Here is a 72,089-nt window from a genome sequence, read left to right as displayed (position 1 = left end):
TAAAAGAGCACCATACCTAGGCACAGCCCACCGCCTTATCCCTGTAACCCCACCTAAACTACACACCTTTGGACGCTAAGGGGTAATTTAGCATGGCCAATCCACCTAACCTGCACATCTTTGGACTGTGGGAGGAGACCAGAGCACCCGGGGGAAACCCACGCAGACACAGAGAGAATGTGCAAACTCCGTACAGACAGTAACCCAAGGCCGGAATTGAAATCGGGTCCCTCGAGCTGTGAGGTAGCAGTGCTAACCACTGTGCCGCCCCACGATTAAAGACTGCGAGTGGAATGCCCACTTGGTTTCTTCCCATATAGTCACGTGCGTCACATGATGCGGAGTGTTGCTGGAACAATCAACTAGCCTTCAATACAACAGAACCCCGTGTGACAGGCTGTGTGAGTTCAGTGGTTTCCCTCTGCATAAATGAGTTTCCCTTACACCCAGGTGAGGACTGAGAAAGATTATGGGTTCAAAGGGTGATAAGATCTCCACCGCTGCGATGAAATGGAGATTGGCAACCTTCCCCTCACTTAACCGCAGGGTAGCATGGTGGTTAGCATAAATGCTTCACAGCTCCAGGGTCCCAGGTTCGATTCCCGGCTGGGTCACTGTCTGTGTGGAGTCTGCACGTCCTCCCCCTGTGTGCGCGGGTTTCCTCCGGGTGCTCCGGTTTCCTCCCACAGTCCAAAGATGTGCGGGTTAGGTGGATTGGCCATGCTAAATTGCCCGTAGTGTCCTAATAAAAGTAAGGTTAAGGGGGGGGGGGTTGTTGGGTTATGGGTATAGGGTGGATACATGGGTTTGAGTAGGGTGATCATGGCTTGGCACAACATTGAGGGCCGAAGGGCCTGTTCTGTACTGTGCTGTACTGTTCTATGTTCTATGTTCTATTAACCGTCACCGCCTCAGTAAGATCATTGAAACTCTTGCTGCCCCTGCCAGCAATTTTTAACATGATGGAGGTTGTGCTGACTGCTTGAGTAATTCCCCCACCACAGCATCTCCCCATCTCCCACACCTATGGCTGCTTACACCTTCAGATTATTCTTCAACATTGAGTCTTGCCATCAGGTTCCCTTGATGGAGCTTCCTACTCGAACCGCCCACTCTTATTCTTTCCTTAACTTTTCCCAGCATCACCCCCTTGGATATATTAAAGAATCCGCATTCATCCCCTTGAAGAGATTTAGCTTTTCAAGCACTCGCCCGCTGGTCAATCACCCTCCCTCGCCATAATGATATAGCCCCATGTGCACTCCAAACATATCCCAAATGAGCCATGAGAGCCCGGGAGGAAAGTTCAATAGGTTAGTGACAGAGCTGCATACGTAAGTGGGGAACTTGCTTCCTGTCCTGACCAATGAAACGAGAACAAATCTTAAATGTAAGGGCAGCCCCAACAGTGAAAGGAGTTAAAGGGAGTCATGATGCTGATACAAAGGTAAAGGACGAACGCAATTCAATGTTAAATAAACTTCTAATGGCGAGATTCCACACAAGAAAAGGAGCTCTGGTGATGAGATTCAGCATCAAAAAGAACTCTCATGGTGCGATTCCGTATTAACTGGCACTCTGACGATAAAACGATTGCAGTCACATCAAATTCAACTCTCCTTTCATTATATAATTGAGGCAAGATGTTCAAATAATTGTCAGCCAAACAGCAAGAGAACAAATAAAAGCAACGTTCAAAGAATTTCCTAACAATGGGGAGAAGCAGGATGCCCTAATTATAACTGGCAGATCAGCAGAGGTTACAATAACTCAAACATATGCTCCCTTCCAACCTCCTGCTAATGCAAACAGAGTGATCGCAACTTAAAGTCTAGTCAAAAGTGAAACCAAAAACATCAAAATTGCTTAAACAATGGCGAGGACACACATGCAAAAACAGATTAGCAGTTGGAGTATATTAAGATCCCATTGCACATCTTTAAAAAGACTGTTTCCAAACAGCATACATCACTTTGGCTCCCTCTGGGCCCTGCACTCACTGGCAGCTGGATTCCCAGTGGGAGGCAAGTGAGAAGCAAGGGCAGGACGGTTAACAGGTAGAAGCCCATGTGCATGTGGCAGGTTTTGGGACAGAACCTCATTGAGAAGGAGACCATCAAAGCTGAGCTTAATTAAGTAGAAGGAGTGTTTGTCCCGCAGCTAATAGGGGATCAGAGCGACAGGGTGGCCGTGACCGGCTGAGATACAATGGAAACCAATTATAAGCCCCCAGCCCTCTCTTACATTATGTATTAAGCCATCTGGGCTCATGATATTGGAGGTAAAGGGAGACAATCAATGGGAGTGTCACTGATCGCACGCCAAATTACCACGTCTGTCTCTTGCCATTGTTCACAGGATGATACATTCACAAAGGAGGCGGAAGGAGTGTACACAGAGGATGAGAGGTCTTGAGGGGTTTCCAGCTGAGACCAGTCTGCAAAACTGCCTGCTTAAGGTATGGCTGTCAAAGGACAGCGTAGTTTGTGACATCTGTAATGATACACTGCATAACTGCACTAAAGGTCCCAGAAAAGTGTCCCATAAACAGAAGAATTCCTGTAAGGTTAGTTCAAGGCAGTAATACATATCACAAACTCAGCACCTCTTTACTGAGCTCAATCCCAATAAAAGGCAGGATAGACGCGGGATCACAGGATGATCAGTGCTTTGCCGATGACAAAATCAATTTAAAATCACAACAACGGACGGTGCAAAGTGTCTGAGATAAATAAGAAGTAAGGACATTTATTTTAAAAGTGTTTTCAGGTTACATGTTCTGAGTACTTGCCCGTGATGGGGTATGTAGCTCGCTAGGGGCACAGATTGGGAAATTGCATTTTTCCAATCACCATTTATGACAGTTCAGGTGTCTCAGTGTGGTCATTAACTCACAAAATCTATATTTCGAAAAAGTTGAGACAATCTAGCCTGCGATATATTAGCAGCGCTAGCAGCATCTGGGTTGTACAATCAAAGCAACTTATATTTAATACTTTATGTGTTTGAGTGTGGATCTCGCTGCCAGGGCCAACATTTGTTGTCCATCTCTGACCTCCTGAGAAATGCCTTGAATAGCACCTTTCATTTAATTTAACATTCCAAGGTGCTTCACAAGAAAATTCTCAAACAAAATTTGACACTGAGCCACTTAAGAACATCAGGCACAGGATGAATAATAGGCCACATGGCCCATCAAGCCTGCTCTATCATTGAATAAGATAATGACTGAACTATTTAACATCACTTTTCCACCCTATCCCCATATTCCTTGGCTTCCTCAGTGCCCATATGTCTATTAATCTCAGACTAGGATATACTCATTGACTGAGCATCCACACTTCTCTAGGGTAGCGAGTTACAAAGATTCAGAATTCTCGGAGTTAATAAAAATTCTCCTCACCTCAGTTCAAAATGTACAATCCCTCATCCTGAGCCTGCGACTCCGAGTTCTGGACTCTCCAGCCTGGGCAAAAACCTCTCTGCACTTACTTTGTAAACCTCCCATAAGAATTTTACGTGTTTTGAACAGATCATCTCACATTCTTCTACAGTCTAAAGAATATAGGCCCACTTCACCCGATCTCTCCTCATAGAACAGTCCACTGATCCCAGGAATCAATCTAGTGAACCTTTGTTGCATCCCCTTTAAGATAATTATACGCATCCGTAGGTAAGGAGGTGAAACCCACGCACAGTACTCTAGGTTAAGGGCGAACGAAACGAGATCAGCGAATAGCGGGAGAGGTCTCAATGCAACCGGCCCGCTCCCGTGTGACACAAAACCAATAACCACCATTTAAGCCCAATTTCCAGATAATTAACAGGAGCCACCCCGTGATCCAGCGGCTTCCCCGCAAGTGGTCACGATAGCTCCGATTAGTACCCATGTTGAAAAATGTGAACCTGGAGGATGACCTGCTGCGGGGAGCTGATGAGGTGAGTAGCCATCTTCGCTCACAGGCAATGAGCCCGGGGGCACTGGTATGCTGCCCGTGTGCTCTGGGTGAGGGGGGTGTGCTAATGGGGTGCAGCCCCAGTTGGGTTGGGCTGCCATGGGGAGCCTGGGGAATCGGGGCTGGTGTGGGTGCTCTGCTAGAGGGGACACTGTTGGGGGTGGGCGGTTGACCGTGCATGGGTCCTCCATGCCAACCCCCGGCCATGTTTTCCCATTCCTGGGGGCAACCCTAGTCCCTGCCTATTTGCCCAATGGCCACCCATAACTCCCACTGACAGCGGAGGCCTCTGGCCTAGCGGCTGAAGGCTATTGAAGGGCAGCACATTGGCATAGTGGTTAGCACTGCTGCCTCACAGCTTCAGGGTCCCAGGTTCAATTCCAGCCTCGGGTGACTGACTGTGTGGAGTTAGAACTTTCTCCCTGTGTCTGCTTGGGTTTCCTCCGGGTGCTCCGGTTTCCTCCCACAGTCCAAAGATGTGCAGGTTAGGTGGATTGGCCACGCTAAATTGTCCCTAAGTGTCCAAAAGGTTTACTGGGTTACGGGGATAGAGTGGAAGCCTGTCTGTTTCCAAGGCCGGTGCAGACTCGATGGGCCGAATGGCCTCCTTATGCACTGTAAATTCTATGATTGTTCTGTTGCTAACAGGGAATTGGCAATTATGGTTAAGTGTGCAGTTCACACATCCTAAATGGATCCCCGTGGGTTGGCGGGTTATGGAGCATGTGGGGCTCATTGCCTAGCATCCAAATCACAAGTTGCAGGTATGGTGTGAAGGAAGGTTTGTGGGGCTGAATGAAGAGGAGCTGAAGGAAGGGGGTGAAAAGAGGTTTGGGGGTTGAAGGGAGGGGGTGAAAGGTGGGTTCGGGTGAAGAAAGGGTTGGGGGGAAGGGAGGGTTCGGGGGGGATGGTCACATGGGAGCGAGAAGGTTTTGAGGGTGGTGTCAACTCATGCGTGTGGCCCAGGGTAGGTAATTGACCTTCTTGCAGGACAGGAGGCCAGTCCTCCTGGTCATGCTTCCTGAGTTGACAGCCGCTGCCACTTTATCCCAAGCGGCACTGGCTGCCCTGTGGCTCACCCTCCGGGACCCTCAGGGAAACAGAACATCCCTCCTGGCCTTGACCAGAACAGGGTGCCTCCCTAGGTCAACGTCTCCAAACCTCAGGGCCAGTCGTCTCAGCGCCATAGCTGCCAGCTGAGTGGTGTTGGCTGTGCAAGTGTTGTTTAAGTGCTTCATGACCTTGTTAGCGGAGGGCTGGCAAGCCTGGTCCCGGTTATTCAGCTGGCGAGCCTTCATTTGCGGTGTAAAGCCTGTCAGGCCTCATTAAATGGACCAATTAATATTATATTGTATTGCCGGCCTTGCCGGGGCAAGCACCGGGAAGTTCGGGACAGTTCCTGATCACTAACACACTTAGAAATCTTTCCGGAGAATCGAGCCTTGTACAACTGCAGAAGGATTTCTTTATTATTGTACTCCAGTCCCCTAGCAATAAAGGTGAACATACCATTTGGCCTTCCTAATTGTTTGCCGTAACTGCCTGTTACTTTTCTCTGATTCGGGTACAAGGACACCCAAATCTTCCTCAGTCCCAACATATACCAGCCTCTCGCTTTAAAAGACAAATCTTCCTTCCCCACATTCTTCCTGCCAAAGTGGATAATTTCACACTATCCTTCAAAGGGTTGGGTTTTCTTTTCGACAGTGAAGCATGGTGCTTCCTGCAGACTTTGAAAGAAGATGTCCGCAAAGATTTAGCGGCTTCTGTGGTGCGATCTTTCCTTTTTTCTGACCCCAGTTTAAATCTGGTGCCAAGTCCGGGGCATCTCCAGGCATGCAGCAACAATGTTTCAGCATAAGACCATAAAACCATAAGACATAGGAGCAGAATGAGACCATTCGGCCCGTTGAGTCTGCTCTGCCATCCAATCATGGCTGATATTTCCTCATCCCCATTCTCCTGCCTTATCCCCATAACCCCTGATCCCCTTATTAATCAAGAACCTATCTATCTCTATCTTAAAGACACTCAGTGATTTGGCCTCCACAACCTTCTGCGCAAAGAGTTCTACAGATTCACCACCCTCTGGCTGAAGAAATTCCTCCTCATCTCCGTTTTAAAGGATTGCCCCTTTAGTCTGGTTTTTCCTCCACGTGGAAACATCCTCCCCATGTCCACTCTATCCAGGCCTCGCAGTATCCTGTAAGTTTCAATAAGATCCCCTCCAACCTTCTAAACTCCAACGAGTACAGACCCAGAGTACTCAATCGTTCCTCATACAAGTTCTTAATTCCAGGGATCATTCTTGTGAACCTCCTCTGGACCCTTTCCAAGGCCAGCACACCCCTCCTTAGATATGGGGCCCAAAACCGCTCACAATACATAAGAACTAGGAGCAGGAGTAGGCCATATGGCCCCTCGAGCCTGCTCCGCCATTCAATGAGATCATGGCTGATATTTTGAAAAGGAAAATGAAAATCGCTTATTGTCACGAGTAGGCTTCAATGAAGTTACTGTGAAAAGCCCATAGTCACCACATTCCGGCGCCTCTTCGAGGAGGCTGGTACGGGAATTGAACCATGCTGCTGGCCTGCCTTGGTCTGATTTAAACGCTAGCTATTTAGCCCTGTACTAAACCTTTGGATGTGCTGAAGTTGTGAAAGGTGCTACTTAAATACAATATTTTCGTCTGTTCATTGGTGTGGCACAGACAAAATTGATTCAAGTGGAGGGCTGAATCTCCAATTCCATGGTGCTAGTGAGTGCACATTTCGGTGGCACATTCCCATTACTTCTTTTTATTGTTTCACAGGATGTGCCTATCAGCTGTTGTTGCCTATCCTTAATTGCCTTTGAGAAGATGCTGCTACGCCACCCTCTTGAACTACTGCAGTCCATGCGATGTAGGTACCCACAGTGCTGTTAGAAAGGGAGTTCCAGGATTTTGACCCAGTGACAGTGAAGGAACACCGATATAGTTCCAAGTCAGGATGGTGAGTGGCTTGAGGAGAACTTGCAGGTGGTGGTGATCCCATGCATCTTCTGCCCTTGTCCTTCTAGGTGGTAGAGGTAATGGGTTTGGGCGGTGCTGTTGAAGAAGGGTTGGCTCCTGACTATCTCGGTAACCACCACCATCAAACCTACAAGTTTCTGAGTCATCTGCGCTCCTCCAATTCTGCCTCTTGGGTATCCTCAATTTTCATTGCTCTATTATTGATGGCCTGGCTTTCAGCTGCCTAGGTTCATCGTCACTCAAGCTCTCCACTCCTCTCTCTCCTCCTTGAGTATATTCCTTGAAACTCACCTTATTGGCCAAGCCTTTGGTCACTCCATGTAATATCATAGAATCATAGAATTTACAGTGCAGAAGGAGGCCATTCAGCCCATCGAGACTGCACCAGCCCTTGGAAAGGGCACCCTACTTAAGCCCATGTCTCCAACCTATCCCCGTGTCCAGTAACCCCATCTAACTTTTTTTTGGACATTAGGGGCAATGTTTCATGGCCAATCCACCTAACCTGCATATCTTTGGACTGTGGGAGGAAACCGGAGCACCCGGAGGAAACCCACGCACACAAGGGGAGAACGTGCAGACTCCGCACAGACAGTGACCCAAGCCGGGAATTGAACCTGTGACCCAGGAGCGGTAAAGCAACTGTGCTAACCACTGTGCTACCGTGCTACCCTTTATTCTTACTAAATTAGATGACTGCAACAAGTTGATATACGCAAGTTTGGTAATGATCGAGAGCTCGTTGGGAAAGTAAACTGTGAGAAGGATGCCAAGAGGCTGCCAATCATATGGATCTTTAGGTGATTGGGCAAGAAGGTAGCGCAAATTGCCCAGATTCAGCAGTGGTAATGATGGTAAAATTGTCGGTGACAATAACCTCTAAAGTCTGCACAAGCACAATATAATGTTGAAGTACAGAAGTTGCTGTCAGTGATTCTACCCATCTCTCCCCAACCCCACCTCCTCCATAAACTGTTATTAATGGAAAATTAATTGAATTGAAGAGAATTCTGACACTCTGTAAGTTGCTCTGCAAAACCTGAAAAATGGTTGAGTGAGGTGTAACTGGAGATTTAATGGTGCACTATAATAATCCTCGCGAGACCCACGGGGATGACCGGATGGATCTCCTCATGGGGTTTGCGGAATACGAGCTCCCCTGCTAATCAGCGGAGGCCTGTCAGCTGGGGGCTCTCAGAATCACCTAAAAGCCGGCTGGATTGGGACCGGCATGATCGGTTGTCCCGGCTGGGACGTTTGTGCCGTACTGCCCCGTTGCGGCCTTTTCTTCTGGCTGAAAATAAATTGCCGCCTGGATTTACCTTCACGGGTCTCCTGAGGTTTTATATGTACTAATTTTACAATGACTGCAAAACACCCTCATTGGCCTGAAAAACTAATTTTATATTTGTTTTGTAAATCAAATCTCTTTATTAATTAATAAAATACACACATTTTTAGAAATACAACTTTTGTAAAAGTTTATTTGTCTTTATTTTAGCTTTGATTTTAATCCAAGCGTAATAATTTATTTTACTCACTGAAAATCTAAATGAAAAATGAGGGATGTTAAGTGCTTTTAACTTCCTGCTTTGTTGTGTCCCAATGCTTCATTATGATTGGCTTCTTATCCAAATAAGGAAATTAGAACATAGAACATAGAACATAGAACGATACAGCGCAGTACAGGCCCTTCGGCCCACGATGTTGCACCGACATGGGAAGTCAAAAACTAAAGGCCATCTAACCTACACTATGCCATTATCATCCATATGCTTATCCAATAAACTTTTAAATGCCCTCAATGTTGGCGAGTTCACTACTGTTGCAGGTAGGGCATTCCACGGCCTCACCACTCTTTGTGTAAAAAACCTACCTCTGACGTCTGTCCTATATCGATTACCCCTCAATTTAAGGCTATGTCCCCTCGTGCTAGCCACCTCCATCCTCGGGAGAAGGCTCTCACTGTCCACCCTATCTAACCCTCTGATCATTAACTGTTAATTGTGGAGGCATTGGTGATGATCTTTCAGGAATCACTGGAGGCAGGAAGGGTCCCAGAGGACTGGAAAGTGGCTAATGTGACACCACTGTTTAAGAAGGGAGGGAGAGGGCAGCACGGTGGTGCAGCGGGATAGCCCTGCAGTCTCAAGGCCCTGAAGTCCCAGGTTCGATCCCGGCTCTGGGTCACTGTCTGTGTGGAGTTTGCATATTCTCCCCGTGTTTGCGTGGGTTTTGCCCCCACAACCCAAAGATGTGCAGGCGAGGTGGGTTGGCCGTGCTAAATTGCCCCTTAATTGGAAAAAATGAATTGTGTATTCTAAATGTATATTTAAAAAAATAGAAGGGAGGGAGGCAGAATACAGGAAATTATAGGCCGGTTAGCCTGACTTTGGTCATTGGTAAGATTTTAGAGTCTGTTATTAAAGATGAGATCCCGAAGTACTTGGAAGTGCATGGTAAAACAGGACTGAGTCAGCACAGCTTTGTCAAAGGGAGGTCGTGTCTGAAAAATCTGTTAGAGTTCTTTGAGGAGGTAACAAGGAAGTTAGACAAATGAGAACCAGTGGACGTGATTTATTTAGATTTCCAGAAGGCCTTTGACAAGGTACCGCATAGGAGACTGTTAAATAAGTTAAAAGCCCATGGTGTTAAGGGTAAGATCCTGGCATGTATAGAGGATTGGCTGACTGGCAGAAGGCAGAGAGTGGGGATAAAAGGGTCTTTTTCAGGATGGCAGCCAGTGACTAGTGGTGTGCCGGCACCAATGGCGGCGATTCTCCGCTCTGTGGAGAATCATGTAACGGCATTGGGGCGGCATGGCACGATTCGCGCCGGTCGCGGCGATTCTCCAACCCAGCCCCGGGGTCAGAGAATCCCGCCCATAAAAACTGACTGCAAAAGCTTCTATAGATATGTGAAGAGAAAATGACTGATGAAGACAAATGTATGTCCCTTACAGTTGAGATCAGGTGAATTCATAATAGGCAACAAAGAGATGACAGACCAGTTGAACAAATACTATGGATCTGTCTTCACTAAGGAGAACGCAGATAACCTTCCAAATATTCTCGGGGACAGAGGGTCTGGCATGAAGGAGGAACTGAAGGAAATCCTTATTAGTCAGGAATTTGTATTGGGGAAACTAATGGGATTGTAACCAGATAAGTCCCCAGGGCCTGATGTTCTGCATCCCAGAGTATTTAAGGAATTGTTCCTAGAAATAATGGGCGCATTGGCGATCATTTTTCAGCATTCTATAGACTCTGGAAGAGTTCCAATGGATTGGAGGGTAGTTAACGTAACCCCACTTTTTTTAAAAATGAGGGAGAGAGAAAACGAGGAATTATATTCCGGATAGCCTGATATCGGTGATGGGGAAAGTGCTGGAGTCAATTATTAAGGATGAAATAACTGAACATTTGGAAAGCAGGGACAAGATTGGTCCAAGGAAGCATGAATTCGCTGAGGGGAAATCATGCTTGACAAATATTCTGTAATTTTTTGAGGATGTGACCGTGGAGCGAACAAAGGCGAACCAGTGGAGGTTATGTATCTGGACTTTCAAGGGCAGCACGGTGGCCTAGTGGTTAGCACAACCGCCTCACGGCGCTGAGGTCCCAGGTTCGATCCCGGCTCTGGGTCACTGTCCGTGTGGAGTTTGCGCATTCTCCCCGTGTCTGCGTGGGTTTCGCCCCCACAACACAAAAATGTGTAGAGTAGGTGGATTGGCCAAGCTAAATTGCCCCCTTAATTGGAAAAAATAATTGGATAATCTAAAATGTAAAAAAAAATGTATCTGGACTTTCAAAAGGCTTTTCACAAGGTTCCACACAAAAGATCAGTGAGCAAAATTAAAACTTATAGTATTGGGGGTAATGTATTGATGTGGATAGATAACTGGTTGGCAGGCAGGAAGCAGAGAGTGGGAATAAACAAGTCCTTTTCAGAGTGACAGGCAGTGGCTAGTCAGGTATCGCAGGGTTCAGTGCTGGAACCCCAACTGTTCACAATATATATTAACGATTTGGATGAAGGAACTGCATGTAATATCTCCAAATTTGCAGATGCAACTAAGCTGGGGGACAGTGTGTGCTGTGTGGAGGATTCAAAGAGGCTGCAGGGTGACTTGGACAGGCTGGTTGAATGGGCAAATACTTGGCAAATGCAATATAATGTGGATAAATGTGAGGTTATCCACTTTGGTGGCAAAAACAGGCAGGCAGATTATTATCTGAATGGTGGCAGTTAAAGAAAAGGGGAATTGCAATGAGACCTGGGTATCATGGTGGAACAGTTGCTGAAGGTTGGCATGCAGGTAGAGCAGGCAGTGAGGAAAGCTAATGGCATGCTGGCCTTCATAGTGAGGGGATTTGAGTATAGGAATAGGGATATCTTGCTGCAGTTATACAGGGCCTTGGTGAGGCCACAACTTGAGCATTGTGTGAAGTTTTGATCTCCGAGTTTGACGAAGGACATTCTTGCTATTGTGGGTGACCAGCGAAGGTTCACCAGACTAATTCCCAGGATGGCAGGACTGACATATGAAGAAAGATTGGGCTTGTACTCACTGGAGTTTAAAAGAATCAGAGGGGAACTCATAGAAACATATAAAATCCTGATCGGACTGGGCAGGCTAGATGTGGAAAGAATGTTCCTGATGTTGGGGTCATCCAGAACTAGGGGGTAACAGCCTAAGAATAAACGGTAAGCCATTCAGGACTGAGATCAGGAAGACCTTCTTCTCTCAAAGAGTTTTGAACTTGTGGAATTCTCTACCCAGAAAGCTGTTGGGGCCAGTTCGTTGGATATACTCAAGATGGAGCAGGACGTCATCCTTGCGGTTAAAGGGATCAAGGGGTATGGAGAGAAAGTGGGAGTGGGATACTGAATTTGCATGATAAACCATGATCATATTGAATGGTGGTGCAGGCTCGAAGAGTGAATGGCCTTCTGCTGCACCTACTGTCTAAGTTTCTACGTTAACATAGGATACTCATGAGTGTCAGGCCAGAGGTAGTGTGAGGATAATATATCCTCATCACCAGATGTAAAGATACACTTTCACAGACTTCATTAGTGTACACAAAATATTTTTACTAATAAGAATTGTACAGCAGCCTCTTGACTGTAGCTAACTCCCAAAATACCTCTACCTAGAAGCCTCTTTCTCCATGGGGTGATTCCCGATTGGTCACACAGGCCATGTGACCCTTACTCTGCTGTGTTGCCCTTAAAGGGACAATCACCATATCCCCCCCCCCCTTTAACTCCTTTATGCAAGCCTCAATAACTTATTTATTCAGTCCTAAATACTTACAAAACATTATGTACATGAGTTGAATAATTATAAAACTAATCTTTGAGGCCATGTGACTGTTACAGTGCTGTGTCGCCCTTAAAGAGACAATCACCAAAGCACTATTCTGCCCTGATTGCTCCAGGGCAGCCTCACAAACAACCTTAAGTTTGTACATGTGTTTGTAAACACCTTTGCTACATTCACTCACCATCAAACATAACAACGGATGTAAACACTGTAGCATCATGACCATATCTGGGTTATCTGTTTGGGGGCAGTGAGACAGTACTGCGCATTTGATCACAAGCATTCTTTTCACTTTAAGTTTCTGCCCCTCCCTGGAAAGTGCAGCATCTGGTGCAGTTACCAGGCATCCTCTACTAGTTCACCCAAGTCCCCAGATCAATACCCTGGGTTTCTGGATTACTTATCCAGTGACATTATCACAATGCCACTGTCTTCCCACCTTCTCATCTTCGAACAACTGATGTGTGAATGTCAAGTAACGCTACGGTGCCTTCCGTGGTTCACTGTTCAGATTCATATATGATGAGCGGGCACTTGGATCAGGCAGAAAGAGGATGCTTATGTCAGCTCAGTGGAACTGGAAGGAGAAAACAAATGTGCCTCTATATAGCGCCTTTCACAATCTCAGGATGCCCCAAAGCACTTTCCAGCCATCTAAATGCTTTTGAGGTGTCATCACTATTGTAATATAGGAATCAAGGCAGCTTATCTGTGCACAGCAAGGTCACGCAAATGACCACAGAATTTAGCAATGTTGATTGTAGGATAGGTCATGGGGAACTCTCCTCTTCTTCTTCGAATACTGACCCGGGATCCTTTTCATCTACAAAAGGGCAGACCTTGGTTTAATGTCTCATGCAAGGAAGAGTAGGCACCTGCAGAAGAAAGTCGAGAAGAATGCACTTGCTCCATCTCCCCTCACTATCTCGGCAGATCTCTCCAATTCGCTTTTGCTAAATTAATCAACATTTCCCAGCTGATTGAAATGAAACCTCTCCTGAATAGTTCTCTTTAGAACTGGCCATGCCTATAACCAATGTGTCAGTCACCTGACCAACTCACAAAGGCCACCAATCTCAGGAGGCTCTGCAGAAATAAATGAACCTGTCTTGACTAATTCAATCAAACTCAGACCGCCGATATTAAACCGGGGCGAGAGAGAGAGAAACCTCACTCATGTTTGTTCAAAGGGGTATTATCATGCAGAAAACTTGTGAGGTAACCAGGTATTTCTGTATGTAAATTGAGATGGGTGGTTGTGAGGGTTTTGGGGGGAGGGGAGGGAGGAAAATTAATGGCTGAAGAGATTCGCAGTTCACATTCATCAAAAAACAATTGTGGACATGTGAGCCCACATTAGCAACCTTTCCAAAAATTTATCATGGTTGATTTAAATTTCTTCAAAAGGTTATCAACAAAAAAGCCTGCCAGTAGATTTGCACAGTGCTCGATATTTCTGAACTGGCCTAGTCTTGCAGGCTGGAGTTCCATTTATAATCTTGTTTTTTAACTTATTCACTCCCTGTTGCAGATTCCTGCATGCTGTGTCTGCAGGTTACTCTCATTGCAGTTCTTGAAACAGCCACTGGGAAGGGCATAGGAGCTCACTGCCTTCACTTCTGCAAAGTGCTCAGCTCAATGTTTGTTCCCACAGCTTATATTACTCCCCGTGACTCAGCAGGCGTTGAGTGTGTTACTGAGGGCATAACCTATGCCTTTCTGTTCAGCAGCAAAGGAGATCTGTCTCTCCGCTCTAATAGGACTAAATAGCAGCATGGTCTGTGAGTGTAGCTAAACCTCACACACTGCAGAGGTTCAAGAAGGAAGCTCACCACCACGTTCTCAAGGGTAATTAGGGATGGGCAATAAATGCTGGACATTATTTATTTATTTATTTATTTAAATTTAGATTAGCCAATTATTTTTTCCAATTAAGGGGCAATTTAGCATGGCCAATCCACCTACTCTGCACATTTTTGGGTTGTGGGGGCGAAACCCACGCAGACACGGGGAGAACGTGCAAACTCCACACGGACAGTGACCCAGAGCCGGGATCGAACCTGGGACCTCAGCGCCGTGAGGCGGTTGTGCTAACCACTAGGCCACCGTGCTGCCCTTGCTGGACATTATTTGATCTGTGACCAGCAAACACCTTTTCCTCATTGCCAATTCCATCCTCATCCCTGGTCAATGCCTCAGGCATAACCAGATTGTTTGCAAATCCAGTGTCTCATTTAACCCTGATCTGAACTTCTGACTGCGCACTGACTCCAAGACAAAGACCGGCTACTTCCACATCTGTACCATCATCCACCTCCAACTCTGCCTCGGATTATTGGCTGCTGAAATTCTCACCATGCTTTTGTCACTACCAGACTCAATTATCTCAATGCCTCCTGGCAATCCTTCCATCCTTTACCTTTCAGAAGCTTCAGGTCATTCATCAGCTGCTGTCATACTTATCTCACACCATTCATAGAATCATATAATTCCTACAGTGCAGAAGGAGCCCATTCGGTCTATAGAGTCTGCACCGACCCTCTGAAAGAGCACACTACCTAGGCCCATTCTCCCACCCTACTCCGTAACGCAACCTAACCTGTACATCCCTGGATACTAAGGGGCAACTTTATCATGGCCAATCCACCTAACCTGCATATCTTTGGACTGTGAGAGGAAACCGGAGCACCCGGAGAAAACCCACGGAGACACGGGTAGAAAGTTTATTTGCACACATCCATCACCCCTGTTGTCATTGGCCTACTTTGACTACTCGTCATCCAACACCTCGGGTTGGATTCTCCCCTATCCGGCGGGGCGGGGGGGGTCCCGGCGGGATGGAGTGGAGTGAATCACTCCGGCGTCGGGCCACCCCAAAGGTGTGGAATCCTCCACACCTTTAGGGGCCAAGCCCTAGCCTTTAGGGGCTAGGCCCGCACTGGAGTGGTTGGCGCGCCGCTGGCTGGCGGGAAAGGCCTTTGGCGCCACACCAGCTGGGGCCGAAGGGACTCTGCTGGCCGGCGGAAGGCCATCGCGGAGGCTGATGCCCGACACGGAAGGAAAAGAGTGCCCCCACGGCACAGGCCCGCCCGTGGATCGGTGCGCCCCGATCGTGCCCGCCAACAGGCGCGGCGCGATTCCCGCCCCCGCCGAATATCTGATGCCGGACAATTCCGCGGCCGGCGGGGGCTGGAGTCACGCCGGCCCCCGCCGATTCTCCGACCCGACGGGGGGTCGGAGAATCCAACCCCTCATTTCTTCATACTTGTCTTTAAATCTGTTGATTGCCTTGTGCATCCCTGCACCTGCTACAGCCCAACAACCACACAAAAACTGTATAATCCTCTGCCCCTGGGCTCTTGTGTTGTGCTATGCCTTCAGCTGTCTGAGCCATACACCCTGGAATTCCCTCCCGCCATCTCTGTACCTTTCTATCTTTCTCTTTCTTTACGATCCTCTCATAAAAATCACCTCTTTGATCAATCTTTTACCACCTATTCTAATATCTGCTTCTTTGGCTTGGCCTCCATTTTTCCTGGTCATATGTTTGTAATTTATTTTGTACATATTATGGGCACTATATAAATACAAGAGGTTGTGAGTGTTTAATTGTCACAATTGTTTAAATAACTGAATGAACAGAAAGGTGGCAATATTTCAGATGCACTGTTGCTGAGTACAGCAATTGTGAATTGTCCCAGACTTTCTATGTAGGACTATGGCATGTATGTTTTAATAATGGGTATTTTTAACTGTGATAGTACCCTATAAGATTTCATTCTCCATACCTTCAACCTCACTTCAGCAAAGAAAAGTGATCCAAAATAGAAAATGGCAATTCCTTGCAGAAAACTGGAACTTTCAAGTTTGTGTGCGAGGGAATGATTAAAGTAAATAAGATTCCCAGAAACATGTCTCACTCCTGGGCTTCTTTCATAGGTAATGTCAGAGGTAGTAACTGAGACATGCAGAGATGTGCTGTGCTGCACTGCTAGTTCATTAAAGCAATGAAATAAACAGGGGTACCTCAGATGCCGGCCTAACTATGGGTTTGTGTTTGTTTCAGTGTTGCCTGAAGACTCCTGTACCTGGTGGCAATTCAATCCCTATAGACTTGAGAATAGAGAACTCCAATGCTCTACTAAGCTTTATGTTGATGTTTTCACTGCAACATGTTTAAATTGACTAAGCTGGATGCTCAGAAAATGGCGGTGGAGACACTTGAACAACCTCAGAGAATTTCAGAAGCGATTTTACCCATTTTCGGCCTGACTGAATCATCCATTTCCCATCAGAGTCGGTAGAACCACAGTCAATCTTCCTGTTAACATCTGTATAGATTTTGACTGGAGGACTGCATCAGGCATAGAACATAGAACATAGAGAAATACAGCACAGAACAGGCCCTTCGGCCCACGATGTTGTGCCGAACTTTTGTCCTAGTTTAATCATAGTGTCCAAAATTCTATGATAATTTAAGGGCAATTTATCATGGCCAATCCACCCAACGTGCACATCTTTGGACTGTGGGAGGAAACTGGAGCACCCGGAGGAAACCCACGCAGACACGGGGAGGATGTGCAAACTCCATGATTATGTAACACCATAACAAAAGGAGGTAGAGTGAAAGGGTCCAAAGAGAAAATGTAGATGGGGAAACGCCAACATTCTTTGGGTAATCTAAGAAAGACAAGGTTTCATCTTTAATTGAGGCCAGACATTGAAGCGATTGTGATTTAGATAGTTGCAGTTACGTTCTATTGAGAGGAGCAAAGACGTTAAAGGAAGGGATTTGCTAATGGAGTGAATACCTTGCAGGCCTAGTCCAACTGTTGGTTTATCCCACGATTACTGCATGTTTGTTCAGTATTTTGAAGAGCAGAGCTAATGGGCTGAATTCTCCGAACCTCCACGCCAACATTGCGTTCAGCACGGGGGTGGGGAATGGGCATTTACTGGGAAATCGGGACCGGCGTCGCTGAAGCGATTCTCCGGGGACTGGAGGATCGCTCGGGAGTCACTCGCGCGCGATCTACGCAGCGCAAGTAGGGGGCCATTGACAGAGCACGCCCCCCCTCCCTACGATTCTCCACGCAAAACTGGCCGAGTTCCTGACGGTGTGGTTCTAACCACATATCGGCTGTCGGGAACCTCGAGTGGCGGCTGCGGGCGCGCGCGATCTCAGAGCTGCCTACATCCTAGATGATGGTCCACGGTGCGAGTCCGCCATGTCGCACGCCGCGGCTGTGAGCTGCGAGGAGCACTCCTGGGCCCTGCCAGCCCCCTGCAGGTAGGAGAATCGCTCAGGACTTTCTAAAGGAAAGTCTAGAGTGAAACGCCAGTGTTTTTACGCTGGCGTGGGGGTCATAGCCCCATTTTTGAGAATCCAGCCCAATGTTTCCAATCAGAAGTTTTTAGTCATTGTCTTCCTTCTCCTTATTATACAGGAAGGTTGGAATTTTAAAAAATATATAAATTTAGAGTACCCAACTAATTTTTTTTCCAATTAAGGTACAATTTAGTTTGGCCAATCCACCTAGCCTGCACATCTTTGGATTGTGGGGGCGAAACCCACGCAGGCACAGGGAGAATGTGCAAACTCCACACTGACAGTGACTCAGAGCCAGGATCGAACCTGGGACTTTGGCGCCGTTAGGCAACTGTGCTAACCACTGCACCACCGTGCTGCCCAACAGGAAGGTTGGAATTAATTGATGGTGAAAACCCTCTTCCCACATTTTACATTGCACAATCTCATGCCTCATAGATTTTATAACTGCATGAAAAAGGATGTGGAGTGATAGGATCGGAAAGTTTAGGTGGATTGACCATGTTAAATTGCCCCTTAGTGTCCAAAGGTTAGGTGGGGTTACTGTGGCCCTGGCTGGGGTGCTCTTTTGGAGGCTCATGCAGACTTGATGGGCTGGATGGCTTCTTCTGCACTGTAGAGATTCTATGATTTTCACAGTGAAAAAGAAAGAACTTTGGAAATTGCAATTTATAAAATCATAAATAGAAAGCCCAGAGTTCTGATAAAAGGGTGCACCTGAAATATCTTCTCCTTTCACTTTCTGACTGATCTGCTATGCCTTTGCAGCACCTTTCCCTTTTACTGTCGTGTCCAAATCAGCACTGTAATAAGACTTCCAAGCTGCTTGAATAATGGACAATTTGTCATCTAACGGATAGTGGACTGAAGTGAAACGACACGTGGTGCTCTTATCAAGCAGTTTATTTGATTAAAGTGAGGTAATCAGCTCATCAAATAGTTTAGTTGAACTTGCATCAACAGGCATAGAGCTGAGCCATGTTCAGAAAGGTTGCAGATTCTTGGGTGTGGAATTAGCTGACCTCAGTTGGTAATAGGATGGCTGAGCTATTGGGCTCAGCGCCCTGAGGATGGGAATGGGGGTGGAGTTCTCAGGAAATTAGTTGGGGCTGGTACTCTTGATCGTAACCTGTGACCAATTCTGGAAAATGAGTGCGTATCTTTGGGTGGGAACCACATCAGGCTCAACTGTGATACTCCTGTGTTCAACTGGCCTTCCAACAATGATTGTTACAAAAGATGTTCATGTGAATAGGGTCCCAGATGGTTGCTTCCAGTTTCAGAACCGTTCTTTAGCATCATAGAACATACAGTGCAGAAGTAGGCCATTTGGCCCATCGAGTCTGCACCGATCACTTAAGCCCTCACTTCCACCCTGTCCCCATAACCCAATAACCCCATCTAATCTTTTTGGTCACGAAGGGCAATTTATCATGGCCAATCAACCTAACCTGCACATCTTTGGACTGTGGGAGGAAACCGGAGCGCCTGGAGGAAACCCACGCAGACATGAGGAGAACGTGCAGACTCCGCACAGACAGTGACCCAGCAGGGAATCGAACCTGGGACCCTGGCGCTGTGAAGCCACAGTGCTATCCACTTGTGCCACCGTGCTGCCCCTAATTTTGTCTTCAATTAGTGTCTTGAAGATGGAACTAATAATCTTCCAGTGGGCTGTTATCCTGAAAGATTTAAATTCCTTAAAAGCTGATATGAGGTGTCATTTTACAAATTTCTGCTCCTGGTCTGAACTTTATTATTGTCACACTTAGGCTTACATTAACCTGCAATGAAGTTACTGTGCAAACCCCTAGTCACCACACTCAACCGCCTGTTCGGGTACACAGAGGGAGAATTCAGAATGTCCAATTCACCTAGCAAGCATGTCTTTTGGGACTTGTGTGCGTGGGTTTCCTCCGGGTGCTCCAGTTTCCTCCCACAGTCCAAAGATGTGCGGGTTAGGTGGATTGACCATGCTAAATTGCCCTTAGTGTCCAAAGCTGCCCTTAGTGTTGGGTATGGTTACTGGGTTATGGGGACAGGGTGGGGGTGTGGGCTTCGGTGGGGTGCTCTCTCAGAGCCGGGGCAGACTCGATGGGCCGAATGGCCTCCTTTTGCACTGTAAATTCTATGAACTCGATGAAACCGGAGCAGCCGGAGGAAACCCACGCAGATACGGGGAGAACGTGCAGACTCCGCACAGACAGTGACCCAAGTAGGAATTGAACCTGGGATCCTAGCACTGTGAAGAAACTGTGCTAACCACTGTGCTACAGTGCTGCCCTATTGGCTCACTATTCTTCATTGTTGCTCACTCTGAGATAGACATACAACCTCACGCCATGTCTGTCTTATAAATTGTGGAGCTGGTTGTCTTCAGAAAGTTACTTCGCTCGAGCGATGTTGAGCATTATTTCCACTTATGCATGGATTTGCACAGCGGTCACGATCCTGGACTAGCAACCCTGAGTTGTGAGTTAAAATTCCAAGTTGGGAAGTTGTGAGGTTGAGCTCAATAATCTGGTAGTTTGTCGGCTGGCACCAGGAAATGACAATGATAGCTGTAGGATTGTTGCTCACTAGTCCTCTTCATTGAGGGACTTGACAATGAACAGTCAGTCCCTCACTCTGTGGTTGTCTTTAAATGCCACTAATTAACAAGGAATGGGCAATGCATATACCCTTGTCACATCTCAATATCGAAAAACCTTGGACCAGCTTAGTGGATTTGATGTCTTCACTTATGAACTCATCATGAGAACAACAAGTTGCATTTAGAAGATGCCTTTAACATAGAAAAATGGCCCAGGGCACTTCACAGTTGTGTTATAAAACAAACTTTGACATCCAGCCAAATAAGGAAATACCAAGGCATGTGACCAAAAGCTGGCTCAAAAGACCAAGTTTTAAGAAGAATCTGAAAGGAGGGAAGACAACGGAATGGTTTAGAGAAGGAATTCCCTAGCTTGGAGCTTCCATAGAATCCCTGCTGTACAGAATTAAGCCATTCGGCCCATCAAGTCTGCACCGAGCCTATAAAAGAACACTCTACCTAGGCCCACTCCCCCGCCCTACCCCAGTAACCTGGTGCATGGATCATGGCCAATGTGTGGGAGGAAACCAGAGCACCCGGAGAAAACCCATGCAGACACGGGGAGAATGGGTAAACCTGACATAGACAGTCACCCAAGGCCGGAATTGAACCTTTGGTCCCTGACACTGTGAGGCAGCTGTACCAACCATCATACCACTGGAGCTGCTGAAGATTATAAAAATAGTTGAAATCCATGAAAATTAGTTGTGATTCATCCCGAGAAGAATCACCGCCAATGGCAATTTTCTTTTAAGACAAGAAAGAGAAATATAGAGAAGGTCAATGAAAAATGCAGATCCTTTCCTTGAGCCAAAGAAGGCTTGTGGCTGAGTGCCTAGGCAGGAAGTGTAAAGATGTGCTAGAGTTCATGGAGTCTCTGAGAAATGCGTATGACTATTACACGATATATGCCAGAGACAGTGTGGGGAAGAGTGAGAGTTTTTAAGCCAAAGTTGGATTACACCAATGATTGGCACTGAGCCCTTCCTCTTCCTGATTGTCATAGATGTTCGATCTAAGCATGTGAACAGGAAGATCCGTGGACAATGATGTTTGCAGATGACATTGAGCTACGCAGTGGGGATGATGAGAATGTGGATATGATGGAGTATCCAGGGAACCGGAAGAAAGGGATATGAAGCTCTATAGACCAAAAAACCTAGTTATGGACTGTCAATTTGTGCCTGGAGAAAAGGATCAGAATTAAGACTTAAGGATTATGGGTAAAGACTTAGAGAAACTGATGAGTTGACCTGGGGTCAACGGTGGAAGAAGATAAAGAATGGAAATGGAAATTAAGAAACAGATTAGCTCTGAGTAATTTGAAGGAGTGCAGTGAGTGTTATGTGATAGAAAATTATTGCTGAAACTGAAAGGAAGAATCAATAAGACAGTTGTGAGACTTGCCTTGTTATATGGTGCAGAAACCTGAGCAACAGTAAGATGAGAGGAATGATGGTAGGGTACTAAGGAGATGCAGACGCTGTGATGGATTTGTGGAGCAATGGTGAAGGACAAGATCAGGAACCAGCATATCAGAGGATCAGTGAAGACTGTGGGAGCATTGGAGAAAGTAGCCAGGGGCCGGTTTAGCTCAGTTGGCTGCACAGCTGGTTCCTGATGCAGAGTGAGGCCAACAGCGTGGGTTCAATTCCCCTATCAGCTGAAGTAATTCATGAAGGCCCGACCTTCTCATCCTTGCCTTGTGCCTGAGATGTGGCAATCCTCAGGTTAAATTGCCACCAGTCAGCTCTCTTTCTCTCAAAGGGGAGAGCAGCCTATGGTCATTTGGAATATAGTTATCCAAAATCAAAATGCTTCATAGGCAGCACGGTGGCGCAGTGGTTAGGATTGCTGCCTCACGGCGCCGAGACCCCAGGTTCGATTCCGGCTCTGGGTCATTGCCCGTGTGGAATTTGCACATTCTCCCCGTGTTTGCATGGGTTTCATCCCCACAACCAAAGATGTGCAGGGTAGGTGGATTGGCCACGCTAAATTGGTCCTTAATTTGAAAAAATTAATTGTTTTTTTCAAAAAGTAGCCGAGAAAAGGTTGAAATTATATGGTCATCTGACATGGATAGAGAGAGAGAGAGGAAAGGTGGTGAAGCAAGTGATGGAGTTGGGACAGCCAGCAAGAAGAAGAGGAAGACCTTCACATTCAAGCATGGGACGGTGAGAGACATAAATTCAACGGGATTGGAAGATAAATGGGTACTGGTAGGAGGAGATAGAAAAAGGTGATCAACCAGCATTGTGGAGACCCCAGGTAAAATAGGAGAAACCTAAAAAGGAAGAGCCTAGATCATTGACAGCACAACAATCGATAATGGAGCAGTGAAAATTGGGGACACGCAAGGTGCCCGAATTGGGGGAATGCAAATATTTTGGAGGATTGTGGGCCTGAAGTGTGGCCTGGAGATCGAGGCGATGGAGAGATTTGAAGACAAGGATGAGAAATTAAAAGTTGAGGCATTGCCAGATTGGGAACACAGGTAGGTCAGCAAGCATAAGGATGATGGTTGAATGGGACTTGGTACAATTTAGGATTTGGGCAGCAGAGATTTTGATGGGTTCATGTTTACAGAGGTTGGAAGGTGGGAGGCTGGTTAAGGGAGCACTGGAATATTCGAGTCCAGAGATAACAAATGTGTGAATGAGAGTTTCAGCAGCAGATAAGCTGAGGCAAGGAAGGAGTCAATGTTTCAGATGTGAAGTACGTGGTCAAAGTGATGGACAGGATATGTGGTCTGAAGCTAATTGCGGGGGTAAAATGCAACACCAAGTTTGGAAGTAACCTCTGTGGCTGATATTGCAATGTTCCACAATATAATAAAATTAATCTTGAAGATCATTTTGTTCTCTGTTCACAGTGGGGTTTTGTGTCGTATTGAAATTTAATTTCCTAATCTTTCTTCTGCCTGTTCTTTTAGTGATCTCCTTTCCCCACTTGTTGCCTTTTTATATCTTACTACCGCCATCTTCATCCAGAGCAGTAAGTTCGTCTTCAAAAACCAGTTGCCCTCTCTCAGTTGCCATCAAATCTATATAAATGTGGACGAGCCCATCACTTTGTCCATGCTTTTTAATGTAGCTCTCTATTCTGTCCCATTTGTTCAATCAGCCTAGCGTTGACCAAACTTTTTGCCACTCTAATCAGGTGGATTAAAAAGAAAACGTCAATGCTGACTCTCATGGTAAAGTCTCTTCTTTGATACTGATGGACCTGGTGTGTATTTAAACCAATTTTTAAAATTTGATTTTTAGGAGAGGGTTTGCTAACCTGATCTACCCTTTCAATTGAATGTTAAACATCCCATGATATTATTCAAGGAAGAGTAGGGGAGGAGCACTCAATGGTGTCCTGAGCAACTATTATTCCTCACCAGCAATTGAAACAGATGACCTGGTCATTTATTTCAGTGCTGTTTGTGGGAGTTTGCTGTGCACAAATTGGCTGCCATGTTTATACTGTGCCCATATTTCTATAGTATTTTATTGTCTGTGAGACTGTTTTAAAAAAACAGATTGGGGCATCCTGACATTTCGAAAGGTGCTATACAAATTCAAGACTTTTCTTTGGCCTGGGAAAGGTTCCATTACAGGATCCTTCAAGGCAAAGGTTTGAATTGGTTAGAATCCTCCAAATGTGGTTTAAGAGTTGTGCAGTTGAACTTGCCTGAGTTTCTAAATCTCTTTTCCTTCTCCTTTTGTTCTCTCAGTTTATTTTCTTCAGGGTTTACTGACGCTACACTTATGCTTTCCACACAACACTGGTAAATCTGCCCTAAACCCAATATCCAACACAGTCAGGGTATAATCAGGTAAACAGGGCATAAAAGAGCGATGTGTCGGTTTGTTTATTGAGTTAATGTCCTTCACAGAAAAGCTAATTGTTAGTTTATTTTCCGGTTAGTGCCTATTTGCTCAGGCTTTAAGGAGATGAGGATGTGTTTGATGTTGGTTGATTTACTCAGCTTCATGTTCAAATAGCGTTTGTGAATTCTATTGTTTGTGCTCTGTGTTTAATCTCCTCCATCCCTTGAGTTTTTGTCTGTTTTAACCAGCTAAGCTCACGCTTCGCAACTGCTAATTCCACTTCATTAAAATTTTAAAGACAAACTGTTGACTTTAATCATATTACATTTCCGTATGTGTAAAATTTACCTTACTATTACTATAGCCCAAGCAGGATAAGCGATGTATATGATAATTAGGATTAGTATTAATTTGCCTTTGCTTACAGTATGAATATCCTCATAACCCATGTGGGTCTAGCATAAGAGGCCCAAGTACGTGTTGAAATAACCAATGAGTCCATTGTTGATATGGTTTGGTGTGTTTGAGGCAATCTTCATTTTCCTATACCTTGCTCCCCAGCCACTGTTATTGATGTATTTTTACATAACATGTGGCCTTATGCAGTCACCCTGTTTATTTCTCAATTTTCTCTCCTCTCCTTTGGAAGATGCTCATCTGCATGGGGATACAACACCATGAAGATTGGTAATCCTTTAGCTCCTCACAAGTTCTATTTTGTGGCAAAGCTATTCAACTGCCGTGGGCATCACTGCTGAACCTAATCTTGCTTCCTCTCCTGTTCCGCATTACCCAGGGACTTTCTGGCAGAAGTATCAGAAAGCTTGCAAAGCTGGGTAGTGTTGCAGCACCACAGGCGGACTGTCAGTAAAGTAAAATCGCCATAGTCCCAGATTACCATCGGCTGCTTTCTCCTTTTGAGGGGATTTAACCTGAGGATCACCGCACCTCAGGCGAGGAAGAGAAGGCTTCATGAATAATCTCAGCCGGTACGGGAATTGAACCCACACTGTTGGCCTTGCTCTGCGCGACAAACCAGCTGTCCAGCCAACTGAGCTAAACCCCCTGGAGCCTTAGTACACTGTAGCTGGTTGACTGGAATCTCACCCTTAGTGTCCAGGTTTCCAGATTAAGAAAGTCACCCCCTCCCCACATCTTTTTTTTTATAAATTTAGAATATCCAATTAATTTTTTCCAATTAAGGGGCAATTTAACGTGGCCAATCCACCTAACCTGCACATCTTTGGGTCGTGGGGGTGAAACCCACGCAGACACGGGGAGAATGTGCAGACTCCACACGGACAGTGACCCAGGGCCGGGATTCGAACCCAGGTCCTCAGCGCCGTAGGCAGCAATGCTAACCACTGTGCCACCGTGCCGCCCTCCTCCCCACATCTTAACATGAAGACCTTCGGGGGTATCCAAGAATGAGTAAGTACATTCAAGAGAAGAGGTGGTTAAAGGAAAATGGAGTAAGCTGCACATACTTTGATGAACAAAGTTTCCCCGCGTGAAGTTGGCTGTGTGTATCTCTATTCAATTATTTATGTCTTTCCAACCTTCTTATTGGAACAATAGCAATGAAGTGTCTGTGCCAGGCTGTCATAAACCAATGCAAATTACATCAAATCAATCAATATGATGTTTATATTCTCCACCTCAGTGAAAGACGACTGATTTGGGAGAGATTCTTTAGTCTTCAGTCAGCTATCTTCAGGTAAATCACATCTGACAGATTGTGTTTAAAGCCTCTCTTTCAGTGGTTAAAACTGCACCTTTGACTGCAGCACAGGGCTTCAGCACCTGGACCTCTATGATATTACTGTAGCTGCATCGTCACCATCAATGACTGCCAGTGTTTGAAGATGGCTCACCCCCATCACCTTCTCAGGGCAACTAGGGAATGCACAATAAGTGTGACCCTGACACCAGCACCCAGGCCCTTAGAACAAGTTTTAAAAGATAGTGGATTCCTGAAAGGGTGGTGGACGCATATATGCGACAGTAACTTTCAAAATTAGGTGGCACAGTGATTAGCGGCATTGCCTCTCAGCTCCAGGGACACGGGTTCAATTCTGCCCTTGAGTGACTGTGTGGAGCTTGCATGTTCTCCCGTTCCTGGGTGGGTGACAAGTGCTCCGGTTTCCTCCCACATCCACCAAAGGTGTGCAGGTTAGGTGGATTGGCCATGCTAAATTGTTCCTTAGTGTCTAAAGATGTGCCGGTTAGGTGGGGTTAAGGGTGGAGGAGTGGGCCTGGGTAGGGTGCTCTTTCGGAGGGTCGGTGCAGACTTGATCGGCCAAATGGCCTTCTTCTGCACTGTAGGGATTCTATGATTCTATTAAAAAAGAATTTGATAAACACTTGAAAATAAACTGCAGAGCCATGGGGAAAAGCAGGGGAGTGTGACTGGTTGGATGTTTCTTACAAAGAGCTAACACAAGCATGATGGGCTGAATGGCCTCCTTCTATGCGATTCTGTGAAATTCAGTTGAAAATTATTCTAAATGTCACCATACATAGTTAGTTCATTCAGAATGGGATGCTCTTTGACCCTTTAGGAGTACAAATTTCTTTGTGACATTTCACATGATGCCTGTCAAAATAGTTTCAGCCGAAACCTAACGCTGAATATTACACACTGAAGCAGTGCTAAAGGATGAAAACATTCAACATCAGTGAGAGGTTATCAGTGTGAGACATTGGATTGAATTTTGCCCGCTCCTGTGTGGCAGGAAAGCAGCCCTCACAGCCCCAACAATCCCTGGAGGGGTTTCTGCCCTGACCCCCGATTCCCTGCCCCTGAAGACCTTCAGCAGTGCATACTTCTCCTGATGGAGCTGCTGCAGCTCCAGAGCTGCTGGTTCTCTGATTGGACAGCAGCCTACAGATGGTCAATTAGGTGGCCGCCCAGGCAGCATGGTGGCACAGTGGTTAGCATTGCTGCCTACGGCGCTGAGGACCCAGGTTCGAATCCCGGCCCTGGGTCACTGTCCGTGTGGAGTTTGCACATTCTCCCTGTGTCTGCGTGGGTTTCACCCCCACAACCCAAAGATGTGCAGGTTAAGTGAACTGGCCATGCTAAATTGCCCCTTAATTGGAAAAAATAATTGTGTACTCTAAATTTTTTTTTTTTAAATTAGGTGGCCGCCTCGGGGGAAATCGCCAATGCATTTCCGCTGTTGGCAAAGTGCGGGTTCGAGACTCACCCATAGACTTGATATCAGCGTCCCAAAGTCTATGATAAAATCAAGTTGACTCTCTTTTCCCTCTCTTCCCAGATACTGCCTGACCTGCTCAATGTTTCCAGTTCGATTCCCAGCATTTGCAGTACTTTGGTTTTATACCAATTTGGCAAGTTTAGCTAGGGCGTGTTAGCACTGCTGCCTCAGGGCGCCAGGGACACAAGCTCGATTCTGACCTTGAGTGACTGTCTGTGTGGAGTTTGCACTTTCTCCCCATGGCTGCGTGGGTTTCCTCCAGGTGCTCCAATTTCCTCCCACAGTCCAAAGATGTAGCACAGTGGGCTAAACAGCTGGCTTGTAATGCAGAACAATGCCAGCAGCGCGGGTTCAATTCCCGTACTGGCCTCCTCGAACAGGTGCCGGAATATGGCAATTGGGGGCGTTTCACAGTAACTTCATTGAAGCCTACTTGTGACAATAAATGATTATTATTATTATATTATTATTGTGTGCAGGTTCGGTGGATTGGCCATGCTAAATTGTCACTTCGTACTAACGGCTAGGTGGGGTTAAAAGGTTACAGGGACAGTGCAGGGGAGTGGGCCTAGGTAGGGTGCTCCCTCGGAGGGCTGGTGCAGACTCCTTGGGCCGAATGGTCTCCTTCTGCGCTGCAGGGATACTATGAATTCATGAGCCCCACCAAGTCATCAGCCAATGTGCCACTAAACCAGCAGCAACTGGAGAACTGTTCACGTAATCTTTTGAATCCCTTGGACACTTCACAAAATGTTTAATATAATTTCTCAGTCTTCAGGGAAAGCCTTACTTTCGGAGTGTTGATCGTGCACCTGTGGGGCCAGGCACCTAGTGGGCAGAGCTTGAATTGCAGCTGAGCAGTATAACCCTGGCCCAATGCTGTGCTTTTTGATGGGTCAATCTCAGGCTGGGAGCGCAGTCTAACCTCAGCCTTAAGCCTGAGAAAAAAAATCAATGGGCACCATCCACTGTGTCGCTGCTAAGATATTATTGTGCCATATCTCAGTGTGATGTCACAAAACCCATATCACATGCAGGGCTGTGTTACCATCACGGAAATAACCCCTTCAAAAGGAAGCTGGTCAGCCCTTTATGTCTGTACCATCTCATTGCAAAGGCAATCCAAAAATTGCCCACTGCCTAAGACCCTGCATCTCCCTCTGCTTCCAAATACGTATTTCCTTTCTCTTAAAAGATGCCCTGGTTTCGGGCAGCACGTTGGCGCAGTGGATAGCACTGCTGCCTCACGGCGCCGAGGTCTCAGGTTCGATCCCGACTCTGGGTCACTGTCCGTGTGGAGTTTACACATTCTCCCCGTGGGTTTTGCCTCCATAACCCAAAGATGTGACGGCTAGGCGATTGGCCTCGCTAAACTGGCCCTTAATTGGAAAAAATGAATTGGGTACTCTAAATTTATAAAAGAAAAGATGCCCTGCTTTCAGCTGCGGCCAATTCCTGCTGCAAAATGCCTGCAACTCTGTGTCACAGAGCTGTATTGATTGTGATCTCTGAAGCGTTGGCTTAACTGACTATTCTTGATTAGTAAGCCTGTCCAGTGAATGCCAGCTGCCTATTAAACAGTGGGCAAAGGACATCAGAAGTGTGCCCTCCGGTAACTACACATTGCAGCTCCTGGAGACCTGGATTTCTCCACCTTTGCTCACCCAGGCCCGTGGAAGCCTGTTGTGAGCCGATTTTACGCAGCGAAGTTTATTTCTAGTATGCGTCTCAACAAGAAAAAAAAGAGAGAAGTGGCGAATTCTCACAAGATATTCCAGGCACGTCGCCACAGCACGCGGAGTGAAATATAATCACAATTCTCCAAGAGCCAGATTCTGCCGCCACCTTTCTCCAGGTGTAGCACTGGGCACAGAGTAATGAGTCTCATATCTCATTCCAGATACAGTACATGATGTTCAGTGGGCACGGTGTTAATTGAAATATTCATTCAGTGGGATCAGAGGCTCAGCTGCCGGCCCGTTCTCCACACACACACACTGTCTAAAGTGTGCAGCCACACATTCAGCCCATTTGTGCCAATGCTATCTCTCTGAACTAGCAATAGAATTTGTCCCCCACCCTTCCCTGATCCTCCCCCCCCCCCCCCCCCCCCCCCACAACCCTGCAAATGTTCCCTTTTTTTAGCGTATATATCTCAATATCCTTTTGCAAGTTATTATTGATTCTGCTGATTTTTCAGGCTGTGCGTAAGAGTTTTGTGTGATGGGAACAGTTTGATTAATGAGCTATGCCATTGTCATAGATCAACGAATTGCCTGCATCTCCGGGTTTCATGACTTTTATTTTTTACTGTGGTGAATATTATCCTTTGGTTGAACAGAATGTCCTATTGTGTATCAGCTAACTGTATTCCCCCCCCCCCCCCCCGTTTGTTTTCTTCATGTCCTGAATACTCGAACTATGCTAGCTGTCCCCGGCATCCAGTACAGTAGAAATGTCCTTACATCTAACACTTGTTCCATCTGATCTTCCTGGCCTTGTTTTGATTGCCTGAGGATGTCAGGTCATTTTGGGGGGGGGAGCAGTTTCCCATGTTGTTCTCTGTCTGATTTTCTCTGATTCAGGGGGTGGTTGGGGTGTGGAATGTGGGGGTGTGGGTGGAGAGGGAGAAAAGTGTTCCGTTATGATGGTCCAACTGTCCTGCTGTGAACCATCCAGGTTTGATAGACCCGCTCCTGGAAAAGATAAGAAAAAAATACAGTCAGCCAAATCTTGATATTGAAGACACAGCGGATTTTTTTTAACCTGCACTGGTCGATCGTTTAACTTGGCTTTACCAGACTCGGCAATGGGAGCGAGGCAGGGAGCCCCCCAGTGGGAGGGTAAGGAAATGCGAGGATTCAACTGGGATGCCCACCAAGTGGAATACCTGACACTCGTTGTTTAGGCCTCCATGTGAAGGGTGGCCATTTAGCTGGGAAAATAACCTGGAACCTGCAACAAAACAGAGACGGGAAGAAGAAATAAAAAAAACTTTAATTTTAAAAAATGTCAATTCCTGGTGCCCAAAGCTAACACCAACATTTCTGTGCAGGTAATTTCATATATATTTGCACTGAATGTTTCCATAAATCTTGGATCTCCACACCAGGCATTGTACCATATTTTTAAATGGTCCAATATGTTAAATGAAGCAATCAAGAATTCCGATCCTTTCAGTTAAAATAATTCGATGAAAGGATTAACTCCAGATGGAGTCACAGATTAGCTAATTCTTAACACATTCATCTGAGGCCATTGTCAAAAACTGTTTGAATCATGACCCCTTGTGGACAAGCATCAGGACAGCAGTGCTAGCAGTTTGAGGGAAGATGCACATGATGTGCATGGGGAAATGTTCAGGCAAAAGAGTGGCAAACAAAAATCAAGAAATTGAAAAAGAAAGACAAATTCAGCGAGGAATGCATTAAATGAAGGAGGAAATAAAGGTAAAACGGTGCCTCACTGCAATTAAAGAGAATTTTCCATCACTTAATCTCCCCCTCAACACCATGAGTTACAGATCTCAACCCTGCCACCAAAAGGCGGTATGAGGGAGAATCACAGAATCATAGAATCCTTACAGTGCAGAAGTATGCCATTCGGCCCATCGAACATGCGCCGATCCTCTGAAAGAGCACTGCACCCTGGCCCACGCCCTCACCCTATCCCCACTTGACCTTTTCGACATGAAGGGGGCGATTTTGCATGGCCAATCCACATAACCTGCACACCTTTGCACTGTGGAGCCACACTTGCTGATGAAAGGAAGGTGCCAAATCCTTAACTGGGGTCACCCAGACGTATGGAGTGAAGTGTGCCAGCAACCAGGACTCAGAACTTCTACCATTCTACATAATGGTAACACGTGTTAAGGCAGAAGGAGAGAGGGAGAATCTGAAAAGGGAGTTATTAACCTAAAACACAATTTTAGCAAAAACCATGTACAAATATTGATGCTGTAATTGTGTGCCTCTTCCTTTTGACATGAATGCTGATAATGATGATTTGGAAAGGACTGAGGTCTTCATGCAGTAGGTCGTGAGTTGGATATAAATGTAATGGGGGGGGGGGGGGGTTCAAATAGGTGTGAGCTGTACAGTGAAAGAGATGCAGCTATTACAAAAAGTATGAGGGATTCAGCCTCGCTTTTTTTCTCCTGCTTTTAAAAAGAGGTGCAAATGTCCTTTACAACAAAACACAATAAACGGGGGGGCTGCAATTATTATAGTGCCGGTGCTGTCTGGGTCTTTAGAGGACAGCCAGGAATGGATTTGTTTGTTTTTTAAGCATGCAAATTGGCCCGAAGAAGAATTAAAGTTTTCACCAAAGGGCGAGGGAGGGGATTTCTCCAGTCTGCTGCCTTCCTCCCCATTCACTCATTAGAGCTGGAATCTGCGCCGAGATAGAATGGCTGGGACCTTTATTCTATTCTCCGTCCCCACTCACTTGTGCAGCCTGGATTTCAGAGCCGTGTGTGTGTGAGTCACGCTCCTCTCTTCTCCAGGGAGCCTTATTAATCTCATAATTAAACATTTATTGGTGCAGGCACCTGGTTTCTGCTTCCAGCTCCCCCCAACCACCCCCTCCCCTCCTCTTTCTTCCTCCCCAGAGACCCTCATCATACACTCACAGGAAGAGAGAGAGAGAGAAGTGGAAAAAGCCCATCAGTCTGGCGCTAACCTAGTCAGCTGAACGCCTGCCCGGAGAACAAGCAAGACTGAAGTTATTTTAGCACGCACTGAAGATATTCCAGACCACATCACCATCTCCTCTCCTGAGCTGCCCCGCGCACAATCTCCCTTCTGAATTTAATTGTGTTGTTTTAAGATATATACACACACACAAAAAAAAAGAAACTAATGCATAATCATGATGCTGCGTTACCTGCTGAAGACCCTATTGCAGATGAATCTTTTTGCAGATTCAATCTCCGCCGATTCCGTTAACTCCACCGACCCGCTCTTCGCCTTCAACGGCAGCTTGGCCGACCTGGGTGCAAATGTCACAGACACTGGGAACGTGACTTATGTCAACGGTGAGTCGCCCCGCTGTTTTTAATCTTTTCTTTTTTGGGGGAGAAAAGAAAATGTACCTGAAATGTTTCTGCAGAAATAGGCAGTGCGGGGGGGGGGGGGGGGGGTGGATTGATTTGAACAAAAAAAAAGATGTACAGAAAGCACCCTAGAAGTTCGAGGGGGAGAGATTACAGCTCAGTAAACTTTCAAATGATGTGACAATGTTTGATCAGGACTTGCAGTCTGGTTACAAGAGTTCAGGGGTTTGTGAGTTAAGGTCACCTTTTAAAGAGTTCAGCTGATTTCGAGTGAACTTGTTTTCAGAGACTGAGTAAATGCAGGGGTAATCTATGTCTTTAACTGTGATCTTTTACTCCAATAAGGCACCGATTGACTAAAATCGCGCGGCTTCCCCGCTTTACCATAAGTGTGCGACCTGGCATCTCACAGACATAATTCTCAGAATTATTAAAAGTTTGTGTGCCCATGAAATATTTATTAATTTAATTTTTATTGAAGAGTTTAGTTCTCCGGGATAAAAAGGGATCCCAGTTTCTCAGGATTAAGCACAGTAATAAAAATAACTAATTAAAAATCAATTTCTAGACATTATTTCATGAATAATTCCTAAAATTATGTTTCAATTTGGAAAGTGTGATATTCAAGATTGACGCAATGGGACTGCGTGTGATTTTGCGGTTCATGTGTCTGCGGGTTGACTAGACCAGGGCACATGGTTGTCACACCACTCACTGGGGTGCTGTGAGCTTTTTAACACACACTCTGTCCCCATCCTTGACCAGAAGCCCCGCTGCACCTTAGACTCATAGAATCATATAATTTACAGTGCAGAAGGCGGCCATTCGGCCCATCGAATCTGCATCGGCCCTTGGAAAGAGGACCCCACTTAAGCCCACACCTCCATCCTATCTCTGTAGAGTCATGCCAATTGCCATGGGTGTATCTTACTTTAAACCCACATCTCCTGCTATCATAGCTGAGAGGGTCCTTGGAGGTTGGCAGGATTTATTTTCTGGGGCACGAAGCCAGTTCCTTTTTGGGTCTTAAAGGGGCCATTGCAGAGTCATTGTGGTGGCAATCCATCTTGCAAAGACCTTCTCACATGGGGGAGGGGGGTGGCACTGATGATTGAGGTAGTAAATGTACAAGATGTCTATTTTCAGACTGCTACAGCAAGAAATGATCAGAGTGATGTGACTGAGATAAAGTGTAGAAATGGCCCTGGAACAAATATACCACCTCCAGTAACCACAGCTCGGCATAGCGCGGGCATTCTTTAAAAGGAATTTTGCGGAAACTTGATGAGACAGGGCATTCCTGAATTCCAGAGAGGAGAAAAAAAATGTCAATTTCTAAAAAGCTGAAATAGCTTCAGCTAGGGCGAAAGGTGGAACAGGATGGCAGATTGGTGATGAGGTGAGGGGGTGGTAGGAGTCGGTGTCTTTACACATTGGATCATTTCGATCTGATTTGTCTTCCATTGACAGTCAGATGGGAGCTAAGGCGTGGATGAAATCCTTCATCCTCCACATTTACCCTCCCCATACCACCACCCTTCCACCTCCTCCCTCCCCCCTCACCACCCCAACCCCCAAAGCTGTCAGTCAAAACAGAGGAAGGTTCACGTCAGCTTCATTCAGCCCTACTTACCAATCATCTTCACCAAAACATAAGAGATGAGACTCGTCATCAGGCTCATGGCTGAAAGACATCACTGGTGAAGACCAGTTGCTGTCCTTATCACTGCACTCCAAAAGGTGTATGAAGCAGTAAAAGTAGAATGAAACCCGCCAGCTAGATTTTTGGCCAATATTTATCCCTCAGTTAACACCACTAAAATAGATTATCTGACCATTAACACATTACTGTTTTCAGGAGTTTTCTGCCCACAAATTGGCTTCCACACTTCATACATTACAACAGTGACTGCACCTCAAAAGTACTTCATTGACTGTAAAGAGCTTGGAACGCCCTGAAGTTGTGAAAAAGGCTTCCTATAAATGCAGCGTGGCGGAGACAAATAGTGTAGCTGTATTCAAGAGCAAGTATTTGAGGGAGGGGGAGAGGGCGGAAGGTTATGTTGAGAGCGTTAGCTGAACTAAAGTGGATGGAGGCTTTTGTGGAGCAGAAATAATGGCAAAGACTTGCTCTTGTGCTGTAAAATCTGTTAATCTATGCATAAATGCAATTATTACACTGTCAGAAGCTGAATTTCCATGGATTGATCTGATGACCATCCGTCCTCCCCCCCCCCCAAAAAAAATAAAAATTCTCCCCAATTTCCTTCAATAAACAAATGTTCAATCCTCCTGTTTGAACAAAACAAAGAAAAACCCGGGAAACATAATTCCCCGAACATTAGAAATGCAAAGAGCAAATCTTTGCTAATTGTATTCTTTGAATAAATTGAGCGTCTAATCTTGTGATCATCATTATGGTGAAGAACTGCAAGAGCAGCTCTCAAAGGACTAGCCCTCATTTCACTTCTTAAGGCTGGACCCACCACAAACCTCCACTTCAGCACTGCCATTAAAATTATATTTTTTGAAAATATGTTTGCAGTATTTATTTTTTCCTAACTGTAGCTGGCTTCTGGAGTACTGGTAAGTTGTTTGCAATTCAGTTACTGACCACGACACATTGTTTGCAAGAATACAAAATGGTGCAAGGCGAGTGGGTAAAAATGTGTTCTTCTGGCCGAGACTGTTCTTTTTTAAAAAGCTGAGATTTGGCAATTGTTCAGTGGATTAATGGACTACCCAGAATGCTCCTGAGTCTCATAGACCAGAGTGCATGTATATTCAATCCCTCCTCTGTGCTAAATTGGTTGATCTGAATCAAGACGTATGGTAGACGTGCTATATTTCTCCAGAGAACCCTTGAACTACTTGACCAGAGTTCATTCTGTTCATTCTGATTGCTGTCCAGTGACTCCTGTTGAATGCTCTGTGGACAGCAGGTCAGGACCAGGCCACATTTGGTTTCCCCACAGTTGGACAGTCCAACTTGCAGTCTGCAGTTCTGCATGAAGATTGGTCTCTGAGGTAAGGTGCTGGAGGATTTATTTTACCTGCAGAACATTCAATGACTTTAGGAGAGGAGGGAATAGAATTGCAATAAAGCAGAAGCCAGGGTGGTTATACTGGTGTACATCCTGTACTGAGGTCCTGGCCTCAGCTTCTACATAGGTTATGGTGCAGCAACTGGCACAAATTGGTCACCAATTGTGCCCTCCCATTTTGGGCAAGGCACATTTCATTGACGTGCCCCAAAAAAAGCCCATCCGCTAACAATCAAAACAGAAAGTCTGCAAGTGCACAGCCAGTGGGTAAGAGGTGTCATAGGGACTCGAAACATTAATGCCGTTTCTCTCTCCACAGATGCTGCCAGACTTTCTGAGTTTTACCAACATTTTCTGTTGGTATTTATAAATAACTTGCACAACTTCATCACACAGAGAAAAACTCTTCATTTCATGGATTAGAATCATCACATGATTCACTGTATGAAGAGACCACACAGCCCATTGGGTTACTGTGAAAATCAATCCAATTACCCCCATTCCCTTGCACTTTCCATAAGCCCTACAAATTCTATCCCCACCCGCCAACCCGCCCCACAACCCCCCTCCCCCAAACTACCATTTCCCCATCAAGTATTTATCCAAATGCTTGTTGAAAGTTATAACTGAATCTGCTTCCAACACCCTTTCAGGCAGTGCATTCCATTTTAAAACAAGATGCTGCATAATTTTCTCCTCCCCGTATCACCTTTGTCTCTTTTGCCCATCGCCTTATACGTGTGTCCTCTGCTTACCAAACCTTCTGCCACTGGAAAAAGTTTCTCCCTGTTTACTTTTTTCAAAATCTTTCATAATTTCGAACATGCCTCCTATATCTCCCCTCAACATTCTCTACTCTTTGGAGAATAACTCCAGCTTCTCCAGGTTCTCCTTGTAACTAAAGTCCCACATCCATGGCAGCATTCTACTAAGTTGCTTCTGCACCCTCTCTTAAAGCTTTGAAATCCTTCTATAAGTGTGGTGCCCAGAATTGAACAGAATTGGCCAGGGCCAAGCCAGTGTTTTATGAAAATTTAGCATAACTTCTTTGCTTTTGTACTCTTTTGATATTTTAACTCCTTCAAAAGCTACTTACTAACTTAAAGAGTTAAAATTGGACACAATGCCTCTCTTAATGAAACCAAGAATCCATTTTCATGTCAAAGGTATAGTTTAATCCCTTAAATGGAGAGGCTGCTTTTTATTCTGAAAGAATGCAACTTTCAGAATGGTATGGATTATCAATCTTTCAATGACTCCTTTAAATAAAGTTCATTAGGATTTTCTAATGTCTGTGCATTGCCAGTGTGCTGGGCGAGTGATTTGTGTACAGGTAAAACAATTGCACATTGGGGAACGAAACAACATTAGCCAAAGTACGTTGCTGTGTCAGCTTGTATCAGTTGTTAATATTCTTCATGCTGGGTCAGGAGGTGAGACGTTCAGCAAGAGTATGATTTCACAATCCAGGCGGATGCTTCAGTGCAATATTGAGGAAGCGTTGCACTATTTGTCCTTTGGATCCGACCAACACTGAGACCTCGTCTACTGGGTCAGGCAAGTACTGAAGATCCCATGGGATATTTTGAGGGATTGCAGTAATTAATTTAAGCATCTTGAACCAAAGTTATTCCCAGACGCAAATGCCTCCAAAACTGACATCAACTTGTCAGGAATTAAGTTGCTGCTTTTAAGACTTGTGTTTAAATTGATCTCGGCTTGAAAGTTTGATGTGCTGTGGGATGTACTGAGAAGATGACAGGAATGATACAAATACCAGTTCTTTCTTACCAAACCACCTCGGTTGATTCCTGTTGGCTGTGAAGATGGGGGGAGTGGGGTCGTGGTGGTGGCTTCAGTCTCTTTTGGGAGTAATGAGTCAAGATCCTCCCTTCTGATTGCTGACTATTGCCATCTGCTGGAAAGTAAGCACCTGTGCACGCCTAGTAAGGGCAGACCCCCACACCCCGCACTCGCGTCGCACCCACCCAACAACCCATTCGGTCCAACTGATTTCTGGTCCATTTAAGCCTCCTCCAATCCCTTCTTTATCTAAACCTATTGGGGTATCCTTCCATTCCTTCTCATGTACTTATCTAACTCCAACGTAACTGCATCCCCGCTGTTGGTTATGCCCACTCCTCGGGAAAAGAGGTTTATTCTCAATTCCTTATTGGATTTATTTGGGACTTTCTTCTATTTATGGCCATAGTTTTGCCCACTGCCCCCCCCCCCCCCCCCTCCTCCTGCACCTATTCCCACAAATGGAAACATGTAATAGGCAGCACGGTAGCATGGTGGTTAGCATAAATGCTTCACAGCTCCAGGATCCCAGGTTCAATTCCCGGCTGGGTCACTGTCTGTGCGGAGTCTGCACGTCCTCCCCGTGTGTGCGTGGGTTTCCTCCGGGTGCTCCGGTTTCCTCCCACAGTCCAAAGATGTTCGGGTTAGGTGGATTGGCCATGCTAAATTGCCCGTAGTGTCCTAAAAAAAAGTAAGGTTAAGGGAGGCGGGGGTTGTTGGGTTACGGGTATAGGGTGGATACGTGGGTTTGAGTAGGGTGATCATTGCTCGGCACAACATCGAGGGCCGAAGGGCCTGTTCTGTGCTGTACTGTTCTAAAAAAATGTCTGGATCCATTCCGTTGAACCCCTTTATAATTTTTAAGACCTCAATTAGATCATCTCCCAGACTTCTCTGTTTGAGAGTGAGAAGCCCCATCCTGTCCAGTCTTCCGAATGTGACAGTCAATGGAGATCATTCAGTGTTTGGGAAGTTTGAGGCTGGGTTTGAGTTCTAGCCAACTATAAATCTCCCCAAAGCTGTGTTCATTGCTCAGTAAGAGTTCAGCAGGTGTGCCTTTCCACTCACTGTATTAGAGGTCGGGTTTTTCCGCTGCAATGGCTGGTCTCTGTTGTGTTCTACACGTGATGCCTCACTGCCATGGACGTGTCGCAGACAGGGTTCAAAGCTGTCGGAATCATTCCAACCCCTCGAGTTCGTGGGTGGATGGCATTGTCCACCCGACTCTACCCATGGCATGTTTAGCTGTCCTCGTCTCCCATTTGAATGTGCCATTGATAATATACAATCTGCTAATGGACAGGCTGTTTTCTGACAGACACACCAGTGGCTCACATGCATCATTGTCTCTCTGTGTCATGCAAATCGGCTGATTGTAATCTGAAAGCCTGTTACTATTCCTAAGGTTAAAAGTCAAGGCTGCTGGTTTGCCAAAGCAAGTGCGTATTGTAATCCAATTTTCTGTCACTATGGAGACATCAGAAGTTGAACCCCAGGCTGTTGGGGTACCATAGACAGTCTACATCTAGTGTGTCCACATCTGTCAGCGCTGTTTAGGTGCCAGAGGTGATAATGAAAAGCAAATACACCTTAATTCTTTAAAAAGAATGGCCCGTTCCAAGTTGAAGATTCCTACACTTAATGCTTTCTAATCCTTTTTTGAAATTATTTCAGGATTCTTCATTAATAACCATAAACAAAGCCTGTATATCGTCTTTGCTTTAAAAAGAATGATTCCACTATTCTAAAAGTCGAAATGGCTAACCAAGAGTTAAATTATGTTTTTGTCCGTGATTTAGATGCTGCTTCATCCCCTGAGACATCCTGTTTTGGAACAAATATGCCAGGTTTTTCTTTGAGTGGGTTGTTTGAAAAATTCCAAATGGCAAATCAGCTGCCTGAAATCTATCTTCTAACTTTTGTTTTCCTCCACTTACTCCAGTGCCCGGGAAGATGCTGGTGGTAACTATTGAGGTAATTTTGATTTTGTGTGAATCTTCATAAACAACAAAAGCCCTGATCTCGCTCCTTACCCTGGTCTTATTAGGCCCCCTGCCCAACTTTGAAATTTTCAGTCAATAGCAGCTCTATTTATTACCCTCCTACCCCATCACTTCCCCAAAGTCTGCCATTTGGACCAATTTGTATTTCCATCCATGCGAGGGACAGAAGTTACCTCACGGCCACCCTGAAATGGTCATTGGCAGCATGAGAGTTTTGAGTGGCAAAAAATGTGCAGAGTTGTCGAATCCCTACAGTGCAGAGGGAGGCCATTCGGTCCATTGAGCCTGCACTCTTTCAGAGGATCACTCTGAAAGAGTACCCGAGGCCCACGCCCCCACCCTGTCCCCATAACCCAGTAACCCCACCTAAACTTTTGGAGACTAAGGGGCAAATCCACCTAACCTGCACATCCTTGGACTGTGGGAGAAAACCGGAGTACCCAGAGGAAACCCATGCAGACACCGGGAGAATGTGCAAAGGGGAAGGCTCCCACCACCTTTGCACATCCTGGGAATCACATGGATGCTTATCACTCAAGGAAGGGATGCTAGCACAACCAACATCATGGTGATACCATTGTTTCAGTGATTGTATCTGGTGGCCTGAATTAAATGTTTTCTATCAAAATTTATTGAGATATCGAAGCAGTGTAGTGTTTGGAGGAAAAGGCTTTGTATAAAGATGTTGGGTGGCAACATCTTTATACAACTTGAATATTTCTGTAAAGAGAGAGCCATGTCGTTGAAACTTTTCATCTTGCACTTAACAGAACAAACTTCAAGAATGCTAGATTTCAAAACAATTTATACCACAGGACAAAAAGGGGCCGATTGGTTGGAAAGTCGAATCTGATTGCCCAGAGTGTTGCCATGGAGAAAGCAACAGGGACAATAGGCTCCACTTGCTTCTGGATAATTCAAATAAGGTGCAAAGTTGAACACATTCTTTGTATTTGCTGAGAACAGATCCCTGTGTACTGCAAGTGTAAATTAACCACACTCTAGTTTGACTGATTATCTTAAATTGGTAGTTAGTGTAGTTATGAGCACACTCAGCATTGTTCAAGTGTTGCCCACTTGCAGAATCATGTCTGACATAGAGGTTTTGCTTTGGGGTTTGCAAGCTAAAGTTGGTTGTGTATGGTCTGTATTCTGCCTATTATGAACAGCTGGAGGACCATGTTTACTGATTCAGTCAGACAATCATTGGGGCATATTGCCTATTTACCTGGCATCACCTCAGCACTGAAATTCATACACAATTGTGTGGGAGGCAGAACATCTTTTTAAAGAACAGCAACTTATCCGGCAGGTAGGCTTCAAAGAAGCGTTAGAGGAATATGCACAAATTTTAGACTTTGTTTCGCACAGTGAATTGTTGTGGTGGGAAATGTTCTGCCTTTCTGCCTGGTGATGGAAGTACATTCATTAGTTATATTGAAAAGAGAATTGGATATAAATAATTGAAGGGGAAACCACAAGGGCAGCACGGTAGCACTGTGGTTAGCACTGTTGCTTCACAATGTCAGGGTATCAGGTTTGATTCCTGGCTTGGGTCACTGCATGTGCAGAGTCTTCACGTTCTCCCTGTGTCTGCATGGGTTTATTCCAGGTGCTCTGGTTTCCTCCCACAAGTCCAAAAAGACGTGCTGTTAGGTAATTTGGACATTCTGAATTCTCCCTCCATGTACCCGAACTGGCGATGGAATGTGACGACCACGGGCTTTTCACAGTAACTTCATTGCAGTGTTAATGTAAGCCTACTTGTGACAATAAAGATTATTATTATTATTACAGGGCTACAAGGTGAGTATTGGGAATGGGATCAATTGGCTAGCTTTATCAAAGTGCTTTCACAAGCACGATAGGTAGAATGGCCTCTTCCTGCGCTGAATGTTTTATACACTTCTAAAGTTCCTACTCTTTCAACGATGTGCCCATTCTTCAAGGTGATTAATTGGCAGACTGTTTGTGTGTGTATGGAGGAGGAGGATGTGTCTGTCCAATTCTTTTCCTACCTCACATCCATTGTGCAGCAGAGGCTAACAGTCTTGTAGTTACTAGCCCAGTGGGACCAAAACAAATTGCAGCATGCGTACCTCTGCCCCATTCGACATCTGCTTTTTCAGTACAGACCTGGGATTGAAGCTGGTTTCTTAATGGGACTTATTAAATAATGGCTCCTTACTAAATAATACAGGGTGTTTACCCATCATGGCTTATGCTGCAGTGTTTATGTTACTTTACCAATGAATAAACTAGCTGCCCTTTAACTACTTGCTATTATTCAGATGAGACATTAAACCAAAGTTCCATCCGTCCTCTCGGATTGATGCAAAGAAGAGCAGGGTAGTTCTCCCTAGTGTCCTGGCCAATATTTATCACAGAATCATAGTGCCAACAGCGCAGAAGGAGGCTATTCGGCCCATCAAGTCTGCACCGACCATCTGAAAGAGCACCCTACCTAGGCCCACAGCCCACCCTATCCCCGAAACCCAGCAGCCCCACCTAACCTTTTGGATACTAAGGGGCAATTTAACATGGCCTATCCACCTAACCTGCACATCTTTGGACTGGAGGAGGAAACTTTACCCTCAGTCGATATCACTACAAACAGATTATCTGATCATTATCGCATTGTTGTTTGTGGGAGCTTCCTGGGGGAAAATTGACTGCTGTGTTTTCTACGTTATGACAGTGACCACACTTCATAGATACTGAAACAGCCGTAAATCACTTTGAGATGGCCTGAGCTCGTGGAAAGGTGCTATATGAATGCAAGTCTTTTTCTTAATGAGACATGTCAAACAAATCTGAAAGAGGAGGGAGGATAGATGGCTGTACATTTGCCATGAAATGAACAAAAGGGGCAGAAAGTAGAATCTATATATTGCACTAATGGTAGAAAATAAATTCCTGTCATTTTCCAGAGTGTGCAAGTAATGTACCTATAAAGCATTTACTTGTTTTCCTCTCCCCATGTCACCTTGGCTTGGCTGGAGGCTGGCTTTTATAAGGCCATGAAGGAGTCCACACCGAGTAGTTCAAAGAAACTTTGTTTACTTGCAGTAACTTTTATATACATTAAGAAGTCTTACAACACCAGGTTATGGTCCAACAGGTTTGTTTCAAACACGAGCTTTCAGACGCAGCTCCTTCCTCACCTGAGGAAGGAGCTGCGCTCCGAAACCTCGTGTTTGAAACAAACCTGTTGGACTTTAACCTGGTGTTGTAAGACTTCTTACTGTGCCCACCCCAGTCCAACGTCGGCATCTCCACATCATATTATATACATCACATGGTAGATCCATACTGGGTCTGCCTTGCCAGTGCCAAACCGGCCATTTTATATACTATACAACTATACATTGTTTAGAGATCCCCCACCTCCTTAACGGGAAGCTTTTATTCTGCAAGGTCCACAAGAAAGCCAATTGCTCCAGCTCCATGAGACCCTGGTGGGTTATAACATTCGCTCATAGGGCAGCACGGTGGCCTAGTGGTTAGCACAACCGCCTCACGGCGCTGAGGTCCCAGGTTCGATCCCGGCTCTGGGTTACTGTCCGTGTGGAGTTTGCACGTTCTCCCCGACAGCAACGCAGATCACGGTACAAGATGGGTTCGCCCCCACAACCCAAAAATGTGCAGAGTAGGTGGATTGGCCACGCTAAATTGCCCCTTAATTGGAAAAAATAATTGGCTAATCTAAATTTTAAAAAAAATAACATTCGCTCATTTTTGAACGGACTAACCATATTGGGAAATTCCTAAATGCCCCATGAATGTTTCCTGTACTTCTTTGGGGAACCTATCCCCTCACCCCTCCTCCGTCCCTGACTCCCACCCACCCGCATCTCCTGAGTCAGACATCTCTCGGTATGAGGGCCTGTGTGGCTGCTGTGTTCACCTGCAGTCATGCTCTTCAAGTAGTTTGTTATCTATGAGATATTTTGAATGTTTGAGAGATATAAGACACAAAATTAATCCAGATCTACCCCCAATGAGCCCCACTGACCAGTGGGTGTCAGATTCCATTCCTTGGACTGTCTTGGAATCATCAAACGATACAGCACACTGCGCCTGTGCTGACTCTGGGAAGGAACCTTACAGCAAGTACAGCTGTCCTGCACTTTCCCAATGTCCCTGTAAATGTTTCTCCTTTAAGTATTTGTACAATTCCCTTTTGAAAGTTATTGTTGAATCTGCTTCCACTACACTTTCAGACATTGCATTTCAGATCATAGCAATTCGCTGCTTACATTTTGCTCCCCATGTGTCACTTCTGATTCTTTTGCCAGTGTCCTCTGATGACGGATGCTTCTGACAGAGGAAAACATTTCTCCTCTACCCCCCTCAACAGGAAGGTTCAAGATTTCGAACACTCACTCTTATTTGAGCAATCCACATGCAAAGGAGAGTCAACAATGTTCAAACTCATTTTCATGAGCAGAAACGCATTTCATGTATTAAGGCAGCCTTGGCCATTGCATAATCTCACAAATTAGTGAGATATTTTACCGAAAAAGAACAGGGGGTGGGGGCATGGAATGGCAGATGGAGGAGGGGATAAATTAACAGCAGGACTCCAGCTGGCTGCATAATGGAATATCACTGAAAGCATTCATTGCGGCTACACTGAGCCACCCTCCTGGGGGGAGAGAGAGAGTTTTAAGCAGAATGAAAGTGGAAGCTATCAGAAGAAAATTCAAGACATAACTGGTTCAACAGATAGAAAACTTATATTTTAATTTAACGGGCAGGAATAGAGTGGGGTAACCCACACTCCTCCATGAAGTGTTTTCCCCTCATCCTTTTTTAATATTGAACTTGAAACAGAAATTGTTTTTTAGTTTCTCCTTTATTAAGCCATCCAACAGCAACGCAGATCACGGTACAAGATGGGTATGTTAGGGGTTTAATCATACTGTCAGGAACATATACTTGTCTCACACAGTTTGCACAGTATTACTCAGAGACAATAAGCAGTGCATTGATAACCAGGGGAGTTCTCACTCGTGTCCTGGCCAATATTTATCCTTCAATCAATATCACAAAAACAGATTATCTTATGATTATCATATTGCTGTCCTGTTTATAAGGATGTGGAGATGCCGGCGTTGGACTGGGGTGCGCACAGTAAGAAGTCTCACAACACCAGGTTAAAGTCCAATAGGTTTGTTTCAAACACTAGCTTTCGGAGCACTGCTCCTTCCTCAGGTGAATTCCTCATTCACCTGAGGAAGGAGCAGTGCTCCTAAAGCTAGTGTTTGAAACAAACCTGTTGGACTTTAACCTGGTGTTGTAAGACTTCTTGCTGTTTATAAGGAGTTTGCAGATGGACATAGATAGATTTAGTGATGGGCAAAAGCACATCTTTTGTGACTTCTGGGAGGAAACTGGAGCACCCGGAGGAAACCCATGCAGACACAGTGAGAACGTGCAGACTCCGCACAGACAATGACCCAAGCCAGGAATTGAACCTGGGACCATGGTGCTGTGAAACAACAGTGATGCAGAGGGATCTAGGTATTCTTGTGCACAAGACACAAAAAGTTTCAGGAACAGTAAGTAATCATGAAGGCTAATGGAAAGCTATCCTTTATTAAAAGAGAAATTAAACTTAAAAGTAAGGATGTTGTGCTTCAATTATATAGAGTATTAGAGACCACATCTTGAATACAGTGTGCAGTTTTGATCTCATAGAAACATAGAAAATAGAAGCAAGAGATTGGCCATTCGGCACTTTGAGCCTGCTGTGCCATTCATTATGATCATGGCTGATCATCCAACTCAATAGCCTAATTCCGCTTTCCCCCATATCATTTGATTCTCATCACCCTAACTGCTGTATCTAACTCCTTCTTGAAAACATGCAGGGCGCGATTCTCCCAAAACGGGAGAAATCGTAAAGCTGGCGTAAAACACGGGCGGGTTTTACGGCAGCGCGCCCCTTCCCGACCGGGGACCGATTCTGGTCCCCGGTCGGGGCTAGCAGCCCGACGCCGTAGGCTCCGGCAAGACGGGCTTAACGAAAATCGTTAAGCCCGCTTGCCGGAGTTAGCGCCGGCTGACGCGTCATATGACGTCAGCCGCGCATGCGCAGTTTGGAAGACTCCAACCCGCGCATGCGCGGGGACGTCATCGCGTTTTTGCGCGAAACCCGCGCATGCGCGGGCCGGGTTGCCCCTCAGCCGCCCCGCGAATGGATACTGCGGGGCGGCGGAAGGACAAGTAGTGCGCGGGCATCGGGCCCGCTGCCCGCGATCGGTGCCCACCGATCGCGGGCCCATGGCATCCTTGGCACGGCCGTGGTACTGCCGTGCCAATCGGTGCCATGGTTATTAATAGCGAGTTAGTCACGCCGTTTTTACGAACGGCAAGAGCAGGTGTGTTTGCCGTTCGTAAAAACGGCGTAAAGGGCTGGGACTTCGGCCCACCTAACAGCTGAGAATCGCTGCCGGCCGTAAAAAAACGGCGGCAGCGATTCGGGTCGGGACTTCGGCGGGGGGGGGGGGGGGAGAATAGCGGGAGGGCGGCAAAAATGTCGGGAAGGCCCTCCCGCTATTCTCCCACCCGTCGTGGGGGGCGGAAAATTTCGCCCGCAATGTTTCATCCTCAACTGCTTCCTGTGGGACCAAATTCCACAGGGCGACCACTCTCTGGGTGAAGAAACTTCTCATCTCTGTCCTAAATGGTCTACCCCATATCCTCAGACTGTGACCCCCGGTTCTGGACACACCCACCATCAGGAACATCCTTCCTCTATCTACCCTGCCTAGTCATGTTACAATTTTAAAGGTTTCTATGAGATCCCCTTTTTTAAGGAAGGATACAATTGCATTGGAGGCAGTTCCAAGGAGGTTTACTAGATTGATACCTGGAATGAGTGGGTTGTCTTATGAGGAAAGGTTGGAAAGGCTGGGCTTGTTTCTACCGGAGTTTAGAAGAGCCAGGGGTAACTTTATTGAAGTATACCAGATCCTGATCAGTATTGACAAGGTGGGCGTGGAAAAGATGTTTCCTCTTGTGGGTGAGACAAGAATGAGGGGCCAGTGTTTTAAAACTAGGGGTCGCCCTTATAGGACAGCAATGAGGAAAAACGTTTTGTCTTCTCGGGTTGTGTGACTTTGGAACGCTGCTTCAGGTGATCGAAGTGGTGTCATTGAATATTTTTAAGGCAGAAGTAGATAGATTGTTGTTAGATGTGAATATGGAACTCGAAACACAAACAGATCAGCCATGATTTTATTGAATGATGGAGCAGGCTCGAGGGGCCAAATGGTCTACTTCTGCTCCAATTTGGTATGTTTGTATGTTCCCACATTACAACAGGGATTATATTTCGAAAGAACTTTCCCAACAGGATGTGAAAAACACTATATAAGTGCAAGTCTGGTATTTCATTCAGATGGACTGATGTAGAGATTTATTGGGATTAAAAGTTCATGTTCTGTCAATGTCTTGCTAATTACATTGTAAGGTCCAATGGCAATCACTTTGTTAAATAGCAATTACATTATTAAGACAATTGCACTGTAAGACAGGTGATTAGTATAGGTCCACCTATAAATAGGGACAGATGCCCCTTTAAGGGGTTGTCCCCATTATTAGGGGCTGGATTCTCCGGTCCCCCAGCCGCGTTTTTCTCGGCGGCGCAGCGCTCACTGGCAGCAAAATTCTCTCCTCCTGCCGCTTGTTAATGGGATTTCCTGTTGACGCCATCCCATGTCATCAGGAAACCGGCAAACGGGGGTGCGTTGCCGGCGGGAACAGAGAATCTCAACGGCCGGAGAATTCCGGCCTAGTTTATTTGACTTTCTGATAATTTGTTTTAAATCAAAATAATATGAATGGGGGCAGGTATAAATGGGCTATCTCCATTATTAGTTTCTTTGAAATGTTGATAATTTGCTCATTTGCCCCCTTTTTGGTGATTACTATGCTCATGAGGGTAGAAATGGGGACAGCTGGAATTCTGAGGGGAGGAGGAATTGAGAGAGTCTGTGATGTTGCATTGCTGGCTTGGAAGTAAACCTGTTTTAAGCTACAGGCTAGCTTTGGGCTCATTCTTCTTCATCATATTGTGATTCTGTACAAGAGTTTTGATGGGCTGTGTTGTAACCAGTCCCAGCTGTATGTCACTGATTCAGGCTCTCTTTGGTTGTATAGCGTTGGGGGAGGGGTTGACATAAGGGTTGATATGGATTGCAGTAGGGACAGCTTACAGAGACTCACTATCCTTATGTCACTCATTAACAATATACTCCTTCCCGCCTCACCCGTTTTCTGATGCGGGGCAGCAGGATCCTCCGTCGCGGCAGCCGGCCAATGGGGTTTCCCATTGTGGGCACCTCCACGCCGTTGGGAAGTTCCCAGGCGTGAGTGCGCTGCCGGCGAAGCGAAGGATCCCGCCGATGGAGAATCCAGCCCAATTTGTATATCGCACCTTTAACATAATAAAACATCCTCTCCTCAGGTGCTTCACAGGAGCTTTATAACACAATCTGACACTGAGCCCCATAGGGGATGTTGATTGAACGCTTGGGCAAAGGCGTAGGTTTTAAGAAGTATCTTGGAGGAAAAGAGTTATTGAAATGGAAAGGCCTAGGGAGGATATTCTAAAGTGCAAGGCAACTGAAGGTGCAGTCATCAAAGCTTGAGCGACTGAAATTGTGGATGTTCAGGAGGCCAGAATTAAAGGAATGCAGGTTTCTCCGAGGATTGTCAGGCTGGAAGAGATTCCAGAGATATGGAGAGAAAAGGCTATGGAGGGATTTGGAAACAACGATGAAAATTCAATTGAGGTACTGTTTGACTGGGTGCCAGTGTCGGTCAGGGAGCGCAGGGTTGATAGGTGTGATGGTACGACTAGGAGGTTTAAGGTACCTATCTGCCACTGGTGCAGAGCACTCGCTGCCCATTGGCTCAGGTCGGTCATGTGCCTCTCTACTGATTGGTCGAGGCCAGTCATGTGACTGCTCACCGATTGGCCGAGAGGCAAATGGTCCTGCCTATGAGGCGGGGTATAAGAACCCATAGGACCCGGCAGTCGGCCTTTCTGTGTAAGTCGACTGCCGGGCACACAACTAGTTGATTAAAGCCTGATATATGGAACTTCTTCACGACTCAAGTCCAATTGATGGTACATCAATTTAATCAACTAGAATTTTGAAATGGAGCTTCGGATCGAACCAGACTGCCTCCGCATCAGCCCGCATGCTACAAACGGGTCAGCAACTTTTAAACATTGGCTGGCGTGCTTCAACAGCTACCTCTCCACCAAAGGCAGCCAACCCACCAAGGAGCAGAAACTCCACATCCTCCACTCGTGCATGGGCACCGCCGTCTACTCGATGATTGAGGATGAACCAGACTATGACGCGGCAACGGACCTCCTGAAAGGACATTTTCTCAGGCCAGTTCACCAAGTCTACGCACGACATCTCCTGGCTACAAGGCAGCAGTTCCCCGGTGAGTCCCTTGATGAATTTTATCCGGCCCTCGTCGTCTTGGGGAGAAATTGCGCCTGCCCGCAAGTTACTGCGGCAGAACATACGGAACTGTTAATTCGGGATGCCTTCGTTGCAGGCATGCAACCTTCTGCAATATGCCAGCAACTATTAGAAAAAGACGCTTTAAGCCCCGCTGGAGGTTGCCGACCAAAACACCCGCGCATATGCCCCCCGGCCGCGCGGCAGCCCATTGGGCAATGTGGCATGCAACCCCGCCTGCCCCCCGCCGACTCCGACCCCCCCCCCCCAGGCCTGCGCTGCGGGGCGCCCCAATACGCTCACGGGGCCCCGCTGATATTTCTGTGGCCAGGCCAAACACCCCTGCCCACGCTGTCCGGCCCGCTCCACAGTATGTAAGAGCTGCGGTAAGAAAGGTCACTATTCAGTGGCCTGCCAATCTAAGTTGGTCGCTGCTGTTCCGCGTAGCGACCACGGATCGCCCCCCCCCCCACTCTCCTCCAGGGCCCCGCATGGCACACAGGCCTCTCTGCCCCCTCTCCCGGCCACCATGAGTGACCCACGGACCTCTTTGCCCCTGCCTCTAGCCACCACGAGTGACCCACGGGCGCCACGCCATTTTGGTCCCGGACACCACGTGTGGGTCCTGGGCGCCGCCATCTTGGGGCCCCGACTCCACATGCGGCCAACGGGCGCCGCCATTTTGGACCAACACAGAAGACCCCACCAGCGACTACTCTGCAAGTGAAGACGACCCAGACCTCCTGCCACGACTCACTGCAGTGACTCTCGACCTGTCGCGACCACGCACGCTCTCCACAGAGACGACACAGATACTTCTCAATGGACACGAAACAAGCTGCCTACTAGACTACGGGAGCACAGAGAGTTTTGTCCACCCCGATATGGTAAGACGCTGCGCACTCCCCGTTCACCCGGTCAAGCATAAGATAGCTCTAGCCTCAGGTTCGCACTCCGTCCACATCACCGGGTGCTGCATAGCGGACCTCACGGTCCAGGGGAGGGTTTTTAAAAATTACAAACTCCTCGTCCTCCCCCGCCTCTGCGCACTGGCACTCTTAGGACTGGATTTCCAGTGCAACCTGCAGAGCTGGACCTTAAAATTCGGCGGCCCTATTCCACCCCTTACTGTCTGCAGCCTCGCGTCCCTCAAAGTGGACCCCCCTTCCTTGTTTGCGAACCTCACCCCGGATTGCAAACCCGTCACCACTAGGAGCAGACGGTACAGTGCCCAGGACCGGACCTTCATCAGGTCCGAGGTCCAGAGGCTACTAAAGGAAGGAGTCATCGAGGCCAGCAACAGTCCCTGGCGAGCCCAAGTGCTGGTAGTTTGGACTGGGGAGAAAAACCGAATGGTCATTGACTACAGTCAGACCATCAACAGGTTTACGCAGCTGGACGCGTACCCTCTCTCTCGTATTTCCGACCTGGTTAACAGGATCGCGAAGTACAAAGTCTTCTCCACGGTGGACCTTAAGTCTGCCTATCACCAGCTTCCAATCCGCGTGGGTGAACGCAAGTACACTGCGTTCGAGGCAGATGGGCGCCTCTATCACTTTCTAAGGGTTCCATTCGGTGTCACAAATCCCGTATCTTGATAACGTCACCATCTGCGGCCACGACCAGCAGGACCATGACATCAACCTCCAAAAATTCCTCCGTACCGCAAAACTCCTTAACCTCACACATAATAAGGATAAGTACGTGTTTCGCACCGGCTGTCTAGCCATCCTCGGCTACGTAGTGCGTAACGGAGTGATAGGCCCCGACCCCGAACGCATGCGCCCCCTGATGGAACTCCCTCTCCCCAACTCCCTCAAATCCCTAAAACGCTGTCTGGGCTTCTCTTATTACGCCCAGTGGGTCCCGAATTACGCCGACAAAGCCCGCCCCTCATCCAATCCAACACTTTTCCACTATCAATGGAGGCCCGCCAGGCCTTTAGCCGCATCAAAGCGGATATCGTAAAGGCCACGATGCGTGCTATCGACGCGTCCCTCCCATTCCAGGTCGAGAGCGACGCGTCTGACGTAGCTCATGCGGCCACCCTCAACCAAGCGGGCAGACCCGTGGCCTTTACTCCCGGACCCTCCATGCTTCCGAACTCCGCCATTCCTCGGTGGAAAAGGAGGCACAGGCTATAGTTGAAGCTGTGTGATACTGGAGGCACTATCTGGCCGGCAGGAGGTTCACCCTCCTCACAGACTAGCGGTCAGTGGCCTTCATGTTTAACAATGCACAGAAGGGCAAGATCAAGAACGACAAGATCTTGCGATGGCTGATTGAGTTGTCCACGTACAACTACGATATCTTGTATCATCCTGGGAAGCTCAACGAGCCTCCTGATGCCCTGTCCTGCGGTACCTGCACCAGCGCGCAGATTGACCACCTCCGCACCCTCCACGCAGACCTCTGCCATCCAGGGGTAGCCCGCTTTCTTCACTTTATCAAGACCCGCAACCTGCCCTACTCCATTGAGGAGGTCAGGACCGTGACCAGCGATTGCCACATTTGCGCAGAGTGCAAACCGCACTTCTACCGCCCCGAGCAAGCGCATCTGGTAAAGGCCATCTTAGTATGGACTTCAAGGGTCCCCTCCCCTCCAGAAACCGCAACACCTACTTCTTAAGTGTGATTGACGAGTACTCCCGCTTCCCTTTCGCCATCCCCTGCCCCGACATGACCACGGCAACCGTCATCAAGGCCCTCCTCTCCTTTTTCTCCCTGTTCGGTTACCCGCATACATCCACAGCGACCGGGCGTCCTCCTTTATGAGCGACGAACTGCGTCAATTCCTGCTCAGCAGGGGCATCGCCTCTAGCAGGACGACCAGTTATAACCCTCGGGGTAACGGGCAGGTCAAGCGGGAGAATGGCACAGTCTGGAAGACCGTCCTACTGGCCCTACGGTCCAGAGATCTCCCTATCTCCCACTGGCAAGAGGTCATCCCTGACGCCCTCCATTCAATTCGGTCTCTCCTCTGCATTGCCAGAAACCAAATGCCTCATGAACGTCTTCTTGTTTTCCCTAGGAAGTTGTCCTCAGGATCCCCACTCCCGACTTGCCTGGCCACACCCGGTCCTATCTTGCTCCGGAAGCACGTGCGGGTGCACAAGTCCGACCCGTTGGTGGAACGAGTCCAGTTACTCCACGCTAACCCGCAGTACGCGTACGTGGAGTATCCCGACGGTCGGCAGGACCCGGTCTCCCTTCGAGACCTAGCACCCGCGGCGTGCGGCCCCAACCCCCCACATCAACACCCTCCGCCCAGTCCCACCCACTCCGGCGCCCCTGCAACCCAGCGCACAGGAACCCCCTCCCCCGGCCAGAGCTTCGCTAGCACCGACCAGGGGTATGGACACAGGATCACGACCGCCACTCCCGGAGTCAAGGACGGCCACCGGCCCGACATCACCGGCACCGCTGTGATGGTCCAGCAGAACATCGAGGGCGCTCGACAGACTGATCGCATCGATCTGATGTTCCACTGAACTTTAATCGGACACCTCGTGTCATTCAGAGTTCCAATGTACAAGTTGCACATTTTTTTTCCATTTTTTTTCTATTTGTGTACTGTTCATTGCTGTTCATTGTATCTGCACAGTCGTCGCAAGTCAGTGGGCAGCCACCATTTACCTCGGTACACCTCGTTCTCTCTAGTCATACCACCAGTCCAACAGTCCCCCCCCTTCTTACTCCTGCCACCCCCCCCCCCCCCCCCCCCGGCTTCTTTCTCAACAAGGGGTGAATGTGGTGGTACCACTAGGAGGTTTACGGTACCTATCTGCCATTGGTGCAGAGCACTCGCTGCTCATTGGCTCAGGTCGGTCATGTGGCTCTCTGCTGATTGGTCGAGGCCAGTCATGTGACTGCTCACCGATTGGCCAAGCGGCAAGTAGTCCCGCCTACGAGGCGGGGTATAAGAACCCGCAAGACCTGGCAGTCAGCTTTTCTCTGTAAGTCGACTGTCGGGCACACAACTAGTTGATTAAAGCCTGATATATGGAACTTCTTCACGACTCGAGTCCAATTGATGGTGCATCAATAGGAAAATGGGATTTGGTGAGAGTTAAGACAGGAGCAGCAGAATTTTGGATGTACTCCAATTTATTGAGTGTGGAATGAGGGAGTCCAGGAAGTAGTGCATTGGGATAGGTCGAGCCGAGAGAGAGAGCAATGTATGAATGAGAGCTTCAGCGGATGAGCTGAGAAGTCGAGCGATGTCATGGAAGTAGAAATAGGCAGCCTTAGTGATGGCACCAAATGAGATTGGAAGCTCTTTTCAGGATCAAATGAGACATCAAATTTGTGAACAGACTAACTTCCACCTGGGAAGTAAAGTGTAAGCATAACTGGTGCATTTCGAGTTTGCAGGCTGTAACTAGTGGAGTATTGCAAGGATCAGTACTGGGGCCTCAGCTGTTTACAATCTATTTGTAACTATTTGTGACCGGTGTTGGACTGGGGTGGGCACAGTAAGAAGTCTTACACCAGGTTAATGTCCAACAGGTTTATTTGGAATCACTAGCTTTCGGAGCATAACTCCTGCATCATCAGGTGAGTGAACTTCACTCACCTGATGACGAAGCTACGCTCCGAAAGCTAGTGATTCCAAATAAACATGTTGGACTTTAACTTGGTGTTGCAGGACTTCTATTTGTGACTTAGACAAGAAGACAGCGAGCAATGCATCTAATGTTGCTGACAATACAAAGCTAGGTGGCAATTTAAGTTGTGAGGAGGACAGAGAAGCTGCAAAGAAGTTAAATATGTCGGCAACAAGGTGACAGATGGAGTATAGTGTGGGGAATTGTGAGTTATTCACTTTGATCAGAAGAATAGAGAGCAGAATATTTTTTTGAAAGCTGTAAGCTTGCAAATGTTGATATTTGAGAGACTTGTGCAAGGAAAGCAGCAAATTAGTATGCAGGTACAGCAAGCAATTGGGAAGGCAAAAGGAATGTTGGCCTTCATTGCAAGGGGATTGGAGTTCAGAAATAAAGAAGTCTTGTGAAAATTGTGTAGGGATTTGGTGAGATCACACCTGGTGTCCGATGCACAAGTTTGATTTCCATATTTAAGGAAGGCTATATTTGCATCAGAGGCCAGGACAACAAAGATTCACTGGATAATACCTCAGATGAGAGGATTGTCCTATGCTGAGAAGCTGAGTAAATTGGGCCTGTGTTCTCTGGTATTTAGAAGGAGAAACAATCTCATTGGAACATTCAAGGTTCTGAAGTGTTGTTTCTGTCAGATTGTTTCCACTGGCTGGAGAATCTAAAACACAAATACAGTCTCAAGATGAGGGGTCAATCATTTAGGACTGAGATGAGGGGAAATTACTTCACTCAAAGGGTTGTGAATCTTCGGAATTCTCTGTCCTTAAATGTGTTCAAAGCTGAAATAGATAGATTTTTGATTTCCCAGGGAATCGAGAGATTTTGGGAGTAGACAGAAAAGGGGAGTTGAAATCCAAGATCTGTCATAAACCATATGAATGGTGGAGCAGGCTTGAGAGCTGTATGGCTGACTGCTGCTTCTATCTCGCCAAACCGTATGTGCCCATGAAGTAAGGATGGAGTTGGTAGCTCGGGAACGGAGTTTGGAACTGGAACTAAAACACAACGGCTTCCACTTTTGCTATATTTAATTGGAGGGCATTCCTGTTCACTGTGCAATGCATGCTCAAGAAGCAGTCTGATAGCTATGTGGGGGGAGTTGAGAGAGGTGGCACTGAGGTAGAGAGAGGTGTCACCAGTGTATACATGTGAAAACTAACATTGTGCTTTCAGATAATTGTGCCAAGAGACAGGAATAGGAGGGAACCAAGGGTAGATCCTTGGGGGACACTAGAGTTAACAGCGCAGGAGCAGATAGAAGCTCCATTGCAAATAATTCTCGAGCTACGATGGGATAGGTATGAATGGAACCAAGAGCATCTGAACTGCAGGAAAGAGGATGGTGTCATGAATCATGTAACCATGTCAAAGGTTGCAGATAACATGGGAAAGTTTGCCAATGTCATAGTTACAATCGAATCCCTACAGTGCAGAAGGAGGCTATTCAGCTCATCAAGTCTGCACCGACATTCCGAAAGATCACTCTACCTAGGCCCACTAACCCTCTCTATCCCCGTAACCCAGTAACTCCACCTAACCTTTGGACACTAAGGGGCAATTTAGCATGGCCAATCCACCTAACCTTCACATCTTTGGACTGTGGGGGGAAACCAGAGCATCCAGAAGAAACCCACACAGATACTGGGAAAATGTACACCCTCCACATAAGCAGTCACCCAAAGCCGGAATCGAACCAGGTTGAGCCAGCAATGCTAACCATTGTGTCACCATGCTGCCCATAGGATACATACGATCCACCTGACAATGGATTCATAGGTTATCCTTATATCATTAGTGCAATTTAATGGCCTCATCGCGCCCGACTTGATGACGCAACAGAGTTGTTGAATCTCACGTGAGGCCTCTTGGGTGATTTGTGACGCTCGTAACGTCTCGTGAGATCTAACGGAATCTCACGAATCATTGCAATCAGGATCTCGCCCAGATTAATATATTTGAGTGAACCATTAGGCTAATTTAACTATTTCTGTGCCGGATTCTCCCTGCATCCAGGAACTAACTGCCGTGCCTGGGAGACTTCGGCAAGGTGCATTTTAGCCCGGGTATCCACAAATGTGGACCAGGTATAATGGTATCTGGGGGGTTTTCCAGGCCATTTGAGGCTGGCTGGGTGATCAGGTTCTGGGAAGGACGGTATGCTCGCACTGCTGTTGACAGCTGGGTACCTTGGCATTGCCAGGCTGGCACCTTGGCACTTCCAGTACTCTGACAATGCCATCTTAGCACTGCCATGCAGCACCTCCAGGCTGGTGGGGCGCTGCCAGGCTGGCAATGCTAAGCTGCCTGCATGCCAGGTTGCCTATCTCAGGATCGGGACCGGCGCTGCCTTGCCCTTTAGAAGTGGGGTGAGTGGGAGGAGGGGGGAGTGGGAGGAGGGGGGTGGGGCTCGAGGACCCTGTAAAAGGTAGGTTGGGTGCAGTGGTGGAGGGAGGGACCGGAGGTCACGGTGAAGTGTGGGGGGAGGGGGGTGGTCGAAGGATTGGGCAGCATTTCTGTGAATACTTTTCCTGCACTGGTGAGGTGGACAATGATGTAATTGCAGGTACTCCTCTCCAAGGCCAAAAAAAATGACAAAGCGCCATTAAATAGTGGTGCTGTTCCCAACACTACAGACCCTGTGAAACACCCCCCTAAAGACGCCCCAAAGGGGACTCTTTCTGTCCCGTTAAATCGTGCCCCCTATATCTTATATCCTTATATCCTATAAGGATATCCTGACATAAGATACGTCTGAAACTTTGATAAGAGTCTTTTTGGCAGGGTGAAAGCTTGATTGGAGAAATTTAAACATGGAGTTTGGGAAAAGACAGGAACAGATTTGGGTGAGACAGTGGGGAGATGGTGGCATAGTTTAAATGTCACTGGCGTAACAATCCAGAGACCCAGGTTGATGTATTCAGGTCCCAAAAGGGCAGCTCGTGGAACTTAAATTCGATTAATATATTTGGAATATTTAGAAGCTAGTCTCAGTAATGGTGGCAATGAAACTATTGTCGATTGGGGGAAAATACACATTCAAGGATCTTGGGGAGGAATGTGAGTTTTGAAGTGAGACAATAATTTGCATGATAGTGGGGTCAAGGTTTAGTTTTTTTGATGGGAATGGTGATGACGGTGGACTTAACAAAGAGAGAGGCAACGCCTAAAGAAAGAGGACTTGTTATCAATATCAGCTAATGTGGGGACCAGGAGGAACGTTGGCTAAGCAGACTCTTGTTTCCCACATATTACAAACTCAGATTAAGAGTGTACTCAACAAATTAGTCGAATACTCACTGTATGAAACTTTGCACCTCTATTTGAAAAAGTCAAATATAACAAAGGTTGTTCGTACATTACTTTGTGTGATCTTTGATTAATAAAATTGTAATGAACGTTTTTTTACCTATTAGTTGCAATCCTCTGGCCTGATAGCCTGTGTTATTTGCCGTTATTCGCTGAAGTTGTTTCACAGTAATTCCATTTAATGAGAACCGAAAGAGTTAAGTCTTCAAATAGCAAACAAACCAACTATTCATTTAAAGGAAAACTCAATAATGGGCCTGTCACCACTTAATTGTGGCAGACAATGAGATCCCCTAGGGAGGCAGGAATAAAATGGACAAATTGTTAGACAAGGAAAGTTGCGCATGCATTGATGTCTGAGTAATGTGCTGGTTTATAATGAGATCTTATTTACACTAAAAAAAATAAAACTCAGTGGGTTATTGACAATTCTGAATTGACCAGTTCTGTCCAGATTCCTGCCAATGATCAATAGGACCTTGCTTGGAACGCAAGTTCTTGGAGAAGCAAATGCGTAAAAATGAAAACACCAGTCTGCTCAGAAGGAGAATTGTTTAAGTCAAACATTTGCCAGGTTTTAATGATGGAACTTTGTTCCATTCCCTGCCCCATAGCTTGAGGTAGCAGCTTCTTAAATGCCCGATGGTTTAACAGTGACTACACTTAAAGTAGTTTGTTAGCTGCAAAGTGTTTTGCGATGCCCTGAGGTTATGAAAGGTGCTATACAAATGCAAGTCTTTTTTTTCTTTTGAGCTGCTGATTTTTTTTCTCCCCTTTTTCTTTTAAAGGTTTTGACTCCAGCTGGGGGATGGATCCATAGGTACCATTACTCTGGTACAGTACTCCAGTGCCATCACAGTGAGCCTTCTGGAGGAAAGCACTTGAATTTATAGAGTGCCTTTCACAAATTCAACATTATAAAGTACCTTATATCTATTTAAGTACTTTTGAAGTGTAGTCACTGTTGCAATGCAGAGAAATGTAGCTTGAAACGGTAATGAAATACATGACCACATAATCTGTTTTGCTGATCTGTAATATCCTGCATGGGACTTACGGGGTGGGAATGATTATCTTCGCCGTGGCCCTTGTGGAATATGAGCTCCTCCGCTGAGGGACGGGGGAACTTTATTAACCATTGCATAAGAATGGTGGGCCAGTAAGGCACCGAGCAGAGGACAAATCCGGTAGGGATCTACCGGGTAGTGTATGTACCTTTCCTGTGAATAAATCTAAGTTCTTTATTTTACTCGGTGTGGACTCCCTGTGTCCTTATTAAAATAATGTCGCTTGAGGACAATATTCGGCCTGGATGGGGTGCCCTTAGGATGGTCAAAGCAGACTCGATAGGCCGAATGGCCTCCTTCTGCATTATAGGAATTCTATGATTCTGGGAACACAAGGCATATTCCCTCTGCTTTCAAATAGTAAGAAGTCTCACAACACCAGGTTAAAGTCCAACAGGTTTCGGAGCACTGCTGCTTCCTCAGGAGGAATTAGGGAGAGCACTCGGTTTAAAAGATGCTAGCTCCAACAGTGCAGCACTTGCACATGAGTGCATGAAGCACTGGCCTGCATCATGTGTTCAAGACCCGGGTGAGGGTTTTTAACCCCATGCTTTTAACTTTCAACTGATGACCTTGGAGACCTGAGGCGAGTGTCATTCAGTACTGGTGTCCACAAACGGGGACCAAATGGAACGGCACTCGTGGGGGTCGCCCAGGTGATCGGAGGCCCCCAGGCACTTATCCTCTGGGCAGGGTGCCATGCTGGAACTGCTGGTATCAGCCAGGCACCCTGGCAGTCCTATTTGGGTGCCAGCCTGGCACTGCCAAGGTGCCCAACTGGCCCTGGCAGGGGCACATTCAGGGTGCCAGGCTGGCAGTGCAAGAGTGCCGGGGCCAGGTAACATACAGCTAAATGTGCTTGCGATGGAACATAGTTCCATTGGGTTCAATCGTGCCCAACAAATGAATATAAATAAATAAAAATAACAAAAACTTTCAACTGATAAGCAAAGATATGCAGGTTAGGTGGAATGGCCATGCTAAATTGCCCCTTAATATGCAAAATTGTGCAGTTTAGCTGGGATTACGGGGATGGGGGAGTGGGCTAGGTAGGGTGCTCTGTCAGAGGACTGCACAGACTCGATGGCCTGAATGGCCTCCTTCTGCACTGTAGGAATTCTATGGTTCTATTCTAACTGCACTTATAGAAGGTTCTTGGTACAACTGATTGGCTTAATAGGTCACTTCATCGGGCACTTAAGAGACAACCACATTGATGCGGGCTGGCATAATGTAGAGGCCAAACCAGGAATGGGCAGCAGGTTCTTTTTCCCTAAAAGACACTAGTGAGTCACTTTGAGTTTTTATGACAATCCAACAGCATTTTCACCGCTGGCTTTTTATCTCCAGATTATTAAACTACATTCAAAATCTTTTGAACTTGGGTTCTGCATGATTATTAACCCAGGTCTTAGGCTATTAGTCCACTGACTTTATATCCCCATGCCCTGGGCAACCCATTATTTTTCCGGGAATGCATATGTCCTTGTCTCTCTGAGCCTTTTGTTCCCTCTACAACACACAACTGAGGACGCTGATTTAAATGATTGGCAATAGAACCAGAGACAGCACAAGGAGAATTGTATTTTTTAACGCCGTGAGTAGTTAGGATCTGGAAACGCTGTTGTGTGGTGGAGACAGATTCAGTTGTGGCTTTCAGAAGAGAATTGCATAACTTCCTGAAGAGAAAGTAAACTTTCAGAGTTAAAGGGAAAGGGTGGCACTGTGGAATTAGCTATTTTGGCTCTTACACCGAGCCCACATGGGGGTTGCAGGCAGAATGGTTTCCTGTGGCACTATAACCATTCTATGATTCTAGCTTGGAATCATCTGGTCACTACTGTTGATCGCATCTTCTCTCCATTGATTTTTGACCTTGTTGGATTCCTGCACTAAGGAGGTTGGTGTTCTTTCTCAAGGTTCAAAGCCACTTCATATTATAACCAGCTTCAGCATATTCCTCCTCAGCGGCAGTTTATCACCTTGCAGTTACAGTTCCTGTGTCTGTAGCTGCGTTGTGGATCTTGTTTCTGAGCGGGCATCATATCAGCTGCATTGAGATTCTTTCGAATGTGTTTTCTGTAATGAGCTTCCAGTGTTGTTTAGGTGCCCCAGAGCAGTCACCATCAAATATAAAGCTGCCGAGGGAGTTTCTTTTTTATTGTCTCAACAATGACATTTTAAAGGGTGTGTGTTGTTCTGCATTTATGGCTTGCAAAGCAGAAGGTTTTTCTTTAATTATCCTATGAAATGCCATCTTTAATGAGCGGTGGTGTAATCGCTCATTCCTTACGTGTTAAAACTGGTGGAGTCTACACAGGGAAGCTAGGTACAGAGTCACTGCGGAGATTATAAGGCCACTGTTGCAATAGGAACAGCCTCATTTACTTCAGCTTGGTTCACATATCACTATGTGGCTAATCTGGCAATCAATTAATCCACAGCACTCTGCTCCAACACTAGAAATGACCCAAGACCATCGTAGTCATGAAATGAAATGAAAATCGTTTATTGTCACAAGTAGGCTTCAAATGAAGTTACTGTGAAAAGCCCCTAGTCGCCACATTCCGCCGCCTGTTCGGGGAGGCTGGTACGGGAATTGAACCGTGCTGCTGGCCTGCCTTGGTCTGCTTTAAAAGCCAGCTTTTTAGCCCTGTGCTAAATCAGCCCCATGTTCCTCAATACGTGAAATGTTTAGAGAGTGAGGGGTGGAGAGAACTTTCTGTTCATCAAGACAAGTGACGTCAGTGATGAATAGTTACAGCCTTTCTATTTTTGGTCATGTTGTCAGCATTAACCATTCTTTGGTCAGGAATAGCACTGATAAGATTCAGACTAACGATCTCACCACACCATTTGAGGTGAGTTAGATACAGACCAAAACTCCCTCCTTGTTGCATTTCCAGGCCAGATATAGATGCCCGAATAAAATCCCTGTTTTGCATTCCCTTTTCAAAATAAATATAGTAGATTAGCTACAGGCTACAGTATCTTGTGCCCTCGTACAAAAGGACATTTTTACCCCCATATCCAGAAGAACACCTCCTTCTGTACTAGGGCGGCACATAGCACATGATTAACACTGTTGCTTCACAGCGCCCGAGTCCCAGGTTCGATTCCCGGCTTGGGTCACTGTCTGTGCAGAGTCTGCACGTTCTCACTGTGCCTGCGTCGGTTTCCTCCCACAAGTCCCTAAAGACTGCTATTAGGTAATTTAGACATTCTGAATTCTCCCTCAGTGTACCCGAATAGGTGCCGGAATGTGGCGACCAGTGGCTTTTCACAGTAACTTCATTGCAGTGTTAATGTAAGCCTACATGTGACAATAAAGATTATTATTATTATTGTAACATTTTTATTTTAGCATTTATCCAGTGACCTGTTGAGTTTTTGAGACACAATTTGATCTTTTGGCGTCAAAAAAAGACTTGTCTTTATTTGATTAATTCTCGGAAGTGCGAACATCTCTGCAAACGCTAGACTTCATCCCAAGTATCCATTAAGTGAGCGGTGATAGAACTAACTGGCTTGCTCGACCACTTCAGAGGGCAATGGCTTGCTGGGCTTCTTCAGAGGGCAGTCGAAAGTCAACCATTCCATCAGTCATTGCACTGCTGTCACTGTTGACTGACGCAATCCTTCCCTTAGCTCTACCTTCAATGCCTTCACTCCCTCAAGTCATGTACAATTTTCCATCCCGTGGTTCTTCCTCAGCACAAATTCCATCAAGGCCTGTGCACTTGATCCATGGCCACCCTGGTTGTCCACTGCTGGATCCAGTTTGGCCATCTCAACATTATCTGTATCTTGCATTGAAAAGCTCATTTAAAGCAGTTTAAAAAAAGTTCAGAGGTGCTTCATAGAGAATTAATTGAACAAGTTTGACGCCAAGCCACATATAGACATTAGGAAAGATGAGTAAATACTTGATCAAAGAGATGGGTTTTAAGGAGCAACTCAAAGGATCAAACAGATGTAGATAGCTGGAGAGATTTGAAGGGCAGGAATAACACATAATTCCTTCCACAGCTAAACTTACTGCTTCAAATCAGCTTTGAGACAATGGACAACCTTGCACTAATATCAGCAACAAACTACCTTTCCCTCACTTTACCATCGAACCCTTCTTTCTGCCAATGCCACTGACAGGGGCAAACAGATTTCTTGGTCATAAGGATCCCACCCAGCTGCCAACTCCTCCTAGTTTTCATTTCCTACCATCTTCATTTCCTAGTTTGTCACTATATTGTGCTGCATTTTCTTCAGCTCTCTACTGCCATTGACCAAGCTCAATGCATCACGATGACACATCTCCTCCTATCCCAAATCTCTCCCCATCCAACACTTGAACTCTCGACTAACTCTCCTACCCCAATGCCCAAAAGCATCACTAGTCACTTCCTGTACTCCTGCTTTTCTCCACTTTGACTCAAAACATCATCATCACCAATAGTCACTCACATATTCCAATCTATGCCCCATTTCTAACCTTATCTTTTTCACTAAGATCCTTGAATGTTTGTTTCCATCCAGTTCTGCATTCACGATTTTCAAATTTCCATCTTTTAATTCCTACAATTTGGTTTAGACCCAGTCCACATCATCAGAACCATTTTAGATAATCACTAATAACACATTCTGTGACTGTCATCATGGAACATCATCTTCCCTCATCCTCCTTGATCTCTCAGAGGCATTTGGTGGTAGATCATTCAATCCTACTTCACCATTTCCTTTCTCACGTCTGTCTCGCAGGTTGACACCCATAGTTTGGCAACGACTAAAATCTATTCCACCAGGACCCACACAGCTCCAAAAATGATTTTACTTCGCACCTCTGCACAGCCGCCTCCTGAGTACCCAATGTTCCATATTTGACCCACTCCTCTTTGTTTAAACTTTTCTTGGGAACAACATGGGTGCAATTCTGTTTCTACATGTATGGTGATGGCCCTCCGCTTAATTTCTTGCCCTCCACTTCAAATATCAAAACCGCTTCTGTGTTGTCAACCTATCCATCCAGCATCAAGCCATTGATAAGCCACAGTATAGATTTTTTTTTAAATTTAGAGTACCCAATTATTTTTTTTCCAATTATGGGGAAATTTAGTGTGGCCAATCTACCTAACTGGCACATCTTTGGGTTGTGGGGGTGAAACCCACGTAGACATGGGGAGAATGTGCAAACTCCACACGGACAGTGACCCAGGGCTGGGATTCAAACCCAGGTCCTCAGTGCCGTAGGCAGCAGTGCTAACCACTGCGCCACCGTGCTGCCCCAGCCACATGTTGTCCAGGGTATAAAGTACCATTGAGAGAAAATCCCAATTCATGACTCCATATAATTATATGCATGTGTGTGCAATTTCCACTCAAGATGTTATAATAGATTAAGAAGAAACTAGAAGCACTTTTGAAATTACCTCCCATTTATTCAGCACTGGTCCCCACAAACGGGCACCAGATGGAACAACACCCGTGGGAGTCTCCAAGGGGATCGGAGGCTCAGCTTCATGCCCTTTGGCCAGGGTGGTTCCCTGGCACTTCTGGTGACACTTGGGCACCCTGGCAATACCACTGGTGCCAGGTTGGCACTGCCAAGGTTCCTAGATGGAATTGCCAGCTGACATGGGCACTGCCAGGTTAGCACTGCCAAGGTGACATTTTTTTGCGTACGCATGATTAGGCTGGGGGTGCCCTGCATGGGTGTTAGGGGTGTGTGTGGAGGGGTGACCGTCATATAGTGCGTTCTTGCTGGAAGGGCAGGTCGGGAATCACTTCGGGGGTCTTGGAAGTCGGGACACCATTTAAAAATGGTGTTCTGATCTCTCGCTACACACCGCTCGCCGGTACTCCCCACTGTACAAAACAGGGCTAGGTGTGACCTTGGCCGCTCGTTCTCCATTGAGGCCCCTTATAGAATGCGAGTCGCGTTGATTAGCCACATGTTTGTCGGCACTGTGAGCACCAAGAAACACTTGGCTAAACACGCTCGCTATGGGCCGGAGAATCCCCGTGACCGGCGCAAATTGTGCCACGCTGCCCCGACGCCGGCACGCGATTCTCCGCAGCGTGGTTGGCGCGGTGCCGGTCGGGGGCTGCTCTACGTGGGATGGGCCGAGCGGCTGTCGTAAAAACGGCGAGTCCCACCGGCGCCGTAAACACCTGCTCTTAGCCGGCGGGAAATCGGTGTGAAGGGTCGGGGGGCGGCCTGTGGGTGGGGAGGAGTTCCGACCCGGTGGGGGCCTCCGATGTGGCCTGGCCCGCGATCGGGGCCCACCGATCGCGGGCCAGCCTCTCTGGCTGGTGGCCTCCTTTCTTCCACACCGGCCCCTGTAGTCCAGCGCCATGTTGCGTTGGGACCAGCGCATTGAAGGAAGCCACTGTGCATGTGCGCGTTGACGCCGGTGCCACTCTGGATGTGTGGATCCTGCGGTGCCCAGTTAATGCCGGGATGAGCCACTGGAGCAACGTGAACCGCTCCAGTGCCGTGCTGGCCCCCTGTCGGGGCCAGAATTACTGATCCTGAGGCCGTGTTGACGCCATTGAGAAATGCGACGGCATTTCCGACAGCATGACACTTAGCCTCAGGAGCACAGATTCCCGCCCCACGTCCATCGACTAAGTAAACATACATCAAAAATAGAAGCATGAGTAGGCCATTAATCAGGTTAAAAACCATGCAAACATGCAACAATCATGTAGTAAAAAGAATACGCAAACAAATTCGGCAGGTAACAGCAGATGGATGGATATTATAGGAAGAGTAATGTTGAATTAAAATTCTATTGAAATTAAAAAACAATAACCATTACTTCAATACAGGCACTGAGGTGCCTAAAGGTTTCATCATATAGGTACTTCACTTCTAGGAGTGAAATCTTCCTTGATACTTAAGGCCAATGGAATGTGAAAGAGCTGTGCTCAGTGATAACAAACCCTTCTCTGTGTCAGAATGTTTTCAATTCTAGCCTTGCCCCAAAGATACATAATCCCGGTTGAGACAGGTCCATGCAGGGTGGAGGGATTACTGCACCTTCCATGTTTTGGATGAGATATTAAACTGAGGCTCTGTCTATCTTCTCGGGTGGACACAAAAGATCCCATGCAAGTATTTTAAAGAAGAACAAGGGACTTCTACCTGCTGTCCTGATTAACATTTATCCCCATCCACACACCACTAAAACACTGACTCTCTAGACATTTATTTCATTGCAGTTTATGGGGCTTGTAGCACACAAATTGGCTGCTATGTTTTCTTCACTGCAATCGGGGTTATTTCTCCAAATGAAAAATCATTGACTTTAAATTGCTTTGGTCCCTCCTGAGGTCCTGAAAAGTGATGTACAAATAGAAGTCTCTTGTTTTGTTATATTTATTTGCCTACAGGCCCTCCAGCAGGCCAATTATATACCAGCAGCGCAGTACTATATGCTGAGATGATGGGACATTGGGCTCTGAGCTCCAGTTTTTGCTCTCTTGTATTCCCAGCGCCATGTAAAAGCGTCAGCCCCACTAGCTCTGCCTGAATCTCCAGCTGTACACAGCTACCCATTTGTACTTGATGGGTTAAAATGTTGCCCTCCCACCCCCACCAGTTTGTTTCAATTAATCATTCATAGCGCATTTAATTACTGCACAGATAGGGCGGACAATGCTAATTAATAGGCTTCTGGCTGTGTTGTAGCCATGGGAGGAAGGCACACATATAACAGTATATAAATAACTCAATGTGTGTGGGTACAGTCTATTTCCCTGAAGTGCATATCTTAATTGCTGTGAATTTGATATTCTTAAACTGCAGACTGCGCAGCCTTCGGCCCAGTTAGGCTGGATTTAAAAGCTCGATCTCTTTGTGGGGAGAAGGTGGGGAAATCATTGGGGAATTTATTTCTTTTTGGTCCTAGAGCGAGAAAGGGGACAAAGGGGCATGCACCAATTTTGTCCTTGTCACCTTACCTGTGGGGGATGCAGTGTGTGATTTGCACCATTGTGTTGTGTGTTGTTCAGGGGGGGAGTTTATTGTTTATGTTTTCATGAAGAAGCTGCCACTTTTAAAAACAATAGCTCTGATCCCTGCACAGATGTCTTATCTGAAGCTTGGTATTTGTCGTTTTAAATATTAATAAATACAAAATTCAATAGTGCTTACCATAAATTAATATGCTGGGGGAGGAGAGAGAAATAAAGGACTGTTTCCTGCATAGTTATTAACATCTAAAATCTGCTATGGTGAAATTTCCCTCACTGTTGGAGAATTCTCTTCTGCCAGCAATCTGTTCTCAAATATTAGGGGGCATATTGTTGGAATATTGGAATATGAAGGCTCACCTGCACAGGGCATGAAGGAATATAGGCTACAAAGCAATAACAAAGCCCACCCATTTCATATTGGTGAGTGGGCTGTACAATGTTCACCTTGAACTCTGCCCAGTCAAAATGCTACAGTCAAGTGAAAGAAAAAGAATATTTGCCAAGCATTTGATTACCTGTTTTGATGTCCCAAGCATTTTGCAATGATTTCCGATGGTCAAGGCACCACATGTGTTGGTGTTGGCCATTTCAAACAACTCTTGTCATTTATAGCACTAATTTCTCCACAGGCTATCTTGAAGCATGCAGCACGGAAAAATCTCTCATCTCCACATGTTGTCCAGGGTATGAAGTACCGTCGAGAGAAAATCCCAATTGATGACTCCATATAATTATATGCATGTGTGTGCAATTTCCACTCAAGATATTATAATAGATTAAGAAGAAACCAGAAGCACTTTTGAAATTACCTCCCATTTATTTTCCTGGGTGTATTGATTGTATTTTTATTCTCAGAGGTTCAGGCAAGTGTTCTTCAGTTCTTTGTGAGAGCCACAACGTTGAGGAATGAGGCACGTTAATAAGTTAGACATTAACTGGAGGGGCAACTGGGGAATAATACTAGAAATTTCAGAAGTTCTCACTCCTGCATCAAACCCGTGATATTTCATTTTGGTTGCCTGCTTTCCTGCACACCTCCCCTTAGCTTAAAGAGCAACCTGCCTTTATATGATGCCCTTCATGTCTGTGGAGATGTGCTTCCGAGTCAATGACTTTCTTGTTGAAGTAAAACATTGGTTATTATAAATCCAAAAAAGGTTGTAGGAATTGGACAGAGTAAGTGGGAACATCAAAAGAGTGAGAGAAAAGAAAGCAAAAGGTTGTTCAATTTGGAAAACAGTGCCACAAAAAGTGAGAGTTAAGATCTGACCAGAATATAAATCCTATTACATGGAAGCTGTGAGGAGCTGTGAGAATTATAGTGAATTGTTCAGATAATTTACTGTGCTTGTCAGGGTGAGGGTTGTTAGTAAGGCAGGAAGGTGAATAAAAGATCAGCCATGATCTTACAAGCTCAATGGGCTGAATGGCCTACTCCTGTTTCTTATGGTATTATTTTCTTTCGTCATTGACAGGGAATTTTCAACAACCACCTCCAAGTTCCAGGTTGGATTTAACAGGTAATAGATCCAAGAGAAAATTCCATTGGTGCTTGACTACATTTTCCTTTCAGAGAGCAGAGGAGGATAGTGAGCAATTCACCTCGTCCCATTTCTCCACCTTCACTCTGTAACCTAGCAGATTCTTCCTTTTCAGTCTAATGCCCGCTTAAATGCTTCGATTGAACCTGCCTCCACAAATAGGGGGAGGACTCTGGATTGAGGCACTGCACAGGATCAATTCCACCTCCTCCTGCGCTGGGTTAAGCCTGATGCAGCTCAAGGTAGTGCACAGAGCGCACCTCACCAAGACACGCATGAGCGATTCTTCCTGGAAGTGGAGGATAAGTGGGAGCGGTATCAGGGGGGTCTGGCCAACCGCATCCACATGTTCTGGTCCTGCCCCAGATACAGGGAGTCTTGGATGGCCTTGTTTGAGGCTATGTCCAGAGTGGTGGGGCCGAGATGGGTCGGTGCCCACAGCGGTCTTTGGGGTGTCAGAGTATCCAGAGCTCTGGACATGGAAGGAGAGGGGACGCCCTGGCCTTTGCCTCACTATTCGCCAGATCTTCTTCTGGGAGCTACTCCTAATGTTTTGACAAGCATGCTCGACAGCAAACATAGTCAGCAAATCGACTATTACTAAGGGACAAAACTCGCCGGCTATTGAAATTCACTTTTCCTGCCGGCAGTGCACTCCTGTGTGCGGGTTTCCCGGCGGTGTGCAGTGGCTTCAATGGGAAATTCCATTGACAAGTGGCAGGAAGACAGAATCCCGCCTCCAATGAATCGCACACAGCTGAGAAACATGCGACTGGGGAACTGGAGAACCCAGCACAAAATTATCCACAGGAATATGAAGTGAACACATCAATCAGGGCACGTTAAGTGTAACATTGATGTATTTGAATTTGGATGTTAGCCCCAAGCTCAGAGAGTGCACCATTCTGCACTAGGGGAATACTTCCATTTTCCACAGGGACCTAGATAGTGATGCCGAGAGAGACCTTGCCTCCCTGTCACCCATATCGAGAATTGTGGACTCAATTATCTGTCCATTTACTTCCTTGATATGTCCAGTTGACAAGATGATTTTTCTGCCGCATTGTGTCATAGAATCATAAAATAATATGGCACACAAGGAGGAAGGCCATTTGGCCCATTGTGCTTTCAGCAACTCTTTGAAAAAACTATTCAATTAGTCATATTCCCCAACCTTGCCACATATCTCTGTGCCGCCAGATTAATATGCACATTAACATGAAATATAATTCCCTTGTACCCTTTAGTGATCCAACGGTGTCAGGTATATCTCGTTTGCAAGTCAGAGATTTAGAGCAACGCCAAACACTGGAAAAATCGGGGGGAAATCCCCAATTCTGGCATTGAGTTGTACTTCCAAAGGAACTGCAGTCAAAGAATGAGAGCCCCAGTGTTGTGCCTGACCCATGGTCCCTATGAGTGGTATTGAATCATTCACACTGTTTTTCTGAGATTGAAGGGAATGGAGAGGTTTAGTGTGCAGGCAACAAATGAAATACCACCTGGATGTGCTTGTTGAGATGCAGCTTTGCCTCTGCAACTAACCCAGATGACCTGCTGGAGAGTCCTGGTTGGGCCATGGCAAGAGAGAATTTCACTTTTTGTTAAAACCCACTATTCCTGACCGGAAAGTGCGTGATGGAACAATACAGGCAGAGTTCAGTTTGTAGCTACATGGCTGAGCAGGATTTGATCTAATTAATTTTCATCTGAAGCCTCAGAGCTTTGTGTGCTGAAGAATACATATTGAGTATGCATACTGCAACAACACTTGTTTCCATATTACAAAAAGCTTATAGAGGTACTGGAAAAATACTAGCTGAATTAAACAAGGACTGAAAGGTTATAATTATCAAGAAAGACTGAACAGCCTGGGATTCTTTTCTCTCAAGGTGACATTATGAAGGGGTTTAATAGTGTCAACTCAGAGAAAATGTTTCTGCTTGCGAAGCAATTCAAAACTATTATTCATAATCATTTTTTAAACAATAAATTTAGAGTGTCCAATTCATTTTTTCCAATTAAGGGGCAATTTAGCATGGCCAATCCACCTAGCCTGCACATCTTCTGGATTGTGGGGGCGAAACCCGCACAAACACGGGGAGAATGTGCAAACTCCTCAAGGACAGTGACCCAGAACCGGGATCGAACCTGGGACCTCGGAGCCATGAGGCAACTGTGCTAACCACTTGCGCAACTGTGCTGCCCTCCATTAATTGTAATCATAAGATAGTTACGAATGAAATCAAGAATTTAGGAGAAACTTTGTTAGTCAGACAGGGATGTGAATGTGGAACTTACCATATGGAGTGTTGAGGTGAATATCTAGGTGTAGTTAAGGGGATGCCAGATAATACATGAAAGTGAAGATAATAGATGGACATACTGATAGGTTTAGATGAGGTAGGGTGGAGGCTTGAGTGGGGTCGCCACTGGAATAGATCAGCTGGGCTGAAAGGCTTGTTTCTTTGTGGTGAATTTGATTATATTCTATGCAATGTGAAAATATGCCTGACTTGTGAGCCTGCCATTTTCCATAATTTATTTCAATGGATACAAAGTAGCACTCCCTAAATTGGGTGATTGCCTTAATTCCGAATACATGCTCCTGACCCATATCACACGCTATTGGGAATGCCAAAGACACTAATTTATCTTAATGAGGATGCATTTCTTGTCTGCGAAGCTACATTTTGGGATCAGGGGAAGTTGACTGCATGGAAGCATCAGGTGGAAGCCAGATGCTTTCCCACCAGATGAAAGGAAAGGCTGGAGAATGCGGCACCTTGCTCTGCTCTCCTGCAAGGCGTACCAGTTGGTTATTGGAATGGCCTCGGCAGAGAACTTTAAAAATAAATTTGAAGTGTCCAATTCTTTCTTTTTCCAATGAAGGGGCAATTTAGCGTGCCAATCTGCCTACCAGGCACATCTTTGGGTTGTGGGGGTGAGACCCATGTAAACTCGGGGAGAATGTGCAAATTCCACACGGACAGTGGACCCAGGGCAAGGATCAAACCCGAGTCCGTGGTGCCATGAGGCACCAGTGTTGGTGGAGAACTTGAAGAGCAGGTTTCTCACTCAACCCTCCAGACACTCAGTACTGGGTAGCACAATATAAAGGTGGGGGACGGGGGGACGGGGGGGGGGACAGAAAAAAATAACATCCAAGATCGAAATAGGTAAAGGAAATCTCAGAGATGTCTTCTAACCTCCGCTTTTATTCCAATTGTGATACTTTTTACCTGTCATCATTGAATAGCACTTTGCATTTCAAATGTTTTGCATTCCTACAAGTTCCTCAGTTGCAAGCGAGATATTCCTGACGTCACCTTTAAAAAGGTGAAAATACGATGTGTGCCACTTTAATGGTTATTTTATGTCTATCAGTCTGTCTAGTTGAGCGGAACAAACGGAGTGTAGTGTGCTTTTGCATCGAAATAGTGGGGCATAGGTGGAGGGGGAGGGGACATTAATGATTGTGCTTGCATAGGGAAGAACAAATGGATAAAATGAACAGGAGAAACCTCAGAAAAGACAAAATTAATAACTGTCAGAAGACCAGTCCATAACCCTTTGCGAATGTGTTTCTGTGCTTTACTGAAGGACACGTAATGAGTACATTAAGATTGACAAGCAGCTTGTGGTCTGACAGAAGCATTAACATAAACTGTTTCTGGATGATTATGCGCCAAACAATCCAAAGATAAATATTAAAATCATATGCATATGTTTCTACAAAGTGCCTGCTACAACAGAGATGTGTAGTTCTGCCAGTCATCTGAAGATTAAAATATTACTGCTTTGCCAGCTGAAGCAAATGGAGAAAGGCAGTGCATTTGGGAGCACTGCAGGTTTTATTGTGAGTGTTGATGTTGACAAATTCATTCATTACTGAAGATTCTCCATTCAGGCAGTGTTGCGCTGATACAGGGCGAGGGGCAGAGATCATCATTTTGGTAGTCTGTGCCGAGCAGATACAGGCTACGGGGTATGGGCAATGCCACATTTGAACACTCAAACTCATGCAAATTTATTGCTCAATTCACGTGCTTGGCTTGTAAAAGAATATTGAGGTGAAGGGGGAGGGAGCTGTGTGAGGTCTTGATTACAGAAGCATAGAAACACTGCAAAATTTAAGATACAGAAGGATACCATTCAGCCCACGGGTTTGTGCTGGCCGGAAAAGAGAGATCAAGCCCAACTTCGCCCAGTAACCCTGTAGGGTACTGAACCTCAGGTGCACATCCAAGTATTTTTATATGAGTAAGGGTTTCTGCCTTTACCACTTTCTCAAGCAGTGAGATCCTAAATCCCCACCACCCTCTGGGTGAAAAACACTTCTGCTCTACTATCCTACTTCCTTCCCCCATTAAAGATTTGGAGCAATTAACTTGTAAAGGAGAAGCAGACAGCAAGCTGGCCAGATCACAGCTTTCATTTTTTAAAAATAAATTTAGAGTACCTAATTCATTTTTTTCCAATTAAGGGGCAATTTAGCGTGGCCAATCCATCTACCCTGCACATCTTTAGGTTGTGGGGGCAAAACCCTCGCAAACACGGGGAGAATGTGCAAACTCCACACGGACAGTGACCCAGAGCCGGGATCGAACCTGGGACCTCAGCGCCGTGAGACAACAGGGCTAACCCACTGCGCCACCTTGCTGCCCTTCACATCTTTCATAACGTTATAACAGATCAGTCAAGGTCCTAGCGTAGGAATACAGATACTGTCTCATTTTTCCACTAATTACTTTAAACTTACAGGGCAGCATGGTGATGAAGTGGTTAGCACTGCTGCCTCACAGTGCCGAGGTCCCAGGTTCGATCCCGGCTCTGGGTCACTGTCTGTGTGGAGTTTGCACATTCTCCCCGTGTTTGCGTGGGTTTCCCCCCCCCACAACTCAAGATGTGCAGGCTTGG

Source organism: Scyliorhinus canicula, chromosome 19, assembly GCF_902713615.1.
Source record: "Scyliorhinus canicula chromosome 19, sScyCan1.1, whole genome shotgun sequence".
Lineage (NCBI taxonomy): Eukaryota > Metazoa > Chordata > Chondrichthyes > Carcharhiniformes > Scyliorhinidae > Scyliorhinus > Scyliorhinus canicula.
Note: the sequence above shows the minus strand (reverse complement) of the source record.